The following is a 71,731-nucleotide window of genomic DNA, read 5'->3' as shown; positions in this document are numbered from 1 at the left end:
TGTGCATCATTTATTACTAGGATTAATGTTTCATGAATGCTTATAATTGAATGAAATATTTGTCTTAATTACTATGGAAAAATAAGTCTAGGGTTACTCATATTTTTCGTGAAGGGAATGCGTGTGTTGATAAGTTGACTAATTTAGAATTTATTTATAAAGAATCATTTCATTGATATAATAGGCTTCCATCTAGTCTGTTTTTAGAATTCTTTATGAATATGTATAGTTTACATATGTATCGTTTTTGTTAACATATGGGTTTTGGTCTAATCCCCATATTTTTTTGTATTTTCTCTTTTTAATAACACTTTTTTCATGTGATGACAAATTATTGTTGTTACTTGAGGTGTCAACCTAACTAAGATGTCAAGTTGCATAGTGATGCCTAACATACAAAATTTTATAAAAAAAATGTACGTATGTAGAATATAAACTTCTAGCCAATACTAATTATTTACATATACTTTAAAGATCTTCATATATCTCTCAATAGGATACATTTATCTCAAATAAACCTAGTTACATAATAAATTTTTCTGACACATCTAACTTGTGAGAGTTCATAACTTTCTTGCAAATAAAATAAATACAATCAAGTAACAAAAACTCTAATACTAGAACACAAAATGTTGTAAAGTTGTTCAAAGTTGTTGCATCAACACATTATAATCTTGACACTTTAAACCATCTAATTTCAAATTTTGCATGGAAACAAGAATCATAACATTTAAAGATTATCCCTATGGTCCTTTTAGACCATGTAAATACTCAAACTTTTTCTTTTATTTTTTTGGATAGTGTATGACAAGCTGGGCACATGTGGTACGCTTTCCAACATTTTGTAGATGTAACTCATAACCTATACCCAGTTCAATCAAATCTTAGGGTATTTTCTCTCTCAATCTTTTATCTTAGCAATGCCCTAATTACATTAGTACAAATTTTTTTTTCTATATATATCACATCTATGTAGTTTATACCAATAAAATAAATAAATGATATATATATATATATATATATATATATATATATATATATATTTCGTTCCAAATATTCTTTTGAGTGGACTTCTCTTGTGTCTTTCAAACACATATGTTCTTTACTCACTCATGTACTTGTTCACCATTTCTATGTCTCAATGTAACTTTATCATCTTTGATACCTTTTCTTTTTCCATTTTTCATATTCTTTGCCACGTGATACTTGCTGCTGTAACAAAATTTCCCATGCTACTATTTCTTTCCTAGCTAGTTTATCCTTCACCATTTTTCGCTCTTAACATTGGCACACACGAAGTTTACCATCGTCTTTTGTGTTGTCGGTAATGGAGAGGCAAAAACGTTTTAGATGTTATGGTTTGGAACTACGCAATTACCCAAAGTTTTTTATAAACTTCAAATTAATAACGAAGTTCAACATTTGTATAAAAGCCAAAACCTGAGCTTTTGGAGTCAGTATACCTTTGAATTTGTCATATTTTTATTTCTCCATTTTGATGTGTAGAAAGTCAGAAATGGGGGAATTCGTCCGCGGGAAAGCTTGATCCTTTACTTTTCAATTATTTTGAATGTCAACTAATAATTCAAACAAAGACACTGTGATATTAATTTGCGTAGAAAAAGTCCAGTTCAATATCCTAAAATAATTGACAGACTCACTCACTAGTTAATGCCCACTGCATAGAGGACAAAAATTCAACAAATATGCTTAAAAATATTCGACTTCAATTTTCAGAGATCCAAAGTCCAAAGTAAAAGACTTGTTGTGGTTTGTGTGAATAATTAACCCACCCCCAGGTTGAAAAAACCTCAAAACAGATGAAACACCTAATTTCAAATGGTCAAAGGTTGCATTATAAAGAATAAAAACTCCACCTAATTAGGCACTTAAACAATGTCTGGGTGGATAAGATGATGATTGGTACAAACGTCAGATTACAGAGAGAAAGAATGGTGGCAGCATGAATAATTAAGTGCCTTTTTCCTGTTGGAATACTTCAGACAAAACACCAAGCTGGTATGTCTATGGCTGATAATAGGAATGAAAGTGATAGTAATCATCATAACTTTACAAAAATAATTGAAGTCACCATATTTTTTAGAGAACTGAGATTCCAATTCATGAATGCGTTCCCTTTCATTTATATAGCTAAAACAAAATACCATACCATATATATTTTCACCATATGATCAATTAAATATAATTTTATTTTGAAGATATGACAAATGAAAGTTCCAAGTCCAAATTTCAACCCTCCACAAAAGAAGTGACTATTCCAGAAAAATACACTTAAACTTTCGGCGGATTTATCAAAATGAAATTGGTTTGAAGAACGAATCTTGTCGAATCCAGTGATTAGAAATGCGACATTATAGAGTAGAGTTGGATCGGTTCAATTAGTTTAATGAAGTGATTGAGTGGTAAAATAGTTTTGATTAGTTTAAGATTGCGTGCAACTAAACTTGTGGTCTTAGATAAAGTACACCTGTTACCTGCACTCTGTAGCAACAATTCATGATATTGTGACACTTAAACAAAAATGAGGTACAACATGCACAAGTCTAAATTATTATGTGGAAAATGACTTCGAGAACTGTTAATGACGCACGATTTGGTCAATTTAACAACTACAGCTACCACCCTACGACCTATTTCCATGTTCCTTCAGATTCACAAACAAAATTTTTGTATCAAAACAATTATACATTTGAAAACGTATACTTAATTGCATAATTATTGAACTAACTATATATACCAATTTTTATTTTTGGAAAAAATGCTCGTTCATTCAAAAGATACCCACATAAGCGATAAGATAAAGTCTCAATGTTTATGTTAAAAAAGATATTTAAAGAAGTGGTTTATTTTTATATGATTCTCATATAAACAAAAGTTAAGCTGTGTTTGTTTACAGTAAAAAAAGTACTTCTTTAAATTAAAAGTATTTTTTTCTTTCTTTTACCACGTCTAATTTTTCATGAAAAACAATGTTATATAAAGAAATACACAATTATTTTTTCTATTTCTACTTTTTAAAATAAGTTCATCCAAACATGTTAAAAATCATAATAAATTATTAATTCATTAAAAAAAATCCAAAAAAAAAAGTTTAAACAAACGTATACAAAGAAAGGTAAGTTTTTATGATGTGAGAACTCAATAACTGTATGTCGCTAAATTATTCTTTTAAGTTAAAATTTGATGTTAATAAATGTAAAGTATTAAACTAATTATTTACTTGTTTAAAATTTCTGTTACGCTCTATTTTATTTAAACTGTTTTATCTAATGAGTATTAGTTAAATTTAATTTTAATTTATTCTTAAAAGTTTATTTTTTTTTATTTATAAATTTAAACTACTCATATTGAAATATCTTTTATATAGTTTTTTTTTGTGTGCAATTTTGACATATTATTGAGTAATGAAATATTAGTTACTTTAATTTGTAATATTAAATTTTTATTAATTTCAATTACATAATTTAAAAAAAGAGTCTAATAAATATAAAAAATAGTGTAACAATTAAAATAGTTAATAATAATAATAAAATAAAAAATAAAAAAATCCCTTTAAATTATAAAGGCAAATATGGAAGAAAACTAAAGCAATTATACGTTAGAAAGTGGGTGAAGTAAATAGGGGGAAATTTTAAAATAAATTACTTTAAATTACCTTAAATATATTTGTACGTTGATAAACTACTTAACAAGGTGGTGAAATAAACTAGTCAATAATTATACCAAACACACATGCCATGAGAGATAATTTTAAAATAAATATTATTATCACTGTTTTAATACATGTACTTAACAACTAATACGAAACTCAAAAATACTGGAGCAGGGCCGAAACACTGATCCATTTTGGATTCTTCTTTTTTTTATATGATTTAGATAATATCTTTTAACACTTTCAGTTTATATTTTAATTTCCTAAAATGATATGATGACGGTCATCATTTAGTTGGTACTTTATATAAGTAGGCTACTTTATATAAGTAGGCTACTTTATAATACCTCAAAACCACCTTTAATGATAATGAAAAACTAAAAAATACATTGATATTCTTCACATGATTATTAGGTGAAAAAATATTGCTAAGAGTCTCATTGAATAAAACGAATTACTTTACAGAATACTTAAATCATAAGCCATAAAACTGTTGTGCTAGAGTGCTTAAAACACAAGTCATAATCAAACAAAAGCAAAATAGAGCTTATAGACTGAATAATACTGATATGATCGACATCCGTGTCATAATACAAGGTAAATTCAGTTTATAATACATTTTGAAAAGCCCATATTCCCCATATGAAAGAGCTGATCTACCAAAATTTAAATGGTAAAAAGAACTACGCCAAATTGATGTCACTTCAATTGTAGCTTAACAGTCTCCAAATAAAACTGCGGCTTAAAAACACCCACAATAGAAGAATCCAAATCTAAAGCATTTTTAAACTAATTCATCAAGCAGCATACCAGGAGTATTTGCATTCAGATCAATGTACTTGCATTTAAAACTACAGAAATTTTTTAAAATTTAAATTCTTCTCACTCTAAATATATCATTCCGCTTCAAATAAACTTTAGAAATATATACAAACCATAAAATTTATTTCAAATTCAGTTAAGGCATAAACTTCACAGCAGAAAATAAAGGGATAAGACGAAAGTTAATAATTTTAGTAAGTACCTAAACTACATATCAATGTGTCTGGGCATTAATCTATACAAGAATGAAAATATGCAAGTCAGGTTGAGACATGAGATCTCTAGTGCCTGGGAGACATGTAAGTATAGTTTAGCTAGTGCAATCATGTTTTGCTTGTAAGCTGACGTACTTCTTTAATTGCGGTATTCATACTATGAAGCGCCATTTTCTTTACCTATTTTCATGGATGCCAAAAAGAGAAAGGCTTGTCAATTCTATGCAATGCAGCAACTAATAGGAGAAAGCAGGAACTGATAAATGATATCATTACAAGATCTACCTCCAGCATATCTGCTTTTGCTTTATGATCTTCAGGCAATAGTCGGACCTCATCAATCAAATGGATACCCTCGGTAACATTTTCAGGGGACACAAATTCCAATACCGCATGAACACAAGACTGCAGATCAGGAAACAAATGTGTCGTACATTCATACAAGAGTATATTGAAGGGATAAGAAAACTTATATTGAGATAATGACATAATTTTCAATAGCCATCATACGAAAGGAAAGCCACTATTAATATTATTATTCTGCAATCAATCATCCTTTTGCTTTCCTTACAATTTTCGTATAAATGTAAGTGCTTACAGCTAAACACATTCATATATTCTGAGAAATAATTTTCTAAAAGGTGCGGCTTAACATAGCACATTGAAATTAGTTGGAATTTTTAAAACATTCAAAATACAAGTCCAAAAGAATGGATATCGACTTCAATAACAAGCAAATTTCATAAGGTTTCTGCTTTTCTGGCTAGCGAGAGTGCATTTTACACTAATACCTTAGAATTCCTGATCTGGTATGGACATCCAGCAGGAATGATGACAGCTTGTCCAACGTGTTGCTGAAAAGACCATGGTTCAATCTCTGTAATAGTGACAGGCATGGTCAATAAAGTTATATATGACTGTAGCGAATGATCAAACAAATAGAAGATATTTACTTACTAAATTCCTCCTTTAGTCTCCTTTTGTGAGTATTATCAAGAAAAATGTTCTGATCTAGAATTGGGTGAACCATCTGCAGGCAAGAGAAAATGAATAATCATCGACTTAATCAAAATTCTTTCTAGGAATTGTCTTATTTTGAACTTACCTTCTTGTGATAGTCACGTGTATAAGAAAATTCATCATAATGTCGTTTAAGGTATTCTATAAGCTTTGGTACATCTTGTCTGCGAAAGACATCCCACTGGGCGCCCAAATGCTCAGTAAACTTATTTTTACGTCCTTTTGAGCTTTCAAAGGATTTTCTAGGAATATCCTGTTTAGAGATTTCAGTAGTTTGAACAGTCCCAAGGAGAAGTAAAGTGCGTCCGGAATCAGATTCAGTGAAGAAATCACATTCTCCATTCTGGGAAATATTGCTGTCCATGCTCTGACTAGAAACTCTTTTAACTTCAGTTGAGATGCAAGACGTTCTATTGACTCTCCTGAAAAAGTTCATTCTTTCTTCAACAATACTCTGCAAGCCTCCTTGCTCCGTTTCTTCAACATGCAATAATTGCATTCCATTCACTTTTTGTTCCTGCGGCTCCTCAGTAGCAATAGTCTTCATTTGACACAGAGTTTTGTGCTTTTTCAGTAATTTTCTTATTTTTGTAAGTTGTTCTGTAGAGAGGGGGGCATCTGTGGTATGTGTCATAATATTAACCTGGAATTACAAATCAAATACAGAAAACATCATGGAGAATCAACACAACATTCCTTTCACAAACAAAGTGCAAGCAACTGCTAGTTGAGAGAACGTGTGAAGGAATCGGTTACAACTTATGATTCCTAGGCACAGGTCAGTAACAGGGACCAAAATTAAATGCTTATTATATAGATAGAAGAATTCCTAATAAATTGATTATAATTTGAGTTAGACTAAGGATTTGATCAAGTTTTGATTCTGGTATTCAGTATACAAAGGAAGCTAAACAGTAATTGCCGGATTTGGACAACTGTACGAACAAAAGATTCACTACAACTTGTATAGAGAAAACGTTTCATATTCTCACTTCCAGACCTCAAACAAGTATATTTAGGAGATGCAGGAGTATCATTGTAGATAATAAAGAACTTACAAGGGAAAAACAATCTTCAAGAAAAGCAAGCATGCCATGAGGATTGCTATAAAAGATCAGATCGACTTTAAGTTGTCATGACAGGATATATGCACAAACACACTTTTTTCACCAAAGGAAATTTCAAAAGAAGCTTACTTCATAATATCTGAAATCACTTTAACAAGATAGAGTTTAAATTCATAAAATAACGAGTTAAAGTGCAGGACAGTATCACACCATGTATATTTAAGAAATGAAGTGTAACATAATAAGGACATATACCACATCATATGGATCATAGCAGAGTGTTGTCACAGAATCAGTTTCTTTGTCAGCAGAGCCATAAGAAATATAGAGATATGGTCCAATGTCATGTTTTGCACTCCCATGTGGCAAATTTGCAGCTAAATTCAGAAGGCCTGACCAGGGATGCATGTACTCTGGAACTGGTAGAGCATCAATTACCTCGGCAAAATGAGCTGGAAACTGCTCTTTGAATATTTGGGAAGAAAGCAACCCCTTTAGTTTGAGCATCTCGTGCCAAGTATTTCTTTGAGGACGGCGTTTTACAGAGCCAGTAAAGTACTGCCTAATGTTAATTTCAACCTGCCATTATACACAAAATTTCAGTCCACAATATAAGAATGCATTGAATTGAATAAATATTATTTTAAGATAGTTATATATAACCCTTAAGACAAATAATAGTATCAGTTTAACAAATTAATTGAAAAGAATTGCGACACACTATACAATTAGTTGGTATAGTTACCTCCCACCAATCCAAACAAGATTCAAGTACGTTTTTATTATTCTCATATCTCGTAATATTCTGCTCAAGATAAGTACAGAACATGATCAGTGGATCCCAGCTGAGGTTTGATGTACTTTGGAGCACATCTTGGACCACTATAGGATGACCTTTTCCCCAGTGTTTCTGAAAGTGCTCAAAGTTATCACCAGTGATGTCCAACACTGTCGGACAAAACAAGTAATTATCATTGGAATCTTCTCTTAGAGCTGCTTCTTGCAACTCCTTGTATCTGTTAGTATTGTGATCGGTGTCAAAACACAACGAGCAGCTTGAACTTTTATCTGAAGTTTCAGGAAAGTCATAGCTGCAAACAATTTCTTCTGCCTTTACTTCCATCTCTTTGATCCAATTGGAGGGGAAAACAGATCTCAACTCAAGGTGGCTATTACCACAACCACCAAGCTCTGTAGGAGGGCATGATAGACAATCAATGCCATTACAATTTGTCCACTCAGGCATTACTGAAGTATCAATTAAATTGCCACTAGATATGGCCTTCTCGTCCAAAATCTGGCTCTCACTAGCACTACTAGTTTTCATTTTATCAGGTCGATTGAAAGTAGATAAGTTAATTTCTGCAGAAGCTTTTCCTTGACTTAATTCCTGACAACAACTCGAGCATAGGCTATACGAACAGCTCGGACAGCTTCTATGGAGATCCAAAATGGGTGTCTTGCAGTGATTGCTGGGACAAGGTTTAGATTCGTTAACACGAAGCACCAGAAAATCATGTCACTTTTCTCAACAGTACTCATCCTATAGAAGAGAACTTACCAATAATTTTTCTCGTTGCAGCCAAATTCAACCTGCTTGATTTGAATATCAGAAATATTCTTTCCTGTAATCAACAAAGGCATCTAAGATACACGTTTTATAACAAACAAAATGCTGCTTCAGAAAAAGTCAACGTTAGAAGAACAAAAATTATAACCTTTAACTTTTGCTTCTGTCTCTAGCTCAATATTCTGATCTTCACTTATATGCTTTAGTACTGGAAGGAGCATGCAGATCAAATAATGAAAATGCAATATTCTATCAACTCTGCTCTTACCGGTCAAATATTCCTGAAAAGAACAGGCCATAAACCAAAGTGTCAGTATATGCTATTAATGAAACACTACTCAAATCAGAAGGGCATTTATGTTTGATGTCAGACCTTACTTTCACTGTCTTTACATTGACTTGCTGAGCAATCCTTACAACTGCAAGTTCCACGACAAACTGGGCATGCCTTCTTAACTTCATTTTGAGTGTCCAAATACCTAAATTTGTTTAGACAAATAATGACAAATTTCTCATTATGATTATGACCTGATTCTCAATTTAAAAGAAACAGACAACAGAAACTATATTTGTAAACATCTAAGCACTAATCACTACTGATCATTCTGCTATTATCATTTCTTAAAACTAGCAAACAAATAATGACTCCATTTGCATGAATTTTTTTTCTCTGTGTAAATTTTCATATTAAACACTGTTGACAGGGATAAACATCACACACATCTATCTTAACTACATAAAAAGGGGCATCCTTTGCTTTAACGGTAAGCTGTGGAATTATCAAGGCTATCAACAGCAGAATATGGAAGAAGGCCAAAACTCAACCATATAAACATACCATTGCGGCTTATGGCACTGCCATAGCGGACCTTCCTTCAATTTGCCCGAGGTGGAAGGGTCAAAAACCACAAATTAACATTATGATGGCGCTACAATGGTTATTTAACAACATTACAAATTACCAGAAGAATCTCTAGCTAGGCAATTAATTGATCAAACCACGTTTCTCAAAGTCATGCTTCAGCATACCCTCAAAAGTTTAACCACAGGTGAGGCCCTAAAGAATCAAAATCAGCAACTTCTCAAATGGAAATAAATCATAAAGAGCCTACAAAGCAGACAAAGAACCTTGTACGTGAAGATACCAACAAAGCGAAGAAAGAATTCAACATAACATCAAACATTGGAACAAGCACACACACAGATAATTTAACAGAGGTTCGTTCTCATTCTCATGCTCAAAATTGAGAGGGTTAAGTGAGTTCAACAATAACAAACCGCTCTTTAATGCAATCCATGCAGAAAAACTCCCTCTCACAGCTCAAGCACTGGATGAGATTGCAAGACTCGCTTCTCTGGCACCAATGACACTTCTTCCTCTTACCCTTGGTACCCTTCTTCAAGTTCGATCCATACGGCACAATCTACACAACAACACAGATAAAAAATTCAAAATTCCCAAAACAAAAATCACAATATATACAGTTAGTTAGAACAGCGAGTGAAAATAATATTCTGCAAAACACACCTGCAACTTCCCCACCGGGACTCTATCAACATTCTTGGACCTAAAGTAACGTGGAGTAACAGTTTTAGAATCAACACCAACTTTCACGTCAAAATGCGAAGCCACATTGTCGTAATCACGGGTCGGCGAAGCCGGAGAAATTTCCATCACACCATTTGGCAATTCCCTCCTCAGCTCCCCTTCACCGTAACACAATTCCTCTTCCTCCTCTTTTTTCTTCTTCTTCTTGTTCTTCTTTTTATTCTTCTTCTTGCTCTTGTTGTTTTTGTTCTTCTTCTCCGCCTCTCTCTTGAGAACCATCCTTATGAGTTCCAACTGCATATCGCCCTGCTTCAGCGCCTTCTTCTTCGCGGGAGAAGGAGCCGCCACCACCAGCGCTTCCGAACCCTCAAAAAGCCTGCGCTTCTTCTTCACGATTCTCGAGGTTCTCCGTGCCCTAGATTCGACATTGTCCACAGCATTAGGCTCCTCCTCGCTTGTCTTGCGCTTCCGCTGAAGCTTCAAGGACTCCGGAACCTTCTCCTTGTACTGCCGATGGCGACCTTGGAGGTAGTGAATCTCGCAAAGCTTCAGATTGTCCTTCACTCGCCGCCGGCACCGCCATTGCCGGCCGTCGGTGCGCCCGCACCGGAGGTGGTCCGGCAAAGGATCCTCCGCTCCATCCGCCTTGGGCTTTTTCGTCATTGATTTCGATTTTGGGAGAGAATTGGGATTCTTTTCAATGTTTTTTACCTATGCGCGCAGAGAAACCGTGTTTCTCTGCAGAGAGCGCAGAGGAAGAGAAAAAAAGGGTTTTTCTGTTTTTCAGGCCCAAAGAGAGAGTGTTTGGTGTTATTTATTGGGAACAAAAAACACAACAGTGAGTATGAATGGTCTTGCAATGGCATGTTCCCGTAATTATTTGCAATTGTAAAGTCCTGTTTGGTCTCTCAATCTCCCTTGATTGTATCAGAAAAGATCAGGACTAATCCAAAACTTGTAATCTTATCATCACTCAATCTGAGACACCTCATAGAATGCGAAGTGTTTCTGTCAAAATGTAGATTTTATTTTATTTATCTATTTTTTTATCCTGTTTTCGTAACAGATTTTTGCTTCCAAATTATGTAACTCAATCTTTGGAATTATTCCTTTAGCAGATTTTGCACTTTTTTAGTTTCTTGGACTGAAATCAACCAGCCCGATAGTATTAATCAGTGTCCTGATATGTAGCAATGTCTCATTTGGGTTTTGATCAAGTAATTTGAATTTAAGTTACGTGAATAAATTCATGAATGAACCATGCAGTGATCAATGTGTTTAGTAGCAGCCTTTGATGTATATTATTTACAACTATTCTGAAAGAATTTTGCCTTTTTGCTCTGTAGTGATCGAATGAGCAAATTATGTGTTACCTCCTCCAAGATATTGAGTTTTGGCTTGCACAGGATCAGTGTGGGAGTATGTTTTTTGGTTTTAAGTTGATTTATATTATACTTGTGTTCAAAATGACTTCCTTGAAAAAGGGAAGGGAAAAAAATCAGAAACAATTTGCCATTCAACATTTTCTTCTTTAACATCCTAGGTTTTAATTATTGAGAACTTGGACTAATTGGTAGAAGATCGTTTAATTTAAACAATAGTTTTGAATTTAAGTAATAAGTATAACTATGTTTAATGTTAAGATGAATTTTTTTTTGTCTTTGGTAATAATCCTACTCAATTCAATCAATTTTTTTTTTTAACGTATGACTTACAAAAGAAACTGAAAAAAACAGAAGATATCAGAAACACACATAGTCTTTACATCCATTCCTTTGTGTTATAGCTTAGCTAATTTGGTTGTTGTTAATTAGTGGTGTAATTATAACACTAAGTATATTTTTAGGCTGCAAACATTTTCTTTGTTTGATAAAGTTATAAAGCCCATTGTTCTATGTATGTAAAATTTGTTAAAGTGTTGGGCTCAGACTCACAAATGCAGATAGAGTACTACGATGTTGCAGCACAGTTCTGATGTAAAGAGAATCTTTCATCATGGAATTTTGACCCCTACCAATTTGAGTTGTTTGGTTGTGTCAATTGTTGTTGGACTTTTGATTCCGTATAAATCAGAGTATGAACATGCAAAGTGGCTGTACGTATTCAAAGAGCACGTTCCATATTTGTGTTGCAGCTGTATTTTATTTTATTTGGAGTATTCCTCAGTTAAAGATTAATCCTTTCAAAAATTAACATCCTAGTCAGAAGTTAACCTCTTTTGCATGATGTTTATTCATATGGACAAACATAAAATCAAATATCTTACTACACATTTGAAAAATAATGTCATTTCTCAATCATACTATCTCATACTTAAACAATTTTACTTCTCAATCATGATATATTGGAAGTACTCAAAATGTGTTATTGCACCACATTTTTATTATTAGGCCACATATTTATTTTAAAGCTACACAATTTATATTATCTGAATTTCTAGAAGTTTTGAAAATAACTAAGTCATGTTCTTTCAACATAAATACTTCTGCACTTGCCTGCATTAGTTTGAACAGAACCTGATGCAACATATCATAGTTGTCAATATATACTAAATTTGTGATAAAAGAATTAAGTTCGATATGAACATGATACATCATCTCAGAAGAGAAATTATAATGCAACCAACTCTAAACAAAAGATATAGCTGGTCTAAAGATCTTAGAAAATACTATTAGAAAGTCTTTATTTAAAAACTTTAAATTCTAAATATTAAAGTTGGTAATTTCTTTTATCAAGAAAAAAATGGCATCACCTTTGAATACAGTAACTATATTAGAAAGCTGTATAGAGTACCTGGTTTGTTTTCTTTTCATTTAATTTCACTAAACGCATGACAATATTAGGGTTATGTTTTTTTTTCTTTCGGTTTATTGAAAGTACAAGAACTATGAACATCACATCAAATATTAATATTTGGGTCCATGCCATTGAAATATAAACCCGTCTGGTGTATTCAATAACTTTGATATTGAATAAGAGAAGCTTTGGCAAGTAGATTCATATAAATGTGATTTTATTAATTTAAGCTTGAGTCAAAAAAAACTTTATTAGGAGATACAAAATTTATATCACTTACTTTTACATTTATATAGAAGAATTGTCATTTTTTTTTCTAAGATTCCAATAATATTAATACTGTTTTAATTATAACTAAATCTTATAAATTAGGAGACAGTCTGTTCACATGAGGATTTTAGTTTATCAGATTAGGGTTTTAGCATTGCAATGTTAATGATTAGAAATTTTTCTTTCTATCCTTCATTGAAACTATGTAAAATACAGTGAGATGCTCTATATTGGAAGAATAAGATTCTTTTTCATGTTGATGCATTGCAATTACATAACTTAACACACACACATAAAAATGGTGTTTTTTTTTACAATTGATATATGCCTCTTGCATTATTTTCTGTTTCATTAATAACCCATATTTATATTATATGTGCTGGTAATGAATGAAGATAGAAAAGCTTTGATGGAAAAATGTGTTAAAAGATAATGACAGAAGCTTTGATGCATTGGTTGTAGCATCTAGCATCTATCTTTAATGGACCCATGAAAACATCACCATCTACTGTCAAAAATAGAAAGTCTTTAATGGTACTTTTTGTTCTCTTAGTTTTGTTAAAATTTGATTGTTATCCATTGTTTCTTTTGCTGGAATGTAGAGTTGAAAGCACTTTATTAACTAAAATGAATGAACTATTTTTTAATTAAGGTAATTAAAGTAATAATTTTACTTTTTGAGTTCAATATTTTTAAATAAAAAAGTTCAATTGAATGATAAAAGCATGTTTATAATTTAATCACTTTTTGTATAGTTTTGTTGTGGATTTTTACTATTATATGAATAACTTATAATGTATTTGTAATTTATAATTAGGATCCTAATTTTAAAATTGGAATGAATGAGGAAAGTATTAGTATACCCTTTTTATAAAAATGAAATTGAAGAAAATAACGTTGATAATAATCATAAATTGTTGAACCTATAAAGAAAAAGAAAAGTGGTAAGGTTTAAATATCTAATTGTTAGGGATATTTGATTAAGATTAGAAGTATTTTACTAAGATTGAAGTTGATAAAATTGAAAAGAAAAGAGTAAAGTGCATAGTTAAGACAAAGTAACTGGTGGAAGAAAGAAAGTATGATCCTTTTCATTCGTCATTCTAATTTTAAAACATCACCATAAAACTAAAGATATGGTAAAATGATTTTAGATATTTAAGAAAAGTGGGAGGATAAGATAGATCAAGTAGAACATCGTTAATTATTGTCTAATATAATTATTAAGTACAATTTGTCTTACAAATTTGTTGAGTATCTCAAGCTTAAGACTTTGATAAACTACTTGTGTCCTAATATAATTATGATTTTTAGAAACATTGTGAAAACTTATGTTGAAGTTGAGATAATGTATGTGAAAGAAAAGACAATGCTTAAGAAATTAATTACTTTCATTCCGAAGAAGATTTGCTTAACTTTCAATTATGAACATCTATTATATTGAGAGTTTCATAACTTTTAGTGCCATTTTGTTGACCTTAATTAGAAGTTAAATAGCAAGTTTTTCAACTTTTTTCATATGCCTCCCCCTCACACAGGTTTTGAGTTCTCAAAACATTTTTTAGATTTGGATGTACTAATAGGAAATGAAAGCGTTTTTTTGTTTTGCAAAATGACATTCATCACAAACAATTGATTTGTTATATTTAACAAAAGGAAATTTAGTCATGATAACATCAATACATTTGTTAGAAATATGTCCTAATCGAATATGTCAAAGGGTTTCTAGATCACTAGTACTGACATTAACATTATTGATGATATGTGCATATTTGATGGCTTTGATTTGACATTTTTGATAGGATGGGATCCTGAATATATAAAGTCTATCTTGTTAGAATATATGACCTTAAACGAGAGGGGGGTGAATTGTTTAAGAAGGATTTTTGAAAACTTTTAAGCTTAGAATGAAAATACTTCAGAAGAACCTTGATTAAGGATTCAGTTTTTCCAAAACAAACAGCAAAAGCACAAAGCTGGAAAAACAATCGGTTGTTTTAGCGAAACAATCGGTTGTTTATACCAGTTCCAAAATATCAAACTGAATTAAAGAGATAGGGATAGAGAAAATGTACACAGTTGTTTATACTGGTTCACTCCAATCCAGAGCTACATCCAGTCTTCTCAGACACCCTGAGGATATCCACTAAGCAATCACCACTTGATCACTTACACCACAACCAAGAGAATGACCTTGAAAACCTCAAGACACACACTCTCCTTGGCCAACACTAAAATTGTTGATCTTGAACACCTCAAGAACACACAACCCATCTCAACAACACACACAAACAAACTATTCAGCAGTTTACAAAGATTACACTTGTTACAGATGGAAATCTGAAATCAATACAAGTAGAATCCCTATTCAGCACCTTGATCAATCTCTCAACTCTTTAGCAATCTCAGAATACTTTGAAAAACTCTTCTTGATCAAAACTATGTTTCAAGATTCTTAATATATCAAAACTGTTTTTCATAATATATCTAAGAATATAGATTCTTAATATATCAAATCTTAACAAACTCTTAATTGCATTTAAAATAGATTGGTCAAAGCATTTAAAGCTCAGTCAAAGAAAACAGTTTTTCTGTTATGGTTTTAAAACAAACAATCGATTGTTTCCTCGAATCAATCGGTTGTTTTGTTACTTAACAAAAACACCATTCAAAAACAGTTTTCAAACTTTCTCAAAACACCTAAGTGTAAACAATCGGTTGTTTCGACAAAACAATCGGTTGTTTCAACTTAGTTTGAAAAACATTTTGCTTTGATAAAATTGAGATGCTAATTGCTTTAAGATTTAATCTAAGTGTTGATTACAACATTGAATTACCCCAGAACAAGGCTAAAACCAACACAGCAGCAACAAGCAAAGCAGAGGCTTCATCATCCTTCAAAGGATTTGGATTCTTCAAAATATTGAACACCACTTGGTTCAACATATCTTGCCTCTTAGCTTAACTAACTATTTTCAAGGAGTTCTTGTCCTAAATGTGACAACCATTAGAGTCAAAGGTAAGAACACAAGATAAATGATCAATCATTTTTTCTACTGAAAGAATATTAAAATTTAAACAAGGAATATACATAACATTGTCTATGACATGATTTTGATTGAGAAGAACAGTTCCAAAATAATTGGCAATGACTTAATTTCCATTTGGTAATTTGACATGAATAAGATTAATTTGATGATATGAAGTGAAATGATTTAAGAATGAATAAATGTGGTTAGTAGCACCATTATAAAAAAAAAACAAGAACTGAAGGAAGAAAGAAATTTATTATCAGATTGTGTTGTCATGTTGAAAGGAATAATAAAGACTTGATTAGAAATATTGTCATTGGACTTGGACTATTGTAAAAAAACTAACAATATTTGATACTACTCATGTGTAAAATCAATTTGTTGAGAGATTACACTTTTTTCTTTGAATTAACATGGTAAGGAGAACAAATTTTTTATGAGGGATCAACAACTTCACCCATGAGTAAATGTAACAATCAGAGCTCTTCAGAACTCTAATACCATATTATAAAAAAAAGAACTGAGATAAACAAAAGAGTAAAAGGAAGACATAGAATATGAGAATGAATATTTTTTTTATCTTATTTTTCTTCACCAAATTAAAACAAAGAATCTGAATATATATATATATATATATATATACAAATATATATATATATATATATATATATAGTACAATCATTCTAGGTAGTTAAAGAGACAAAATGTAAAATAAAGAGTCAATAAAAGTTTGAATAAGAAAAGGCAAAATAAATGTTAAACATATATATAAAGAAAAAACATATAAGAATTAGAAAAAACAAAATTAATATTAGTTTCCTTCTAGAAACTTTGTATTCATATCATTTGTTAGTAACAGTCAGGATTTTTTTTTCATATTATTCTTAATAAACTTATGGTTGTTGCCAAACCAATTAATTTAGAGGAGTGTTATAGTGTTTAGTGTATTAGACTATGTAAATTAGACGGTGTAAACTATAGCATTAGAGAGTCTATATAACGTCTAATACCATACTTTGTTTTTTGTTCTGTTTTCTATTATGCTGTGGATTTCTTGTTTCTCCTCTCAGTTTATATATATGAATCAGTTTATAGTTTATATATTGTAGGATTGTTTTGGTAAAATGACTTTGCGAATGAAATTCTTCTGTTTTCACTCTACGTTTCCTATGATTGAAGTATGCATGGTAGTCCCATGTGCGCATACACCTTTCACATGTTAAGATTTCGATATTTTATTTGTTTGGTTGGGTAGAAGGTCCTGAAGCTAAGACCGAGCATGAGTATGCTAAAATGCCAACATTTAAAGATGACCAAACACTTTACAAGGTTGGGGTGTTGATTCTTGACGTTTCAGTTTATCCAATTCTATCATACTGGTTTGGCACCAGCTTCAGCTTCAGTGAAAAATGAAAATAAATACCAAATAGGGTAGGAGAGATGAAGCTTCAATTCAGATATCGAAATCATAATATTTGGAGATGAAAATAAAAAATCTAATGTGAAACAAATATGGAAATGCATAAACCACGAATTTGATAACCAATTATGTATTTTCTCCTTCTTCATATCGAGAATTTTATAAAGTGTTTTGAGACGATTCTCTCACAACTATTTCAAAAAAAATTTCTTAAGTTTATTTCATTTAAAGCTTTTAATAAACTAGTTTTTTTTATTTGTTTATGTCAGTTGCATGTGATGGACTACTTTACCAACATTTTAAGTGCCTAATTTAGGACGGATTACGGGGACTAATAAACCAATAAGTTCACAAATATCCTAATTAACACCTACCACCATTGTAAATTTATCACAATGACAAATTTTATCTTAAACTTTAAGTTTCCATCCCAAAACCTAAGTCACTCTAACATGTAAAATAAAAGTAACATTGATTATCATACTGCAAAATATTCAAATTATTCAAAAATTGAATTAAATATATACGAAAAACTCATTGAGATTAGACTGTGATAAAAAAAATTAAAAAGAGAAAACAAAAAGGTAATGGTCTTCACACTAATCGTGAGACACTCAACTGCATGAAAGAGAATTTGTGGCAACAAGTGATGGCCCAATATGCATTTATTTTTGGGCCATCATGCTTTTGATGAATCAGCTCTTTTCTCCAGATTTCACCTTTGGCTGGTACAGAAAGCACAGAAATTCCTTGATGAACAACATAACATTCCACAAACATTCTGAAAATAGGAAAAGAAACAGAGAATATGGCTGCCAAATTTCTTATGCACCTTAAAATCCTCCAAATTGTAAGCAAAAGAAAAGGGTAAAAGTAAATGAGAAACACAACCTGTGTTGCTTACATGGTTGTCTCTCACTTCCCAGAATCCCATATTGCCAGAAAAACATGATTGAATGCAGTGTCGATGACAATTTCTTGTACCTGAGAACACAAGTGAGACAGAAACTTCATCAACGCTGCACTCAATGATGTTTCTCTAATATGGGGACTTTCCAAAACTATAGGAGATTCATTTTGTGTTTTTCACAAATCCCATACTTCTTATTGCATTTGTCTATGCTATATATAATATGAATTTCGTTGGTAAAACTTACATAGAGAATGTTCAGTGTAGTACACACCAGACATTTCTTCGTACTCTCACTTCACCACTAATGCTCTTCTATCTATCATTGTACTGATATATTTGCCAATTTAGCATCAGGGAAATTCTTGTACTGGTCAATTGTACTAGAATGAAACCTTGTACTACACAGAAAATATTATTATTTATCACATGTTTTCGTCAGCACTGATATTATTTCACTATCCCAATTATATTGTTGTAGTTATTTGCTGTGTTTAAATTTGACAATTCCAAATTGCATCGTGTTGTGTTCATAGCAACTTCGTGCGTCCGAGGAAAATGTGATTCATGAAACTAGAAAGGAGGAGCGAAGTTTCTGTAATGAAATGCATTTACATGACAACACAAAAATGATGAAATATATTTCCCCGTTTATTATCTTTTGATTCTTTTCTACCATCATTCAAGATCTAAAATGAATTTGGTAAAGAAACAAATTTCTTTTCAATCAAATTTTAGATCATTCGTTATAATTTGATATAATATTTCATTATGAAAATATGTTTTTTTTTTATTTTCATTCTTCGCCAACCATCGATCGATTTAATCCCTAAAATTAAAATAACTGGTCTATTTATTTTCTAATCAATGTAACATTTAACAATACCGTGTTTTAGTCAATTAAATTTTTGATACTAAAAACCAATTGACTTGTATTTATAAGACTAATTTCATCAAAGATAAAATAAAAAATACTTATAATTCTGAAAGTTAATGATATCGATAAAATTTATTGTTTATAACTAAAATATGAGACAAATTTCATTTTAAAGACTAATATTTTTTATTGTCATAATTTAGAAACTAAAATAATAATTAAAAAAGTAAAATAATCGTTACTATAGCACAAACTATTTTATAATAGTTAAAATTGATTTTTTTAGGTTGATTGCCAATATAGATACAAGTAATATAAATGATGATAAAAAAAACAAGTAATATAGATTATGATAAAAAAAAACAAGTAATATAAACTTTCTATATTAGTTAAAAATTGTAATCATCTCTTTTGGTTAAATGAGTCTTTGGAACTAGTTAGAATTTGGAATGTAGGAAAAGAATTATGTTTATCTTGTTTGGAAAACGAGAAAAGAGTTTTAGATAGTTTAAAGTGTATGGAAAAAAGGGACAATAGGAAGGAGAGTCTAAGTAGGAGTGGGCTAAATGTTTTAGGTGATGAAAATAATTAGTATGAATATTAGAGTTTGGGAGGAAGGATAAAAAGGAAGTATATTAGTGATCTTATTAGAAAAGAACAAATTGGATTTATTTGTCTTTAGGAAACAAAATGTGAACATATTAGTAAGGAGAGGTGTCATCAAATTTGGGGGTCAAATGAAATTGATTTGATTGAGAATGGGGCAGTCAATAATGGTGGAGGGCTAGTCACTATGTGGAAGAAAAAATGTTTTAAAATGAAAAGGTACAGAAAGAGGAATAACTTTTCAATCATTGAAGGAGTGTGGAAGATAGGAACGCCAATATAAATAACAATAGTTAATATATATTGTGTTGGTTCCTTAAGAGAAAAAATAATTATTTGAGATGAGTTAAGTGAGGTAAGAAAGAGTCATTGTGCGTTAATTTTAAAGGATACAAACATTAACTGAGGTAAAAAAATCGTTTAGATGTCTCGATGTATGACAAAAAGATGTCCATTTAAGGGAGCTTATAAGGACTAAATGGGAAAGCTATGTCTTTAGGGGAAATGGTCTATATATTTTGAAGGAGAATATGAAAAGGTTAAAGTTCGACATAAGGAGTTGGAACAAATCTGTATTTGGAGATGTTAATCAACAAAGAGTGGATTTGGAAAAAAGAATTCAACTTCTAGATGAAAAAGATGATGAGGGGGAGCTGAGTGTGGAAGGCAGAGAAGAAAGGAGACAACTTTTAGTTGACTTGGGGCAAACCAGAGTTAAACAAGAAGCGATTTTGCAACAAAAAACAAGGATGAATTGGTTAAGTCAGGGTGATTTAAATACAAAGTTTTATCATTCTAGTATTAAGTGGAGGAGGTTGCAAAATGGGATTAGTGGTCTTAAGGTCGACAATCAGTGGTGTGATGACCCAATTGAAGTAAAAATTAGAGTAAAGAATTTTTTTAAGAAAAGGTTTAGCAAGGGGAAAGAAGACAGGTTAGATTGGATAATGTCCGGTTTAAGAGTATCATTGTATCTTCTTCTTTTTTATTATTTGGGCTAACACTAACATAGCCTCTGAAAATTACACTTCCTGCTTATAAAAGGTTTTGGGCCTTCTACTGTGCAGGCCTCTATTTTGTTCTAAAATTGATCTAAGAGAATCTACTTTTCCAGGCCCAGAACACGAAGAAGAAAAAAAATACCCGGACATAGAAGGAGAAAAGAGGAGAGTCAATATTTATTCTAAAAACTATTTTCTAAAATAATCTTATAACATTCAACAATTAATTTCTCTTCCAAAATTTGCAAAGTTTTAAAATTATTTCTAAAACAATTATTTAATAAAAAAAATGATCGAGAAATATTTTCTTATCCTCCTCCTCTTATATTTAATGATCCTAGCTTTAATGGTGTGTTTGATTGTGAGAAAATAGAGAAGATTGGAGAGAAAGAAATTAATGTATGGATTGGTCAATCATCTTATGGAAGGAGTAATTCAAACAGAGGCAAACTATGAAGGAGCATTTAAAATTCATGTCATTCATTTTCATAATATAATCCATATACTTCTATTTATAATTGGTTTTATATTCTAAATAATTATTCCATAAGATAAAATCGTATTATTATTAGTACTTTAACTTACTTTCTTTCCTTTTTTCAACTAAACAAACTCATTATTTTTAGTTTTATGCATCAATATTTATTATTGCACTATTTTTTTTTTATCTATGGTGGCTCGTAATATTCTAATGTGTCTCAGGTTCTCATAAGTGAGAGTTTTAGAATTGAGAAATAATTAATAAAAGAGCAATGATACTTTGACACCCCTTCTCCAAATTACACCTCTTTAATTGATAAAAAATACCCTTTCACATATAGAAGATGTAATTTGGAACAATGAAAAAGTGGGTGTCAAATAATTTTTTTCATTAATAAAATATGTTGTGACGAAGTTTGAATATCAACAACATGATTTTATTTATTCAAACTCTTATTTTGAAAAGGAACTTTTTGGGACTAAAAAACTTAATCCATAGCCTGAATTTTCAAGTGGCATTAGAAAAAGTTGAAGAGAGTAACAAGTGCTGTTACAATTGAATAATGTGAGATTTGTTTATTGCGATTTTCAGGTTATAAAATTGCTTTATGCGCCGTCCACTGGTGGTGCAGCCACACACGTCCTTGTAATTGAACCCAACTTGGGATAGAAAGAAAAAAAGAAACTTTCCATTCAAATTCTCTTATATTGTCAGTTATTTTAAATTGTATTACATGTCATAAATTAAAATGGACTCAAGTACCTAAGACAATGTTTTTTTTTTTTCACAACTGAGTTTTTCTGTTATTTCTTTTACAACCTATTGTTTGGAATAATTAAAGCTGTTATATTTTATGGATAAGAGTACCTTTTTATGTGCCATTTTAAAAATTAAAATAACAATTGTTGTGTTTTTTTTTCTGATTGTCCTCGAATCTTAACATTGGAATTTTTTTTTGAAATTTTAGCAAAAAAAGGAATCGTGAATGAGTGCTTTTCTCTATGACAAAAGTTAGTAGTTTATATATATATATGTTATATGCATTTTATCATGACAGTTAAAATGAAGGGTCCGAAATTGGTCCGAACCATCATGTCAAAGAGTCAAAATGAATCACCCAAATCTGAACCATAAATTGTATGGATTGAGAATCTTAAGGTGTAGTATTCTTGTAATAGAATTTTTTTTCTCCTTTTTTAACAACAAATATTGTTTGGTAACATAACATCATAATGCTAGTAGTGAAAAAAAAATATAGATACTTCTTATATAAAGTACGCAAAATAAAAGAGTTAACACTTGAATTTAACTACTTTCTATAATGAGATTTTACTCTTTTATGATGAAAGTAAAATATCAATAGATAATAATTTAATGTCTATTTCTACTTCAGCTGAGATGTTACTTTTCATGATGAAAGTGAAATATAAATAAATAATAATTTAATGTTTTTTTTTTCTCGTTAAGAATTGTTTGTAAGACTAAATGTAGTTTGTTGAGTTTAACAAGAGTAAACGATATAAATGTAGTTTGTTGACTAAAATAACTTTGACAATATAATTAAATGGGTATGAAGAAATAATAGAGAAATCAAACAAAAGAACTATTGACAAGAACAAATAGCTTTCAACTTTTCGTTTCCACCTGATTGTGTGAAAATATTTAAAATTATTTTTTTATTGATATTGCATTAATTATATAAAGTCAAGTGAATAATAGTTAAACAAAGTGATCTAATTATCAAATTCATATATCAATTTTTATTCATAAGGAGTATATGTTGTTGAAAACAACAAGATATACTTAAATATTAATTATCTGTTATAATATTAAGTAGCAAATTGAAAAAGTGTGATTCTTTTATGTCAAAGCATGAGTCTAATACACATCTGTTCTTCCGGTGTAGATTTGTGTGGTTATTGTGAAATCATTGTTGTGCATGGTTGGACGTGCAAAGTGCGTTTCATAATGTTCAATTGCTAAATTTCTCTCAGTTTAGGATGTGTAATGTGCCTGCTTCGGTAAATAAGGTTTGAGAAGTGATTTGGATCGCAGTTGTCAACGAGATTTTGAAGCATAGAAACAGAGTAATATTTAAAGGGGGTGTAATAGATGTATTGGAAGTGTTTGCTTTGGTTCAACTAAAGGTTTGGTCTTGGGTTACATCCAAGTCTCAGACTGCGCTTTTCTCCTTCTCTGATTGGTGTATTGACCATTTGGTCTGTATGGGGATGATGTCATGATGTATTGTTTTGGGAATAAGAGTGAGTGTTGTAGGTGATTCTTTCCCGATTTAATTAAGAAGTGGTATCTTTAGGCTTTGACGGGAACGTGTTAAGAGGAAAATGTTAAAGGTTGTGTGTTCTTTATAAGGGCTGGATCATTCCTAAAGTAGTTCATATCTATTCATTGTTTATTACTAATAAAAAGAATCAGTTTAAGAAAATAACTATTTGTAAAATAAAAGAAAAAAAAACTAGAAAATACGAAGTTGAAGATAAAATCTTCAATAAGTAAACTATTATTTTATGGTTGAAATAATTTTTTTAGTTTTGTCATCTATATATTTTTTAACAACATCTATATTAAGAAAGTTTGTCAAAAACTCTTAACTTCTTTTATCCTAAAACAAGGAATTGACTACAAAATTAAAAATGTTCATCACTAAACACCAATTAAAATAAAGCGCAGATATAAATGATTGAGAAATGGAAAGAAGAAAAAGGTTTGTAAAGAAAAAAAATTAGATAAAAGGAAAATGTTTTCATATAATGTGCATCAATATAAATTATGATATTGTTAAGGAGTGTTTAATATTGTTAACATCAAATTGAGAAAGGAAACGGTGCTTGACGATTGAACAACGTCAAAGGAGACGATTTTCATGTAAAGCAATTACTTCTTTTTTCAATCAAAAGATTCAAAATATGTTTTACCAAACGTCATGTGGCGATAAATATCGGGAGACCCCTCACTAAAGCATTTTAATTTTTGTTTCTTCTCCCTGAAACTCAAAGTTTAGTTCAAAAATCTAATATTCAAGCAATTGCATTTTTATCCATATCCAACATAATAAGGATGAATGAGTATCTTAGTCTCCTATTATTAAAGATTCTGATGTTAATAATACTAATACTAATAATAATATATTTTCAATCAATTGATTCCAAGAAAATGAGAGGTTTCACTTGGAAAAAAAATACTCTAAAAAAGACATATAACACGGGTGTGAAATGTTATTTTCAGAGTTTAATTTTTTATTTTGAAAAAATTAACCCCGGATATTACATGACACCGGTTGGGTAGAGGAACCGATGTTATATGTAATTTCCAGATTTAAAAAACAGTTTTAAAGTTTTAAAAATTAGATATAACACCACTTGGGTTACACAACCGATGTTATATGTCATTTCAGGGTAAACAAAATATTTAAGTTATGCTTTTATCCTATATTCTTGCATCGCGCCATCACTCTCCATTTGCGCTATTCTAAGTTTTCTTCCTCAAGAGTTCATTTTACTTTTGCCACCGCCGCTGCCTCCACTGCTCCCCCGTCGCTTCTCTCTTATTTTGTTCTCTTCGTCATGAGAGCATCCACACCAAATGGGATTCTTCCGTTCACGCTTCTCTACTATTTCATTGTCACTCTTGTCGTCGTTCTTGTTGCTGCCACATTGTCTCCATTGCCGCCACAGCTCCGTTCACGTTCACGTTCTAGGTTAATTTTTTTATTTTTAAATATTTTTATTTTAATTATTATTTGGTTTATAATTATTTATATAGATAATTAGTTTTATTATATTGTATTTGGAATATAGTGTATTATGTTTTAAATTGGGTGATTGTTATATGTTGAACACTTTGGTATTGGGTTTAGGGGTTGAACGCTTTGGTATTGAGTTTATGATTTATGATTTAGGGTTTAGCATGTGATTCTGGAGCACATATTTTTTAATATTTTATTCAGATTTTGGGACATATTACATCGGTTGTTACAACCGGTGTTATATGTCATTAACTTTTTACATCATTGAGATCTACATTGGTGATAGAATCGGTGTTATATGTCCCATAAAACAGGTGTTATATGCGTTTTCTGCACTACTGTTAATAGGAATTGAATAAGTAGAAATATTGATGAATTACTTTTAAATACAATTAGACTAGTTTTAAGAAATTTACTTTTAGGGAACATCTTGTAATGCTCGAGACCAAGGAGTTTCATCTTGTAAACAATACAAAAAATATACTATCGGTACCTGTATCCTATGATATTTTACGGAGGTTCTGGAATCTGTGGTAATTTACGGAGGTTCTGGAACCTGTGGTAATTTACGGAGGTTCTGAGACCTATGGTATTTTATGGAGGTTTTGAAACCCATGATATTTTACGGAGGTTCTGGAACCTATGGTAATTTATGGAGGTTTTGGAACATATGGTATTTTAGGAAAGTTTTGAAACCCATGATATTTTATAGAGGTTCTAAAACCTTTGATATTTTACGGAGGTTTTGAAACCCATGATATTTTATGAAGGTTTTGAAATTCATTTTACAGAAATTCTTAAACTCATGATATTTAACGTTGGTTTTGAAAGACTTTTACTAAGATTTAAAAAAAAATTAAATCATAAACTCTAAAGCCTAAACCTTAGACTTTAAATCCTAAAAGAATTTAAGAAGAAAAATTACAATTTTAAATAAATCACAAAACCGAACATGGAAGACTAAAGACTAGAGATTGAATCTTAAAAGAGAAGCATTTGATAGAGGCAACTTACTATCCCACACCAAGAAGAACACATCTGACTCGAGAATCAAAATCATGTATAATCAGGTCCAATTATTGTCTTGTTGCTTCCCTTACGTTATCAAATTTGGTTCTAGGTTGAATTTAATTTGAAGTGATGGTAATGAAGGGTAGAGTAAAGATTAGGCAACAAGATGGCTTGGAGAAAAGGAGTTCACAGCACCCTTGTCTTAATCACTCACGTGAATACTCAATAACAAACAAGGATCTAAAATTCAAGTTTCAAGAATCGTAATCACTGTCTCTTCACAACTCCTCTCTCCTCAAACGTGCATATCATTCCTAAATCTGGTTATTCACTATAAGTGCATCGGTTGATATGACCCTAGGATCACCCATTTTGGAGTCGGTTCTAAATAATATTTATAATTCCTAAAAAAAAACTTTATATACTATGGAATTATACATACAAATGAGAACCAACAACACAAAACTTGAAATACTAAAGTATAAGTGAAAGGCTTAACATTAGTGTAATGAAGAGCATGTCTCCATTAAAAATGGCGTTGAACTGCAAACAGTAGGTGACGTGGTCCAATATTTAAAAGGCAAAAGCACTTTTCATAAGCTTAAGCCGTGCTCATTCATGGTCATCACATCGCCCTACCAAAGCTTTTAAGGGCCACTCATAGGTCATCTCTATTCAACTAACTAATTTGTTTAGACCCAAACAAACCAATCCACCAATTTTAATACATATTTCTAATTTCTTTATTTTGCCGGCCAACAGTTTAATAACTGAACTGGATAACGACTTCAATCCGAGGAACAATTTGTAGCCACACAAACATAAATTTCAGTTTCCTATTGTTCACATTTTCTATTTAAATTCAATTACAGAAGCCGTTCAAAGAGATGTGTCCACATAATATATTTCCATTTTCACCATCCTTTCCGTCAACTATTGAATACCTACATTAATTTTAAAGCTTGACTATGACACCTCCTATTTGGAAAGCAATTATTTTAAATTAATCATTGCTTCTTTTCAACAATTATTTTCATTTCTTTTGTTATTTTCATTGCACAAATAATTGTTCACTTGATTCCAAATTTGAAGTTCCTTGAAGCTGTGTCATTTTGGAAAATTGAAGGAAATGTTATCCTTTCTTTTGGACAGTTAAGCTTAAAGAAATTAAATTGTGGAAGAAAGGAGCTAGTGATGAAGTTCATTTTTTGTTTTGTTTATGCTAGTAGTACTTTTACTATTTGTGGAGGTCAAATGATGTCATTATAAATTATTCAGGTTTTGTTTAGTTTGAGTTTTAGAATACTTAATTTTGATAAAAATACCTTAGGTTAAAATTAACAAAATTAAATCCTTATATAACAAGAATGATTTTATTTTACCATGGTATTATTTATATATATATATATGTTCTATATAATCTAAAATGAGAACATCTTGGTTAATTAAGAAAAATTGAAATTATTTTTAATGATTGAGATCTTCTCAGTTAAATAACCAGTCGTATGATGTCTAAACATTTTCACAAGGGTAAAGGTCAATCCTGAAAAATGTGAGGTTATATTAAACCTGAAAAGTTCAAGCACTATAAAGGATGTTCAATGCCTTAACTACAAACTAGTGGTACTATCAAGGTTCATTCTCAGGCTAGCTGAGAAAGGAAGACATTTTTTTCAAGCTCCTTAAGGTGAAAATGAAATTTGAGTGGGACAAAGAATGTGAGAAGACGTTCCATGACATTAAAGGAGATATATTCACCTTGTCCATGCTTGCTAGTCCACCCCCACATTCCACTTTCTTCCTATACCTTTTCATAAGCTGAAATTATTGGCCGAATTCTTAGTTGAAATACCAAAACTCAGTGACAAACACATTGGTAGCCAGTTAATGTTAATGGCTCATCAAACAAAAAGGTTAACAGAGCTAGAATCATCTTGGAAAGGTCTGATGATATGGTTCTTGAGCAACCCATCTGTTTCACTTTTGGAACTTCGAACAATCAAGCGGAGTATGAAGCACTAATCGCAAGACTCAATCTTGCCTGAGAATTATGGGTCAAACAATTGAAAGGTAAAAGTGATTCCTAATTGATTACCAACCATGTAAGAGAAGACTACCATATAGCCAAATCTTATATAAAAATTCGATAAATTTGAGATTAACCACAAACCAAAATGACCGAGCAAATATTCTCTTCAAACTTGCAAGTACAAGAAAGGTGGGGCAATATCATACACTTATCCAGGAAACCTTGAATACTTTGAGTTGGGACCATGATAATATCCCACAAATAAATTTGGACACACCGAATTGGATGACACCGATAATCAATTTCCTTAATAATGACACTTTTCCAGACAATGTGATAGAAGCCAAGAGAATATGAAGGCAAACGACTTTCTACATTATTCACAATGATGGAAGGGTTTCTCCTTGTCTCTACTAAAGTGTTTAGATAATGATCAGGAAACATATGTCCTCGTCGAGCTACACCGAAGTATATGCATAATGCACTCAAGAGCTTAGTTTATGGCCTCTAGAGTACTAAGAGTAGGGTATTATTGTCCAACAATTCAGAAAGATGTTCGTCTTTTCACGAAAATGTGTAATATGCCCCTATCAAAGCCTTACCTCCCAAATAGTTGCATGTGATATCATCCTCGTGGCCCTTCTCAACATGGGGGTATATTATATACTCGACCCATTTCCCTTGGCAAAAGGTCAGGTAAAATTCCTCATCGTGTCCATTGACTACTTCACAAAATGGATAAAATTTGAACCCTTGGCAATGATCACAACCCAATGTGATATACATATAGAGTTTGTTGAGTTTTGTCATCAATGATGACGGTAGACAGTTTGTTGATAAATGGTTCGAGCAAATCTTGCAACAACTCGGAATAAAACATTTAGCATCACCGATTGAACATCCATAAACCAATGGTTAAGCGAAAGCAATTAACAAGGTCTTCCTTAGGTAGTTTAAAAAGGACCTTGGTGACGCCAAAGGCCGATGGCAAAAGAAATAACTGACATACTCGAGGGATATCATTGTAATCCATGAGAGAAACACCATTCTAGCTAACATACCAGTATGACACAATGATACATGTGAAGTTCAGTGAATCATCGTGGCGAGGACAAAATTTCGACAAAATTCGAAATAATCACAAACTTAAAGCCAAGCTAGACATTGTCCATGAGATAAGTGAAGAAGCTCAAAACATAGAAGAAACTGCAAAAATTAGAGCTACATGACACTACAATACGCATGTCCGAGAGTGTAATGACTATTTTACAACAAGCATACCGCGTCAGAAGTAATAATTTGTCCATAAGAACAAATATCGAACCCACAAGGAACATTTGAATTATCAAGTATAAGATTTACTAAATAGAAAACAAATAATAAAGTTTGTCGGAAGTTTGTTGGTTCAATTGGGAAAATTGAGATTAAGGTTCATTCTTCTTACTCTTTTGTATTTTGAAAAGCATATTAATATTCTATCCTTTGATTGATGTTGATGCTCATATAAAAGTCATTTATTTTGATTCCTCGCATATAAAATTATTAAGAGAGTCTCCTAAATATCGATTCATTGCATATTTATAAAAGCTCTTTAGCATTACGATTAGATGTTGATAGCAATTAACATTTTAAATTTATTCCTAGTATTCAATTATGTTAAGCATTATCATTAGGGTCAGAAACTTAGAGATACTTTTCACTCAAATCTAATTATCTAAATCATGATAAACAAGCATTACAAATAAAATGACAATACTAATCATCAATTAAGAACAAAATATTATATTTATATATCACCTAAATAGAAAAGAGTTTGAACATATTACTCACAATCCCAAAATGTAGAATTAGCCACTCATGTTAGCCATTACAAGCATGGAAAGCAAGAAAAGAAGATTTAGGATGTTTCTCCTTGAAGACTGCCTCCTCTAGGGTTTTATATCACCTTATATTTTGTCAATTGATGTCTAGGATTGTGTCTCACACCTCATATTTAACCTAGTTGGACTTGGACTATGTGACTTCTTGCTTAGGCGTGATTGGGCTCGCTTGGGCGAGTTGGACGAAAACAAATCCAACGTCTCTAGAGTGATCTCGCTTGGGCAAGATCCTCTGGGAGCTTCTGGCTTGGACAAGTTTGGGCGAGTGTTTGGAGCGTTCCAACTTTTCCTTTTTATCTTGTATATTCTCATTTTGCCCTTCCATGTACATTCTTTCCTCGAATCCTGAAATGAACACTAATTTAGAAATAAATAGTTCTTATTCATATTATAATCACAAAATATGTAAAAAAAGTTTAAATTCATAAATTAGGGGTTATATTATAGTTATCTTATCAATTAATATTCATAAGTGTTTGTATTTTAATATGAAATATGACACTTATCAAAGTGTTTCTTCCATAAAGAAGACTTATTTTGGCGAAAGCTTGACAAAGCTCGGAAAGACAAGAATGAAGGTAAATCGGCACCAAACTAGGATGATTCATACAAAGTTGTTGATTCATTGTAAAATGGAGCATACAAACTAAAAAAGTTAAATAACAAATTTTTTGGGGAACGAAAAGGTTCAACCATTCCTTCTTTTAAAGTGAATTTTTGTTTTAGGGTTTTCCCTAATCTTATTAGGTACAAAAATGGATGGAGGAGAAAAAGGAATTTCCTCTCACACAGTTCGACTTTGTATGACCCGAAGGAGACTCACTACTCTCATTATCAATAACTTTATTAAGAGAACCACTCCCAGCAAAAGAGTCAAAATGCGAAGAAGATAACAATCGTTCTCTGGACTCCAATACCCAAAAAAAAAAAATATATATATATATATATATATATATATATATATAAATAGATTACGCAATGAAAGAAGATAAAATTATATAAATAAAAACTACTGAATATATTTAGTCGAATACTTTTATTTCATCGCGAAAAGAGAGAAAGCCTTAGAAGTGATATTATAGAAAGTAATACAATCTTTATTGAGTATATATTATTAAGTTATTATATATTGCATCACATTACAGCCTGGGCATTTTGTAAAAATAAAAAATATTGAAAACAGAAGGAATATGGAACATAAAGTGGGTAAAGGAGGGGGTCCTATATAAATTCAGAGATCAACCACAACAATGCCAGCGGGGGAAGCTACGTGTCTCTGACACCGAATCCACATTCTAAAGTAACGCTTCCACTTCCACTCGCCGGATAATGACGTCACACTCTCACTACCAACCTGATTTAGACGCCGACTCCGTCACCTCTTCCCCTCGCTCCGACCATTTCCACGACGCGCCGCCTCGCGTCCGCTTCATGTGCAGCTTTGGCGGCAAGATCCTCCCCCGCCCCCATGACAACCAGCTCCGTTATGTCGGCGGCGACACTCGAATCGTGGCCGTCCACCGCTCCATCTCCTTCTCCACCCTCATTCTCAAACTCTCCAAACTCTCAGGTACGAAAAAACCAACCTCACATCACATCCTTCGTCTTTGAACTTTTAATTACAGTTATAATTTTTTGTTTTTGTGGGGGTTCTATTGGATGCAGGCATGGCCAATATAACCGCGAAGTACCAGCTCCCGAACGAGGATCTGGACGCGTTGATCTCGGTCACGACTGACGAAGACGTGGAGAACATGATGGACGAGTACGACCGCGTCGCACAGAACCAGAACCCGCGATCGGCGCGGCTTCGGCTCTTCCTCTTTCCCGAAGGCGAGGACTCTCGAACCAGTAGCATCAGCTCGCTATTGAACGGCTCAGCCAAACGCGAGAACTGGTTCCTCGACGCACTAAACGGCGGCGTTTCTGGTCTCGAGCGTGGCCGCTCTGAAGCATCTTCCATGGTCTCGGAAGTACCTGATTACCTTTTCGGATTAGACAACTCAGAAGAAACTCACCAACGCGACCCACGACCCAAGGATCGACCCGTGCTCCAAGATAACGTCTCAGTTTCGGATCCGGGTTCCCCCGCCCCGGTTGTTTCCTCCCCATACTGTTCCACCTCATCAGCGCCCTGCGTGCCTTCTCTTCCCAACCTTCCCCCAGTAAAGACTAAACTTTCGAACCCTGTTCCTGATTCGGACTTCAAGGAAAGTCCAATCGAACCTGAAACGGAACCTCAACCGAACCTCAACCACAATCTCTACCCGGGTAACCCTGTAATTCACTATCCCCAAGAACCTGCTTATTCTGCTCATTCAGTAAATCCGGTTCCTGTTTACTACGTTCCCAGTCCGGTTCGACCGGGAACTGTGCCGGTTCCTTTGCAGCAGACACCTTACCCCTACGTTCAACAACCTTACCATGCAGTGATGCCATCTCAGGTTCCCATCGGCTACCATCATTTGATTCCGGGTTCGGGTCAAGTATATGGTGCAGGCGTGAGGCAGGTGAGTCCACTGCAACCTTACAATCCTTCCGCCGCAGTGGTTCACGACGGTTTCAAACAGCACATGTATCAAGCCGTGCCGAACTCCGGTCCGGTTCCCCTTCACCCGATGATGCCGATGACTGGTGCTGATGAACCCAAGAGAGGTGGAGCGGAGTATGTAGTGGGTCGGGGCCCCAATTCCCTGAATAACTGAACCGGTTTTTGTCCTGGGATGCTAAATTATTATTACTACGATCATGCAAATGTTTAATTCGTGTGTACACGTGCCTGCAGAATTGAATGCATTACAAGCCACAAATGGTAATTACATAAATTTGTTTGAGCAAGTTATATCAGGTTGTACATTATAAAAGACATCATTAATAAATGATATTTCTTTTTGCTGCCAATGCTTTTTTATATTTAGGTTTTATTTTCGGATAAAAAATAATTTGCAGATTATTGTGGCCTTTCTGCCTTTTATGTAAATTAAAATTAAACCAGAGCTTTAAAATTGATTTAGTTATTAAGAAGGAATACGATTCTTTTTAAATTGCTTTCTAAATTTTAATAAAATCTAGGTTTGTTTTTCATGTTATTATATTTTTGCTGTTAAAATATAGTGGAGCTTTAAATCATATGTATTCAATTATGGGTATTTGGGCATATTCTATTTCCACAAGCAAACTATGGAGGGAATCTTTTGATCTGATCTCAACCTGAATAAAAGAAAGAAGCTTTTGTATTTTTCCTATTAAAGAAACAAACGTATTTTATGACAAGGAGAAATATTGGATAAGGAATGTCTTAAGGTTCTCCCATATTATCTGCAATCAGTGCATATTATTTTAGTTATAACGTTAAAAAAATTAACTAACTAAAGTAAAAATTAACTAAATAAAAATTAACTATATATTTTCTTCTTCCTTACCTTCGGTTATTATTCGATACAGAATATGGTGGTCCATTAGTGCCTAAACGAATATCTCTCTTTGTTCAACCCCAACTACCCCTAATTTTCACATTTAATATGAGTTTTAAGGCTCTATTTAAATCAATTTCTTCATAAGTTATTCTATTAGAGAGAAAAAAACAAAAAACAAAATCAACATGTCCATAACTAAAATTAGAATCATTCAAAGTCCAACCAATTCAATCAAACAACTAAACATTCATCTAAAATATAAAAAAAAATCATTAAAACTATTTTTTAATTATTTCAATCTATATTTTTCTCAACCGGGTCATTTAATTCAAATTCAAAATAAAGAACCGCGTCAAATTAAACTAATTATTATATTCAAGTAAATTTAATGTTATATATTTAAGGTTAGTTAGCCATTATCAAGCATACATGCTCAGGTAATTGTAATGTATTTTTTATTATCTCGTATATTTAAAAACAGTATTCGGTTATTTTGTAAATCAACTTTATATTTAAAAATAAATATTAATTAAGTAGATATTTTAGGAAGCTTAAAGGTCATAAATACAATTTGAAAGAGTATTCAAATACTTAATACTCACTTTATCACTCATGTAATAATATAATATAAAAAGATTCATATATAATATCGTAACAAAATATTTATAAGACTAAAAAATTATAATAAAAAAAGTTTATAACATTTAAAAAAAATATTCATATATAATATAATATAAAAATATTTATTTATATATAATAAAAAATACGACTAAGATCGAAAAGTATATTGATATATAGTAATATAATATAAAAATATTCATATATATAATATCATACCAAAATATTAAAAACATTAAAAAAGATATAATAAAAAATATTTATAACATCTTAAAAAATTATTTATATATAATATAATATAGAATATTCATAAGTAATTAAAAAAAATATTTATATATAATGTAACATAAAAATACTGGTAAGACCGAAAAATAATATTGATATGTAATAATATAATATCAAAATATTTATATAGAATATCATAGTAAAATATTCATAAAATTAAAAAAAAAATTATAACATCTTAAAAACTTATTCATGTATAATATAATATAGAATATTCATAAATAATAAAAAAAATTAATTATATATAATGTAACGTAACAATACAGGTAAGACGAAAAAAATATTGATATTTAGTAATATAAAAATATTTATATATAATGTCATACTAAAATATTCTTAAGTTTAAAAAAAAATAATAATAAAATATTTATAACATTTAAAAAAATTATTCATATATAATATAATATAAAATATGCATAACTAATAGAAATATTTATATATAATTAACGTACAAATAATGTCTTAAAAATATATTGATACATATGTAGTAATATAATATAAAAATATTTATATATAATATCATACTAAAATATTCATAAGACTAAAAAAATATAATAGAAAAATATTCATAATTTATATATAATATACAATTATATTAATATGTAAAGAGAAAAATGACCTTTGAAAGTAAATTGGTACACTTGCATTTCAAAAAAAAATTGCACATGTAAATAAACATTTCAGCGTGGTTGAATGTGAGGAGACCAGAGTAGGAGTCTATTAAATAGGTATTATAAATAAATCATCCACACTAGAGAATCTTTGAGTATTGTTACTCAATTATTATATTCATATGATCGAAGTAAGAATTGCTATTGAGAAAAAAATTACTTATGTGAGAAAGAAAGAATAACATGTGAGGAAATGAAGGTGTGCATGCTATTTGAATAGAAGTTGCCAGCAATGAAGACAACTTTTTTCAAGTTGTCAACGGTGAAGAGTAATTTTTTTTTACGAAACTCAGAAAAAATAAATAAAATAAAGTGTATCATGTGTGATAGTTTTCTATATATTGAAAAAAAAGTCACATTTTTAGATTAGTTGAGGATTTTAAGCATTTAAGATTATACATGTAATATCAAATAGTTTAACAATGAAATTGATTAATATCACATAATTATGAAATAGTTTAATAGTGTAAAAGTTTTAATGCCAAATTAATTAAGAAAAAAAAATAGAAACTTGATTCTTTAAAAACCTTTTAATTTACTAACTATATTATGATAATTTATTTTATATACGTACAAAGAATTAAAATAAATAAAAAATATATATATAGGAAGAATGGTTGTTATAATTTATAGTAATGTGATGATTAATATAGGGCAGAACTTTCAAATTGTATAGATTTAGAAACAATTTCAACGAAAGGTGAAATAAAGACAAAGTACAAAGAAAAAACAAAAAAGGAAAAAAAAGAGTAAATATATGGATGATGTGCTCTACATGTAGATAGAAGATAAATAAAGAAGAAAAAATAGAAAAAAAATTATTAAAAAGAAATAAGTGAACTTGAGATTGGGAGTTCCATGCCCACTTAACACTATCCCACCTTACCCAATCAAGTCATGTGGTTATAAAGGTATTACCTTTAAAGTTTGCATAAGTAAATAAAGCTTTCATAGCTCAGTTGGTTAGAGCACCCGTTTAGTAAGCGGGAGGTCTTGAGTTCGACTCTCAATGAAAGCATTACTATTTATAATTTTTGTTTTCCATTTTCTCAATTTTTACATTATGCACAACATGATGACAGCATTTTTGTACCATCATCAGAATATATTACAAGTCCCCATTACTTAAAACTGGAAGAAGATTATGTACACCATCACTATGTCAACATCTCCTTCCCAAAGGGAATCTGAAACAAACCATCGTGTTCTTCGTGCAAATGGAAAGCCATCCCAGAAACAATATAATTGTTTCTCACTTCTCTTATCATGAACCTTCCATGTATGGAGGAATGGTCACTACATTTCATCTCGGTAGGAAATTCAATGGAATTTTTAAATGTGTGGCCAAGCTGCATCTTAAATGCCTTGAGATTAAGCACCATTGTTTCAAATGTTCCTCACTACCTTGACTTTAAGATGGATTGCTGACATTTGTGTTTGCTTTTGTTTCAAAGGAACTTTCATCAATATTCATGATGGACACAATGGAAGGAGGATGTAACTGATCAAAGAATCCATTGCTCTTTTGGCCAAAACCACCTATGCATATTTTGTCACCCCGACCATGCCAAGTGCCATCTTCAACATTGTTCATCTCCAGCGTTCTAGACTCCTGCACCATGTTTCCAAGACACACATGTTAAATATATATCACCATTCACACACCAATTACTGTAGATCAAATACCCCGTTTTGGTCATGGCCACCCTTGATTTTATTGATAGATCATCATCTCCAATACAAGTTCTTTTAACTAGCTAAGAAATTATCCTTATTCAGTATTATCATTGGAAGAAACTGATATGAATTTCAGTTGTAAGAACTGAGTTAAGAATATCACCTTAAGACATGGCAATCAAAATAATTGGAGATAACTTAATTGAGAAGGAAAGGAGAGTTTCGAAAGTGACCTGACATAATGTACAGCAAGGACAGGCGAAATGGTAAACGCAATCGTCCAAGGAACTGTCACTGGCCTAAAAAAGTTACAAATAAACAGCACATGAGTTTGTCAAAACATATCACATTATATAAGCAAATAAAACAACAGCACTATAATCTTGCATTTGAATCCACGCAATAGGAAGTTACACGACTCAATGTTAACCATAATTGTTGAATCATCCATCACTAAATCCAAATAATTACAGAAAATACCCACATTGATGTTGAACTTCTTTCTTAGTCGTGTTCGGAAGAATCCTAAATATGCTCCAAAGGAAACAACGAAGGCAACTGCCAGGTATAGATTGCAGTGATGTCTCGTGACAGCAAAGGCAATGCAGTTAAGAAAGGCACCAATGGTAAGAACAAAATAAATCGCTGCCTGCAAAATAAGACAAGGAATTAAGTTCGAATTCCAGAGAGGTTAATCAGCTTTTGTGTTGGTAAAAATGATGAAAGCGTTCTAAGAAATTTCTAAAGATTGTGTTAAGTTTGTTCGCTCTGATACCTGAATGTAGGAAGAACCAAAACCAGCTCTCTTCATGTTCTTCCCAAATCGGTAGCAAGGACAACTGCAACAACCAAATGAACTATTTTCAGAAATCACAGATCATGACCATATCAAATATCTTAACCCCTATCTTGAAACTGAAATTTTGAACTCCATAAAGGACTAAATTAATAATGAACACAGTTTTTACCTTTAGAATAATATTAGCTAAGCTCATTTTCAATACTTCAATCCAAAAAACAAAAACAAAAAAGGTTTTTTTACAAACAGTTATACATGGCATAATTGAAAAGACAAGACAGACCTCAAAATGAACAATGATGAATACCCAGAAAGAAAAAAAAAAAAAGAGCAGAATGAGCAATGATGAATACCCAGAAGGAAAAAAAAAAACGGAATGAACAATTCATTACCATGTGGATTCAAGGGCGATGCGATGATCATCAAAACACTCAAGAATCTCACCCTCCCACATCCTTAGAACACCACCAAACTGACCACCCTCTTCTTCATCATCATCATCATATCCAACTCCAAGCTTCCCCCATTTTCCATGCCCAGCTTGCAGAGCCACAGTGGAACAAAGCACATCAAAGTCCAAAACCGCCACACCCTCCAGCAAACTCTCTCTCTCTTCCTCTTCCATGGTCCTCTCCTGCTTCTCGAAATCCCCCATAGCCTGAAATCAAAGTTGACCCTTCCGAAACAGTTGGTGGCTTTGTTTTGAACAAAGAATGATAGATAGAGAAAAGAAAAGCAAGATTATTTATATTATTAAAAGAAGAAGATAAGATAAGGACGGTTGTTTTGTTGGTGAATGTGGGTTGACACATTGATGAATGTCTTAGTTGGCGGGAAATAATTGTATGGGGACCCAAAATATGTATCCATTATAAGGGTGCAACTGTTGGCACGTGGAAAGTGGAACATAGTAGCTGTGTTTTCTCCACTAAACACCAAATTAACGGTGTGTGCTACCAATTTCATAGTGGATCTTATTCCTATCTTTTTCCCACTAATTCAGAAACTGTTTTAAATAATTTAACAAGTTGGTTTTTGGTTTCTACGTTTTTGTTTTAGCCGCAAGACAGAGTTTCTAACAATAAACTAAATCAATTATAAGAAGCCAGCTTCAAACCCAACTACCAAAAATAGCAGAAACTTCACGCCATTGCCACTGAATCCTCGAAACTTTGTGTTTGCGTGAGAGAAGAAAGGTTGGGAAATTGACATGCCAATAAGACTAAGAAACAACCAGTGACAGTTTGACTTCAATTTTATGGGATTTAACATAATTGAGGAAGAATCACGTAAGTAAATATTATCTTAGATGTATTGTTTTAACGTAAAAGTTTGTTGTAATGTTTTAGACGCAAAAATAAATTGTTTGGAAGATTTGTTTATAGGTAGATTAACTGGTAATGTATGAATAAATATACGTTTGATTTTTTGTTGACCAAAAAGATCGTGATTTTATAATGTTAATAATTGTTTTGGATTTACTTCCAAAATTGTACTAAGTTCCATAATATAGTTCATGTATGACTTGCTTGAAGATATAAAATATTATTATTATTGATGGGTTTGAAACTTGACGAACTAATCTTTGAAATGTTTGAAACATCATTTACCATTTAGACTTTGTTGACAAAATCATTTAATGTTAAATTTTATTCACATGCTTAAAATAATTTTTCGTCTTAGTTTTTTCTTAAGAAAATTTTGCGCTTCTGGTCTTAGACAGGGAAAAAGCTTTATATTTTTGTCTGACATATTTCCATGAAAAACGCTAATACCATTATATTTCAACAAAACACGGACCAAATTATAAGTATTTCTTTTTCCAAACAAGAATTCAATTAACACTAGAACGTGTCATATATAATATATAATTCTTTTATTTAACGTAAATAAACATTTCTTCATCCAGGTGCTACTTTGACTTTGATCATGATAGTTTCTTGCAAGTTGCATTTGTTTTTAAAATAAGCATCAATATCTAATTAATTAATTTTTAATTTGGTAATATTTATAATTATATAAAGTCATGTGTTATATTTACTTGTCCACTTACCCTATTCGAAAGATAAATCGTTACTGAAAGATAATATTATTATCTTATGTAATTAAAATTAAATATTTTTATATCTTATTATTTATATTGACGAAAATTTGAAGTGATATTAAATGAAGATATGAAATTTCTTTTTTGTAAATTCCTCCTCGTAACAATGAGATGATTTCAATTAAAGATGTGATAATTTTCTTTTATAGGCTTTTGTCTTCTCAATAATTTCATAAACACTAATTATGTACTAAGACGTATAGGACATATAATTTAAACTATGTAGATAAAAATAAATTAAAATATTAAAGTATAAGTGAAGATATTGAGGTATGTATTGCTCATTTATTTATTAGTTTATATTATCTTAATTATCTTGACTGTTAAAGTGTCTTTATAAAAATATTTATCATCAAAGAAAGGAGAAAAGAGAAAAGGAAGAGAACATCTCAGCTAACAATATTCTTCTTGTAATAAGAGAACATCTCAACTAACAATAGTCTCAACAAAAAGTTGTAATAAGAGAGAAAACATTCTTCTTAACATCAATATGATTGTTGTTTTAGGTTTATTCAAAGTTAAGTATTGTTTTTCATGGATTAAATACAAAAAATTACTCATTCAATGTCACTCTACATCATGCATACCAAGTCTTTGTTAAAATGCCAATAAAATATAACACATTGGTTTTGAGAAATGTTTATTCTTACATGTGCAGAAAAATGGGTTGTACCAAATCTACAATTGGTATTAATCCAACACCCTTTAAGAAAGGAAAAAGAGTTAGAGTTGATTCACCCAGCCACCAAGAAAAATTAAGTCAAGCAAAGACAAGAAGCAAAGATATGATGAGTTAAAAACTTAGTCTTTCATTTCAGAAAGGAAAGTGACAGTTTTACCTCAAGAAATTAACTCATTTTTTAATGGGTTGATGCAAATAAATTGGAGAAAGTTGACAGATCATTATCCCAAATATGATCAAACTATAGTTCTTGAATTTTACACAAATGTTTTGGCTGAAGGTTCAAATGATTTGAAGGTCAAAGTCAAAGGTAGATGAATTCACTATGACAGAAATGCAATCAACAAATTCTTAGGAAATCTACTACCAGATAATGTGGAATGTACTTATCAAAGAATCCAAATTTCACGAGATGGATTCAAAGATAAGGCTATTGTACAAAAATCGTAAGAGGAGATTGATACTTCTCATGCATAATGAACAAAAACTGGTTTTATCATTTTGTTTAACATTAATTTCAGTATTAATTTAGTTTAAGTAGTTTTAGTAGTTTAAGCCGCACTTGTTTATACATTTTGCACTAGTGTGAATTTCATCGGTGAGGAATCAAGATGAATGACTTTAAATTACTGCATAAGAATAAATAGTTTTGAGTATTATATATTGTATTATTCCAAAATATAGATGATAGACATAGAAACAATTCAATCCCCATTATTTTTTTGTCTATATTTGATAAGTTAGTTTCGTTACTTGTTGAATAAAATCATAAACTTTGAGTTATTTTTGGTGAAAGTGTTAATTTGGTTATGAACAAGTTCTCACATTTATTTTCTATACTTAATGAGTTTTATAACAAAACATCTTAATTAAAATTATTCTATGTGGGTTCAACATTCTTACTTTAAATGATATTATACCAGTTGATTCGATATACTTATAGAGAAAAATCAAAGTTTTTGTAGTAATAAGAATATAAAAAAAAATATCCTCTTACGATGAGTTAACAAAGTAATTTAAAAATAAACTTTTTTTTATTGTAGGTTAATTTTTTTTATTGTGTAGGTGATTTTTTTATTGAGAATAATTATTTGAAAAGGTAATTATTTGAAAGGTAAAATATAGTAAGAAATTGAGTTTTTTTTTTGTTTTTTTTTTCAAATTTATTTTTTTTCAAATTATTTAAAATTCAATTTTTCAGTTTAAAATAAATAACCATTAAATACATCATATTTTAATAATATAAAGGATAAAATTTAAAAACCAAATTTATACATAAAAAAGGAATTTCCTGATTTAGATAACTATTGAAATAGAAATATTAAATTATAATTTTTTATTAAAATTAATTTCCTGATTTCAGATTTTTTTTGAAGAAAAAGATGTTTTTCATGACTAGTTCAAAATAATTTATTTCTTATTTTTATAATCATAATAAAAATTTATACAATAAATTTGAGTTTTTGAAATATTATTTTATTTATCATTTTAAAAATTGTGTTAGAACCGTGTTAGAATTTTCAGAAATCCAACAAATAATTTTTGAATCAAACACTTTACCGATAAGTATCCTACGAATATTGACACTGATACGTGTGTCTTACACCATTTAAAAGAAGTGTTCTAGTCTTATTAATCATGAATATTCACTCAAAACATTTATAAAATAATTTCAAAGAGGAGGGATCAATTACCTTTTATTATCTTGTAATCGAACCATTAAGACGAGTTATCATGTAAAAATTATATTATATTGAAATGAAATGACAAGGATGAAGAATAATTAACTATATCACTGTATTCTCTACATAGAAAAATGATAAGACAAATAATATTTTTAAACTCATGAATTGGATCGGGTACTGTTATAGCAAAATGATGTATACTACCAATAATAACTTTTAGTCAGAAACAGATCCTTAGTTGAATTCATGTTTTTTTTTTCATCATATACGTCCCTTATATGTTTTACTTCTTCTTTTTCACCTTTATATTTGTTTAGTCTTTTTTCAATACTTAATCTGAATTTTTTTTTTCAAAAGATCAATCTTCATCCGTTATTTAAGTTATTATAATGATATGAAGAAAAAATAATGAGATTCTCGTATTTCGAATTGAATGTTTATTATTATTTAAAAATATATTTATATTAGCTTTAATTTTATTTGCCAGAGTTTAATTTTTTTTGGATATAATCTATGAGACCACAAATTCTCGATTTAAGGTCAAGCAAGATCTTATAGACTAAATAATAGGACCAAACCCATGACACCACGTGTATGTTATTGAATTTGAAACCCTCATAAATGTGTTACCAAAGCCTATTTGATTTAGATACACTGAATAAAATTTAAAGGAGTTAAGGAGTTAAGTGTTTCAAACAGAGACTTAGAGAATGATTGCTTGTTGCTTCTCTCGGTCAGCCGTTTTCATATTCAGCTTTTAAATTCTCTAGTTCTTTCTTTCTTTTCTTGGTTGTCCGATAACACAGTCGGATGATACCTGCAGAAGATACAAGTCAGTAAGGGTGTTGACATTCGGTTGTCAAAATACTGTAGATAATGACGTACTTCATTCTTGGAATCTGCATTATTTATATTACCTTAATGGGTCTTGGTTGATGAGACAAATTAGGAGGTTGGTTCATGTTTAAGGTTGCACTAAGCAACATTTAATTATGGGTTAGTCTTGCTGACTTGGTCAACCCATAATTCGTCGTCATGAATCGGTCGACCACGTGTTATCACGCGACCTTTCTTGTCGTGTACGAACGTTCAGATAGTTTAGGGTTTTTGACCGACTCACAGTAGTCCAGTTATACTACAACAAGTATTATGGTGGTGTTTGGTGATATAGTTGATGATGATGGTGAAGATGATAGGAGTCCCTTTTGAATGTTGAGAATTTTCCCCATTCCGTGTGGTTGAAAAATGTATCATGATGCGCATAAGCCGGAAAGGAAAATATTCCAAGGTTTGTTGGTTCCTGGAGTCTTCCCTTTTTCAATCCAAGATGTTAAAGTCAATATATTACCCATAATAAAATTCTTCTAATTCTATACAACCACTTCTTTTGTGAGGCAAAAATAATATTCAATTCAGAAGGTATACCTGTTACCATGAATATTTCCATATTCAAACTTTCTCAATATTCATTAACTAACCACCACGTGTTTCAATTTTTTGAATAGTTTTCGTACCATTTTATCCCTGTGTCTGCGACTTCTTGCTCACAGTCACTTTCTATTTTATTTTACATAACTTTTACTACGTTAAATAGGATTTTTAATCTCTATATTTGTTTTCTTAATGCATTCTTAAAAATTTTTAAGTTCTCAATTTGTTGACAAGATAAATAAACGTGATGTCTTTTATTAAATTTATCTTACATAGACAATTGAGAATTTAGTGTACCAAGTCATTTTCTTTTCAATATTTCTTATTTTTCATTTATTCTGGATATAAGATTTTGTTATTAGAAAACAGTTCTCATATGATTGTTTTCGCTTTTGAAAATAGTATTATTAAATGAAATAAAAATTAAAATTAAGAGGTTATATATAGTATACTAATTTAGTATTTATACAAGTATTTCTTTTACGAATAACTTCTCAATTTAATTCTTAAACATAAAATCTTATGAAAATGAAAATCCTATAAGTAAAATATTATAGATTTGGTGTCTATCACCAATATTTATTTTACACATTTTCAATTTACTCCTATATATTAGAGAAATAATTTAATTTGGTCCCCTACCTGGAAAGACCAATTTAAGAGCACCCTTGAATCAAATTAAAAATATATTATCTGTGATGATAAACTTAAGAATTTTTGCGTAGACGTAAACTTAACAATGCATCGTACAATTGAAGGGATCACATAGAAAATGTTTTAAACATATGGAGACTATAAATGAAATTATTCGTTTAACTATGAATAACAAAAATGATTGATTATTAATTATGAATGAGTTGAAAGGAATAAATAAATAAACTTTGGGAGTGTTCATCATTATAGCCTAAAGTGGTCCAACATATGTCAACGTGAGACGTAGTTGGTCAGAGAAGTGCAGCATTCGGAGCCATCGAAAATTCGTCTTCATATTTATTATTTACTCAGTTGTCATCAATGTTATTCCCATTAACACACCAAACCACGTAATCCTCGGTGTAATCTCAGGGACATTGGCATGACCACTGTAGCCAAATATACAGATTTTCTGCTCCTTCTAATCTTTCTCTTCTCTTTTCATACCTTCTTCTCTCATGCTGCCAATTCCCTAACAGGAGAGACAGAAATCAAAGACAATAATGGTGTTGACAATTTGGTGTCAGAAAATCTCACCTTTGAAATGGGTTTCTTTGGTTTTGATAACTCTTCAAGATACGTTGGGATTTGGTACCACAAGTTTCCTAGTTCAGCTTCAGCATTCATATGGGTAGCGAATAGAGAGAAACCCATCAACGGAAGAGGAGGTTCCATCAAAATCAAAGGTGACGGAAACTTGGTTGTTCTCGATGGAGAGAACAACGAGGTGTGGTCAACTAACAAGTCATTGTCAAGGAACATCACAAAAGCTGTTCTTCGTGATGATGGGAACCTTGTTCTTTCAGAAGAATCAGAACATGAGAAAGATGTGTGGCAAAGCTTTGAGAACCCAACTGATACTTTCGTGCCAGGTATGTCACTGCCAGCTAGTGCTGGAGTCGGTCTGTTCAGGTCATGGAAATCAGCAACGAATCCCGCACCGGGAAACTACTCAATGGGGGTTGACTCTACGGGATCAACGCTACAGATTTTGATTATGGATGGGGAGAAAAAGAGGTGGAGAAGTGGGTATTGGGATGGTAGAGTATTCGTTGGTGTCTCCAATATGACTGGAAGCTCTCTTTTTGGTTTTAAATTGAATGGGGATAACTTTACATATACATGGAATGGCCCTGAAAAGGTGAGGTTTCAGATAACTTGGGATGGGTTTGAAAAGAAGTTCGTATCGGATGAAGATCAACAACAATGGAATAATACACAACATGAGCCTTATAATAAGTGTGAGACTTATAATTTTTGTGGCAATTTTGCATTGTGTGATATCTCTAAGGCAGATGTTTGTAGTTGCATGCAAGGGTTTCAAGGAGGCGAGTGGAATGGGGGAAATTCAGGGGGTTGTAAGAGGAGGACTCTACTGAAGGCTGAGAGAAATAGTTCTGGAACTGAGGTTAGTGTTGGTGAAGATGATTTCTACGTTCAAAGGTGTACAAAGTTGCCAGATTTTGCACGTTTGGAGAGTCCTTCTGACGATGGGGATTGTCAACGGTTTTGTCTGCAGAATAGTTCTTGTACTGCGTATTCATATACGATTGGAATTGGGTGCATGATTTGGTATGTGGACTTAGTTGATATTCAACACACTGAAAATAGTATTGGAAATGTACTCAACATCCGTCTTGCTGATTCTGAGTTTGGTAAGATCTGAAGTAATTTCTCTTTCTTTTTCATTGATTTTTTTTTTTTAATTTTGATTTATAAATCCATTTTACATCCCACCTTACATGCTTTCTCGAGGAGCTATTTCAATTTGTCATATGCAAACTAATCAATTTTAGAAAAATCTTGTCCATATTCCATTCAATGCACACGATATTATTTGCTTAATGCGTTCAGTTAGAGATTAATCGTATGGCATATAGGAGGAGGAATATCTGTTAATCTGCTGTCTGTGAGTATGATGAGATGGCAAATATCACTTCAAATGTCACCCAAGTTCTCACAAGTTTCATTGATTGTCAGGTTGTATTTACAGCATATGATTTTTATGTTTTCAGAAGCAGTCGATGGGGAGAAAAAGACCAAAATTTGGATAATAATAGTACCTGTTGTGGTTGGGCTGATCTGCCTTGGAATCTTTGTATTGCTGGTATGGAGGTTTAAGAGAAAACGTAAAGGTAATATATTTATTTTCATCCTGCTCATGAATGAATGACAAGGTATTACAAACAGTTTCTTGATACTCACTTCTCTATATTCTCTCTTCCTTTCTATTTGTCAACAGTTTCCTCAGCTTCTGCTAATAACAATGGTGATTTTCCAGTCATTGATCTAACGAGGAGTACAGACTTATCAGCAGAATTTTCAGGATCAACTGAGTTAGGTTTGGAAGGGAATAATGCAGAACTTCCATTGTTCACTTTTAGTTTCATTGCAGCAGCAACAGACAATTTCTCCCAAAAAAATAAGCTGGGACAAGGGGGATTTGGTCCGGTATACTGGGTAAGAATTTAACTGTTAAGCTTACCTTCGGAAGAACGTTAATTGTACAACAAATTATGCTACAAATTTTACAAAAATGAGTGAGAAAAAAGTATGGGATGTGATGGAAAGAGAGAAAAAAAAGGTGTTTTATAAACACACAATTCATTTGGTAATAAAAGGTTAATGGCTTCATTTATCTATTTACCAGGGGAACCTTCCAGGAGGAGAGGAAGTAGCTGTTAAGAGGCTTTCAAGAAAGTCTAGTCAAGGCTTAGAGGAGTTCAAGAATGAAATGATGCTAATAGCCAAACTGCAACATAGAAATCTGGTTAGACTATTGGGATGTTCCATTCAGGGAGAAGAAAAAATTCTGGTATATGAGTACTTGCCAAACAAAAGCTTGGACTGTTTTTTATTTGGTATGTTTCTTACCATTAACTAAGCATATTCTTTTTCTTCATCTTAATATGGATAAGTTTGAAACAGAAGCAACCAGTGCATGCATGTTCTTAATATTTGGCTTGTTCTTGTAACATCATTGCAGATCCGGTGAAGCAAACACAACTAGACTGGACAAAGCGCTTTGAAATAATTGAAGGCATTGCAAGAGGGCTGCTTTACCTGCACCAGGATTCAAGACTACGAATCATTCATCGGGATCTAAAAGCAAGCAACATTTTATTAGATGAAAACATGAATCCAAAAATTTCAGACTTTGGCTTAGCCAGAATATTTGGAGGAAACCAAAATGAAGCCAACACAAACAGAGTGGTTGGTACATAGTAAGTATGCTTTGATTTCACTTGTTTGACAAATCACTCTCTTCAATCCTATGTGTAGTAGACTACTAATCTCTATATCTTTGATGCAGTGGCTATATGGCGCCAGAATATGCAATGGAAGGTCTATTTTCAGTTAAATCTGATGTCTATAGTTTTGGTGTATTGCTACTAGAGATTATGAGTGGGCGCAGGAACACTAGCTTTCGCAACACAGACGATTCAAGTCTCATAGGATATGCCTGGCACCTTTGGAGTGAGCAGAGAGTAATGGAGCTTCTTGATTCTTCCATTGGTGATTCAACTCCAAAGAGTAAAGCATTGAGATACATACACATAGCGATGTTATGCGTGCAAGATTCAGCATCCCGTAGACCAAATATGGCCTCTGTATTGTTAATGCTGGCAAGTGAAGCCACAACTCTTCCTTTGCCTAAACAACCTTTGCGCACAATTTCCACCAGCAAATTAGATGACCAAGATCAATCTTATAGCGAAGGCCTTGATGTGTCAAATGATTTGACAGCTACAATGGTCACAGGGAGATAGAAGTGTTTATATTACATTATATTTTCCTTTTCTATTCAGTTTTGTTTAGACTCTTTTCAATCTACAAAAGTACAAAGCAGTTTTCCTTCTCATTTTGCCTCCCTTCCTTTTGAAACTAGCTTCTTGATCTTTAGTCCTTGTATATATATAATTTATAAACCAAAATATCTTTTGAGACTCAGAAAAAGTGCCTTGATTCCTGATCAATAAAGAAGTCTTCTGGTTTGATGGCTCTCGTATGGAGAGATCATAGCAAGACCATCTGCATGCAAGTTGTGTGTGTGTATATATATATTGCATTGATTTGTGTTTTGATGTACTATGATGCCTACACTTGCAGATTATTGTATTCTGGTAGGAGCATCTTCCTTTTTAAATCTCTCTCAGTATAACTTGTCAACGTGATTACATTTGAATACTTTATTTCATATGGATTTTAGGTACTTTGTAGTGGATAATCTTATTCGGCTCGGATAAGATAAGACTAAGAAGGACAATAAACTTTTCTTTAGACAATTATACGTTTAAGACTAAGTTCAAACAATCGTATGCTTTGATCCGCTACATAACATTGACATTTGAATCTTTTTAACATTGTCTACTACTATTTCAAACGCATTTCAAATTTTCTTTTCCCATAAACCAAAAATATGTTTACTGGAAATAATTCAGGACTCAAACTTCACAAAATAAAAATGAAATAATCTTGCGCTAGCCTTCACGAGATAACATTTACGTTTGAATCAAATTTTCCCTTCTACTTTGAGCAAATTACTCTCTAGGAGGCATTTACATTTGATTTCTCATAAATTTAAACTCATTTTTGTATAAACTTTTAAAAAATCATATTGAAATTTTTTTGCAAGATTAAGTTATAAAAAAATAATTTGAATTATTTTCTTATTTTTCTTTTTGAGAGGCTTATGACATCATTATTTAATTTTCAGAGGGTTTTAGTGTGGAAAGGAAGATATAATTGGACGAAAACAAATATCTGGAAAATGTGTTTTTTTTCCTATTCAAACACACGGATTGAGAAAGTTGAAATAACTTTGTCTTCTTTTAAATATGCAGAAGAATATAATGTTATTTCTAAGCCTACTTGAAGCCTATCACTTTTGAAAGTCTTCCAAAGAATCTTCGCTTTCTTCCCAACTCTTATCTCTTCTAAGAGAAAGACTACTACTAATGGTACCCTTTTTTTGAAGTTTTGAACTCACTTGTTAACTTTTTTTTCTTCTCAAATGGTTAAATTAATTGGGAAATAAAATTAAAACCGAGTTACTTTACATCTTTATAATTTATAATATAAAATAATAACGAGTATTAAAATTGATTCTTATATAAAAATCGTTTTTATATATTAACTAAACGTATTTCAATGATATTCTTAAATAACAATCAATTACTATATTCTAAAATCTTTCTTGTAATTCCTATTAACACGAAAGACACAAAGACGTATATTGTTCTTAATACTAAGATTAGAGAAATATTTTTTCTAAAGATATTAAGTTCTATGAAGATGTGTTTCCTTATATAAAAAATTGTGTTTTTGTTACCGTAAGTAACCAACAAAAAGATAGTTGTTGAATTGTTTGTTTGTACAAATTAATAATAAAGACATTGTCAATGAATACACTCAAGAACAAAAGAACACCCGTTTTTCTAAAGGACTATTATCATTACATTTTTAATTGTGCATATACAAATGTCTTGGTAAACATCACTCATCATCCGAAGTGGAGTATCATAATCTTGCAACCATCATGTGCGTTGAAACATCTATTAGATGATTTAATAATTAAAATACACTTTGTTAAACAACCAATTTGCAAGACATATAACTTTCACATACATTCAAATAGATTCTCACATCAAATTATTCCATTTGCTTTCGTTACATTTGCTTATCAAACTACTAATATCCTCATCAAACCTCTTCAAAATGGAAGTTTCAACACCATTATTTCCAAGATCGGAACAATGGACATATACAATATAGCTTGAAATGAGGTTGTTAGGTTTTAGTTTTCTGTTTTGTCTTAGAATACAAATATTTCGTTTTTTCCTCTTAGTTATATAATATAACTAATAAGCTGTTTCTCATCTTGCATTCGATTAGAAATTCAGTTTTATGCATTTTATCTTTTTCCATATTCTCTCTTTCAATATACACATATCACTTTTTTTTTATGCATGCATATATTTTTTTCTAGTTTTATATATCACATGGAGTAAAACATATGCCATAAAAATTTCGAAACCATAAGGAAAATTTCCAGTAAGAGGTGAGAACTCTACTCATGAACACTTAAATAAAGTGGAGCCAAGTTGAATATTAAAAGGCCAAAATTTTCCTCTCCTTCGAAACTATAACTAGTATAAAACTGCGACCCTGTTTCTGAAAAAGCAAACAAATAATCGGATGGAGCAAAGGAGGAAGGTGATAGAAGGTGTTCTTAAGAACAGCAAGAATCCAAAATTGGCGTGGCAATTGGTGAAGCGCGTTCTCTCTTCCCCTTCCTCTGCCTCTTCCGTCACCAATCAGACGCAGCACCTTGTCACCGTCACAACACGCATCCTCGCAGGCGCCAACATGCACCTTGAACTCCACGGCCTCCACAAACTTCTCCTAGCCTCTCAGCCATACCACATTGCGCACCCTTCCATAGTTTCCATGGTCCGAGTCCTCGCCCAATGGGGCCACATCGACGAGGCCCTCTCCCACTTCAAATCCCTCAGAGCCCAATTCCCCTCATCCCCTCCCTCCCTCCCCTTCTACAACCTCCTCCTCCGCTCCACCATCCAACACAACCGCCCCAACCTCGTCACGTGGCTCTACACAGACATGATCGCCGCAGGTTTCACCCCTCAGACCTACACCTTTAACCTCCTCATCCGGTCTCTCTGCGACTCTCGCGCCTTCGATCACGCCCTCCAACTGTTCGACAAAATGTCCCAAAAAGGATGTCACCCCAACGAGTTCACTCTCGGGATTCTGGTTCGTGGCTTGTGCCGCGCTGGCCGCGTCAGACAAGCCTTGGAGCTTGTTAACAATAGTTATAGCAATAACAATGACAATAACAGTAACAATTCGTGTCGTATTGCTAATAGGGTTGTGTACAATACTCTTGTTTCAGCATTTTGTAGAGATGAGCTAAATGATGAAGCTGAGAAACTTGTTGAGAGGATGAGCGAGCTAGGGGTGTTGCCTGATGTTGTTACTTTTAATTCGAGGATTTCGGCGCTTTGTAAAGCTGGGAAGGTTCATGAGGCATCGAGGATTTTCAGAGATATGCAGATGGACGAGGCATTGGGGCTTCCTAGACCCAATGTTGTAACTTATAACTTGATGCTTAAGGGGTTCTGTAAGCATGGGATGATAGAGGATGCACGGGGTTTGGTTGACACCATGAAGAAAGCTGGGAATTTCGTCTCTCTGAAAAGTTATAACATATGGTTGTTGGGTTTGCTCAGGAATGGGGAGCTATTGGAGGCTCGGTTAGTTCTTGATGAAATGACGGCCAAAGGCATTGAACCGAATGCTTACACGTATAACATTATGGTGGATGGGTTATGCAGGAACCATATGCTGTCAGATGCAAGAGGGTTGATGCATGTGATGAAAAGCAATGGGGTTTTCCCAGATACGGTTACTTATAGTACACTCCTGCATGGATACTGCATTAAAGGGAAGGTTTCTGAAGCTAAACATGTTCTTCATGAAATGATAAGGAATGGTTGTCAGCCTAATACTTATACTTGCAACACGTTGCTGCATAGCCTGTGGAAAGAAGGGAGAACGCTAGAGGCAGAGGAAATGCTGCAAAAGATGAATGAAAAATGCTATCAACCGGATACTGTAACATGCAATATTGTGGTCAATGGTCTCTCTAGAAATGGAGAATTGGACAAGGCAATGGAAATTGTAAGTGAGATGTGGACTAATGGACCAACATCCCTTGATAAAGGAAACACTTTTGCCACTCTTATTAATTCAATCAGTAATGTATCAAACTGCTTGCCTGATGGAATCACGTACACAACTTTAATTAATGGACTTTGCAAAGCTGGGAGGCTAGAGGAAGCGAAAAAGAAGTTTATTGAGATGTTGGCAAAAAACTTGCACCCTGATTCGGTAACTTATGATACATTCATATGGAGTTTCTCTAAACAAGGGAAGATATCATCGGCCTTCCGTGTCTTGAAGGATATGGAGAGAAATGGTTGTAGCAAGACTCTTCAAACTTATAATGCATTGATCCTAGGTTTAGGAAGTAAAAAGCAAATATTTGAAATATATGGATTGATGGATGAGATGAAAGAAAAAGGGATAAATCCAGATATTTTCACTTATAATAATATAATCAGTTGCCTCTGCGAAGGAGGAAAAGCAAATGATGCCTTTACTCTTTTACATGAAATGTTGGATAAGGGCATATCTCCTAATATATCTTCCTTCAAAATATTGATTAAAGCCCTCTGCAAGTCTAGTGATTTTAAAGTAGCTTGTGAATTATTTGAGGTAGCTTTGAGTATATGTGGCCACAAAGAAGCCTTGTACAGTTCGTTGTTCAATGAATTACTTGGTGGAGGACAACTCTCTGAAGCAAAGGAGCTATTTGAAGCTTCGTTAGATAGATATCTGACATTGAAGAATTTCATGTATAAAGATTTTATTGAAAGACTTTGCCAGGATGAAAGGTTAGCAGATGCTAGTAGCCTTCTTCATAAATTGATTGATAAGGGATATGGCGTCGACCATGCATCATTCATGCCAGTGATTGATGGCTTAAATAAAAGAGGACAAAAACAGAAAGCGGATGAACTAGCAAAGAGGATGATGGAATTGGCATTAGAAGATAGACCTGTCGATAGGACTTGTCAAAACAGAAACAGAGTCATTCCTGGAAAACTACATAATGATGGAGGCAGTGACTGGAAGGACATAGTTAACAGGTATGACCATATGGGTGATGAAGATCATCAATTATTCCTTTTTTTTTTGGATTCTGTTCATATTTGGAAAACAAGGTTCTTAATTTGATAGTAGGAGTGAAAATTGTTTTTGGATGAGTTGGACAACATAACGTGATGGATTTTGTGGGTTCTCATTCTCAACCTTATCAGTGAGATGGTTTCCAACTCCATTTGGTTGAAGAACTCACAAACATACAGATGTTTTATCACCAATTTGAAAGAGTCGCTATATCATGTGACATTTAAAATTATCACCAATTAGTCATCTCAAACATTGTACTTCTATCAAGCTAATGGATCTTACTAATTTAGCATTGAAACTTTGATTGTCACAGGTTCTATAATGTCTATGGCTTTTTCATGAGTGCTATCCATAATTTACTTATGCTGCATATTCTTCCATCTTCACTAATGATCTTTCTATTATATGACAGGGATGGTGGCAGCGGAATTGCACTGAAAACTCTTAAGCGTGTGCAGAAAGGCTGGGGTCAAGGAAGTATAACTAGTTTGCAGTCTCAGCCAAATGATTTTCTTGACTACTATGATGGTAGTGGTTAATTGTTCGTTTTTGTTGGGGAATTTTTGCCCCTTCCCTAAGTTTCAACCTCAAAGGTGGGACAGGAGGAGCAGCAGATCATAGAATTTAAAGGTTTGAGGGTTGGAGATATTGAAGATCTCTTGTAAGTAAAGGTTTTCAATAAAATCTCTATTCCTCTCAATGCAAGGATACACACCACTGATCTCTTTATGAGTTGTACAAAGATTGATGTATACTTTTTCCCTTTTGTATATATATGTGGAACATATATTGATTTTCTGGCAAGTGAACAGAAAGGCAGTCAGATAATTGGTTTGAAAGAGTAGTTGAACATGCCGTTAGCAAGGCCTCTAAGGGTCTTTTTGTCTTTTTGCATCTGCTTGAGAAACTCCTCACCTTTAAAATGAATGCAGGTTGGATTACATTTAAGGATTGTGACTCCTTGTTCTTGGATGCCAAGGGAAGACAGTTTGATGCAGAATGTTCAGATTTTGAGTGAATTTTCTGGACAATTGGTAAGGGTTTGATGTGGCTGAATTGCATTTTTTTCTGGTATCTAGGTAAAAAAGTAATAGAATAATTCTAAACACTGCAACATTATCTCCTTGACTGTTTATGAAACTTGGGTCTGAATGTACAGGGAAAGGTTACGTGCCATCATAATTAACATTCAAAATGTAATTTAAAACCATAATATATGAATATTATTATTCTATGATGGATATCCTGAGATGTGTAAGGTTCACTATTGAACCATTCATGAGGTTTTTATCTCATTTCGTCCATTTCAATTCCTACTTCTTGAATTTGTTTGTTTTAGTTTCTAATTTACCAATTAGATCAGCTGTTATCTAGATGGTGATTTTCCAATTAAGTTTTCTACTCGACAACGCATCAGGTTGAAATATTGTCATGCACTGGTACAGTTTTATTCATTACTTTCTCTGTTTATCCTGTCCTACAGCCTATCTTAGTTTGATTCCCATACAAAGATTTTAAATTGGAGTTTGTAAATGATAACACATCAAATCAAGTAATTTTGAATTGAGATTTTCTTTGATCATGTGGTTATCTACTTAAACTTTGTATTTTTTATTTTCTTATATTCTGATCATCTGTCAATTGTAGTTAAGGATATACTCAAGTCTCTTATCTTGAAACAGATGGTGTATGTGCCTCAACTTATGCGCATGAACACCTCAATGGCTATCAAGGAAGTAATTGTGCTCCTTAATGTTGGAAATGGAGATACACTCTAGGGACAAATAGTGATGGATCAATATATGCAACGGAGTAATAGCTCCACCTTGCCAGTTGTAGCCATGAGCATAAAGAGCTAGCATTTCAAGGTTCACTATTTTGAACTGATATCCTTCTATCAATTGAATGGACAAAAGAGTACTAATAAAAGGGTCAGAACCAAGTCATGAAAGAGCATGACTCCACTGAAGGCTGAGAGCTGATACTTCTGGAACAGAGATGAATGTTTGATTATCTGGTCTGTTTTGGCGAGTAAGTGTAGGAAGTTACCGTATTCTTTGAGGGAAATTGGCTGCGAAATAGTTCTTGTACTGCATAAGGTCATCAAATGCTCTTGATATGGGGCGCAGGGTTTGGCACGAGGAGTCAGTTGTGATATTCAGAGCCGTCTGAACCCGCATGTCCCCTTATATCTAACGTAAATTCCATTCCCTTAGATATATATAATACACAGCAAAAACTTTTAAACTTCACGGAAATCTCTGAAGATCCCAACGGACTTTTTCCTGCTTCAACTAAAAGATTGGTTAATCCATAACATTAGCAGACAGAAGAGATGGAAGGATATAACATCCAATGTGATGTTTTTCTTAGCGAAATATATCTAATAATGTTAAATTCATTGGAACAGAACAACGTAATATTTTGACGGTTATTGTTTCCTTTTGTGTTTTGAGTGCCGCACATTGTGCTCTTTTTGGACTGTGTCATCTTGCAATAAATAGTTCCCGAGGAAAATAAAAGTCAGAAAGTATAAAGTTCAGTAGTATGTTCATGTCCTATTGTTTTGTAGTGTTATAACATTAGCAGACAGAATAAATGGAAGGATCAAATTCAATGGTCTATGATGTTTGCAGCTACAGTTGATGAAATTTGGACTAGCATCGAAGAGACATAGACAATAAACGATTATAAGATAATTTAAAAAATTAACTAATTCCATTTGAAGAAGGAAAATTATCTTTTTGACAGCTAAATATTTATAAACAATCACTTCACAACTTTATTTTAATAATAAAATATAATACTTAATGAGCTAATTAAAATAAAGTCAACAAAAAAAATTATTTAAAATTTAGAGTGATTATGTTGTAGTTGTATGAGATAGATTGGGGCGAGATATCATAACTCTCTGGAGAATTCATTGGTTGCATCTTAATTATTCGTATTTAAAGATAAAAAATGATAACAACAAAGAGGATTCGGGTGAAACTTCCTTTTCAGGGTAGGCTCTTTAATACCTGCCCAATAAAATTGGGTTCTTCACGTTAGTATAAAGGTTCAACGATTTCATTTTCCTTAATTCTAATTAGGGGTTTTAACTGATACTTCTTTACATTTTTGTTTTTATTTTTAATTTAAGTTAATCTTACATTTTAATTCGTTTAAATTTTAAAATTAGGGTATTGTAATCCATGGTGTGTGTAGTAAATTCATATGCATATATCATTTATGATTCTCATATTCCATTTATAATAGAAATAGAAAATTACTTTATTCTATGAGAAATCCAATATAAGTAATTTTTCAATTACCTTGTGTCAATCTGTTTCTTTATGATTTCTTTACTTGTTACACTTAGTTTCTTTCTTGTTACACTTGTTTCAATCCCTAATTTTCATCTAAACATTAGTAGGAACAAGTCGGAACCATTGGTTTAGGGGACTGTCCAAACATGAAGAGTCATCATTTTCTATACAGATGCATTTTCTGGTCACTAACTTGGTAGAATTGGAATCCTTTTCCAGACACAAAAGGTCTCCATTCTTATCAAAACTGGCCAAGTGAAGACCACTCATTGAAACAGCTTTCCAAGAACTTTGTGCAGACAAACAATCTTCTGAGAGAGTTGGAGGAAGCCCTTCACCAACTGCCTTTAGACACATAGCAGAGTTCATCAACCTAATTGGAGAGCCATCTCCTTCGAAACTCCATAGGCTGTTACTCTTACAATCACCCATTACAAGCTCCTTATCATTCACATGTGCACAGTAGCCAGTCGATGGATGGAAGATTATATGAGACTTTGAGGCCTTTGAATTTGGATCTGCACAACAAGTAAATCACTACACTTTAGACACACAATGTACAACGCACTCACAAAGATGTATCACACCTTTTTTTTGTGCAAATATGAAATCTACATACCTTGAATGATCCTTTGTAGAAGCTGAAACTTTTGAGTGAAATTTGGGTCTCTATAATTTTCCCATTCGAAGTCCATTACCCCATATGATTCTCCAGGTCCAACATTTCCCTGTCTAAGGTAATAGCTTCCCTGGAAAGCCCACAAGCTCCATTCCAAGTCGACGGAGGTAAAATGTGCCACAACGCATGGCCAGTAGCTGTCGTCAGCGAAATTCCCACCATCCATGTTGTATCCAAATTCACTCACAAACAAAGGTGCTGGATTCTTACCACTAAGAAGAAAACCTGATTGCCGGTTGAACGTCTGAATGGTGGCGTTGCACACCCAATTCGCTGGTTGCACGTGCCACCTTCCTGTGTCTCCTGAGAAGGAGTATATATGCGACTCATACACAATTTTGTTAGGGATGTTCAAATGAAGAGGCCTTGTCTTCAAGTAGCTAAGGTCGTTGTCAAAGCTTAACCCTGAAATGATGATTAGTAAATCCGGGTTAATTTCGTGAATCGTCTTTGCTCCTTCGCTCACGTACTTGTACCAAACATTCCAGTTTTGACGTGAACCCCTTAGCTCGTTTCGCAAGTCCATGGCGAACACCTACATACCACGTGCAACACCAATTGTAAAACACTTCACAAGACCAAGAATAAAAAGGTTTGGTTGATACTGATACCAATTCAATTTTACACCCACCCCTTTTGATTATTGACAAGAAGAACACAACAAAAATTTGTTTTTCAATGCCAGAATGCAGATTACTTACATTGGGTTTTCCCTTGAAGTGGTGAGCTACAATGGCTAACCCTTGAATCCATTCAGAAGTGTTGAAGTGCCTATCTCCGAAGAATCCATTCTGATCGTCATTGGCACAGCACCAGTCTGGCAAACTGAGATGGTTATCAATGAGCACCATGACCCCATGTGCCCCTAGAGCATCAACCACAGCCTCATAGGCCTGAAGATGGGTCATGTTCAACACCGAAGGGTTGTGTTTCTGAATCGCTGTCACCATCTCTGGAACGTCATAAGAGTGGAAGGTGTCGCGAACGGTGTTATTGGCATGGCGAGTGAACATGTACGTAGCATAAGACAAACGAACACAGTTGAATCCCGCTTTTGCGACGTTAGCTGCAATGACATTCAAGGGTGATTTGTCAAGACCCTCAGCAAGCATTGGCTGGGCATGAACCACCCAATGTGTACAGTGCAGCTTCACTCGTTCTCCCGTTGCGTCGTCGATGATCCATCTCTTCTGAACTGAGAGAGGCATAGAGTTGCAGCATGATGTGAATATGGCCAAGAAGCACACTAAGACAAGAGAGGATTTCACCATCGTTTTTTCTTCAACTGTCACTTCTCATCTTTGCATGTCTTTGTATATGTACTCCTAATCTTGGATTATATTTTTAATATTAACTTATTCTTATTAATATACATAACTGAATCATCTAACAAACTTTTAAATTATAACTGAATAAATTAAATCTATACATTTTCTTTCTAAAATTCGTATATAACCTGATATTAATATTTTTTTTATATTTTATATATTAACTAAACAGTGTAACTAACATTAGTTTCTATTTCACTTAAACAATAACAAACACCCAAGAAACATAAGTGATGTCAAAGTCATACTTCACTTTAATCACTGCTTTTGGATAAGAGTGTTAGTTGACGTAATATAGAACCATTATCCAATTCAAACTAAAAAACCTATAATACAATTAATATGTTACAATAATAGTCTATTATTATTGTTAAATTTAAATTACATTTTATTTTTCTTTTATTTAATAAAATTATTAATTTTAAACCATTAATATTATTATTATATCATTAATTTAAAATATAAATATATAATAAATATTATTTTAAGACATATAAAGTAAATGTGTAATTAAATTTTATGTCCCATTTTGTTGGAGATCCCACGTCGACTAGAGATTAGATCATTTCATTGTATATAAGTGGGTGCAAACCTCACTTTATAAGTTGATTTTATGAGGTTGAGTGGACTTTAAGCCTAACTTTGGTAGCTAATTTAGAAATCATTTTATAATTTTTTATTCATAATAGAAACCACTTTAGATACCAAGAATTTTTTAGTCTCTAAAATAATATCAATATAGTAACTAATTATTTTTCAAATATGATCTCGAGGAGTAGCACTGGTAGAACTTGAACAATCTCTTGAGAGACTTGAAAAATCCCTAACTCTTTTTGAGATGACTATGTTGAACAAACTTGACAGAATGTACAACTAAAAGTTTGAAAGATAAGAAGAGTATGGTATGTCCATGGACAATATTGATGAATCGATTTTTAGCTTTCAAAAGTGTTTATGCAAAAATTATATTGGAAGAGATCTAAATCCTCTAGTGTAATGAAATAATCCTTATGTTTTTTCATCATACCATGTTTGGTGTCTTTTGTTGTTTTGATTTTTGATGTTTTTTTTTTTCTAATTAAAGTTGTTTTTTTGTTAGTGAATATATTATATGATAATCAATGAAGAAATATATTTTTTCTACATACATATTGTCTTTTCTATAAGTCTTTTTTTATAATGCTTAGAGGAGGATAAAAGTTTGTATTATTGTTGCAAAATTCATACCATTACTTGAAAATCCATGTAAGTCTTAGTCATTATGAAAAGAGGGAGATTATTGATCAAGTTATTAAGGGACACACAAGATTGAAGACTGTTGTGTTTAAATTTTTTGTTTTGATAATAAATCAAATTTATTGTAATATTGTACGTTAATACTTTCATGAGTGATTGAATGTGATTTATGTATGTAAATAAGTATTTATTAAATTGTGTATTATGTTCCTCATTGTCATTTTTTGGATTAACCATATTTTTGAAAATATTTTTAAAAAGCTTTAAGAAAAAAACTAGTTTATTTTTAGTGTAATGGACTAATATAAATGAGTTAATCAATCATCTTTGTTAATAATCTATTGTTTGGATTTATTTTAAAACACGTGTTTGTGATTAATCATATCATTTAAATAGTTAATTACATTTTTCTTAATGGGTTTTTATATTTAACAATAAACAAAATAATCTAATAATCTTTCTAGATTCAAAGTCTATTAATCTCTTCAAAAGGTTTTAAAACACCAATTTACCACCTTTTGGTGGTGTAAAATATAATTTTCTTTGTTTACAAATTAATTTATGAAAAATTTATTGAGAACTTATGTGTTACATCACTTTAGTATCAAAACGAAATCATATGAAACACTCTATGATTAGTTAGAAAGGGAGTTGAATAGAGTTTGAGACTTCTTTCTATGTAGATCAACAAGCTATCCGATGATAAATCACCTATAAGTATAAGAATATTTATACAAACATAAGTATATAAAGTCTCTCCTAATTATTATGTGCTAATCTCTTCATAAAACTAAGTATTGTAAGTATTATTAATTGTTACTTTTGAATTCATAGAAAAAGGTGAAGCTAAGGAAAGACTCTTGTGTAAATAAAAGGTTATATAATGAGAAACTTCATAACAAAGGTGTAACTTCAAAACATGTAGAATATTATAATTATTTTCTCTCTGCGAATGAAATAAGATAATTAGTCAAAACTCTTATTGTTTGTGTGTAACTTGAAATTAAGTTAAAACAATACAATTTTTTAGGTAAGAGTAATTAATCAAAACTCTTATTGTTTTGATTAAGATATTGAGGAAGGGTATAAGATATTCTAAATATTCTTACGTTGAATACCTATGGATGGACAAATTGAAATGTTTGAAGTGGGAATATATTATTAGAATTGTTTATAATATTTTTTTTATAAGAAAAATATATAGGTGGATGATTAAAATGTTTGAAAATGAAAATATATTACTAAAATTGTTTATACAACATTTTATAGGAAAAGTATATTGGTGGAAGATTTTGGGAATGTGCATAGGGTTGATATAGCCCTCTAATTAAAATTAATATGGCGATGAAATTAATTTATACATGCAATTATGTTGATGTGAAAATCAGATTTAGAGAACTTTTGAATGTTATAGTTATACTTAAGTTTGGTTGGGATAACTTGTTCATCTGTTCTTTAAAGATTAGAATAATTCCCCCATTAACTACAAAGCATGGGGTATTAATGCTAGAAAAAGAAAAAAGAGGTGCAGTTAACAATTCCCCATTAGAAAATGGGTTCATGCGCTAGAGGTGGGCTTATGAATATGAAACACAAATTAGTTGAAGGCAGTTTCTTCCTGCACCCCTATATTTTTCTTCCTGCACCCCCACAATTTTGTAAATTCCGAAACTGACCCCCAAAATTTCGAGATTTGGGAGTGTGCTACGGATTCATCAATCCGGAAGTGAATCATGGTGCATTCCTGAAGTTTGCATAAATTATTGATTTCGGATTGCTGAATCTGAAAACCTAATTTCTATTATGGATTGGTGGATCTGGAATGATATTTTTAATTATGGATTTCTGAATCCAGAATGCATATTTTGAATTACGGATTGACAGATCCGGAATGATTTTTTCAATTATGAATGTTTTGCATTTTTGTATTTTGAATTGACACTATTATTCATGTTCTACTGGAAGTATCAATTCAGGAGATTACCGGATGCACCAATCCGAAAATTTACCGGAAGCGCCAATTCGAAAATTTACCGAATTTCATAATCCAAAATACAACAAAAAATAAATATACAGTTTATAGAGGGACAGTTTTGTCTTTGCGCAACCTTGTGGGGGTGCAGGGAGAAAAATGTGGGGGTGCAGGAAGAAACTGCCTTAGTTGAAAGACCACAAATGAAGATAACCTCTCTTGAACGTTTCTTCCTCCACCTCCACATTTTCCTTCTGCACTCCTTTATTTATGTATATTTTTATTTTATTTTTTTGAATTACATAATCCGAATTTAAAAAACTTTTTGAATGGTAAAATTCGAAAAAAATTTCTTATCTCACGATTTGGAAGTTATTTTTTCTTAATAAAATAATTTCAAATTATACTATCTAAATTGTATGTTTTTAAAAGTATTTGTATTTTAGAGTCTTGACTTCGATATTTGTATGTTTTCTAGATTATATAATCTTTACGTCAAAAATAATTCCATGATTGTGTAATTAAAAACCAAAAATAATCATTAAATTATATAATCCAAAAATAAAAAATAATTTTTAAAATATACCATTAAAAAAAATAAAAAATTGATATTATAAAATTGGAGGGGAAATAAATACATGGAGGAGGAGGAGGAAGGAATGTCTACCTCTGAGTATTGAAATAGGGAACCGATAATTTAACACCCAATTAAGTGTTGCGCCAGATTACGCCTGCTGATGTGGATGAAAATATAATAAAGTATTATGATGTGGCCAGTATTGTTGAGGTGGCAAAATTTAAAATTTAGGGTTCTATAGTAAAAGAGTAGGTTTTAGAAAGCCAAAATCAGCCCCATTTTCTCAGTGCGATTTGGAGTGGTACCGATTCTGATTCCGGTGACCTCTACGATCAGCACGATTTGCAACCGCTTCGAACCGCCACCGCTTCGCACCGCAACCGCAGCCGCTTCGCACCCACACTCCTTGCGTTTGAGCAGCACCCACTTAGGGTTCAGGGATTTGTGAAACAAAATTCAAATTCCTTTTTACAAAAACGCCGTGCCACGTCAGCGATGTCATTTTACAAAAATGACATGCCACGTAAGCTATACATCCACCTAATGCATGGTTTTGAAAAAACTGGTAAAGGGTCAATGAAAAGGAAAAAGAAAAAAATGGAGTGTTATGTAGTGTCTCACTAATAAACTCAGGAGAAGAAAGAATAGTTGAAGCACCGCCTTTTGTCTCAAGTACTTAAATTTACCCTCCACTCACTAACAAAGCCCCTGACTCTTATTCTGCCTCTCCAAACATGGGAGGTTCAACTATTCTCTTCTCATTCTTCCTTTTATGCTTCCCCAAACTTTCCATCTCCACAAACACCTTAACAAAATCTCAATCCCTCCAAACCAACCAAACCCTCCTCTCCCCAAATGCAATTTTCGAGCTGGGTTTCTTTTCCTACACTAATTCCACCTGGTACTTGGCCATATGGTACAAAACCATCCACGACACAGAGAAAACTGTGGTGTGGGTGGCAAATCGTGACACCCCACTTCAAAATTCCATCGGCTTTCTCAAAATTGACGACAAGGGAAACCTCCTCATTGTAAACCAATCCCACAAACCCGTGTGGTCCTCCAACCACTCCACACCAATAACCAACCCAGTTCTTGAGCTCTTGGATTCCGGGAACCTGGTTCTTCGAGAAGAAAACGAGAATGACCCCACAAGGTTTCTCTGGCAGAGCTTTGATTACCCGACAGATACCTTGTTACCCGGCATGAAACTAGGATGGAACTTCGACACGGGCATGGAGAAACACATAACCTCGTGGAGGGTCACAAACCAAGACCCTTCAAGCGGGGATTTTTCCTTCAAGCTAGATTGCCGTGGCCTCCCGGAAATATTCCTCTGGAACAAGGACCAGATAATCTACCGAAGTGGACCTTGGAATGGCGACAGATTCAGCGGGGTACCCGAGATGCAACCCGTCACCGATTCCATTAAGTTCACGTTCTACGCGGATCAGCACCAAGTATACTACACATTCTCAATTGGGAACAACTCCTTGTTCTCAAGACTCTCTGTGAACTCAGTCGGGCAACTCCAACGCCTCACGTGGATACAAAGCACCCAGGTTTGGAACAAATTCTGGTACGCTCCGAAAGACCAATGCGACAACTACCGAGAGTGCGGTGCCTACGGGGTCTGTGACACCAACGCGTCACCGGTGTGTCAGTGTATCACAGGGTTCCGCCCCAGGAACCAGCCGGCGTGGAATTTGCGAGATGGGTCTGAAGGGTGTGTGAGGAAGACGGGATTATCGTGTGGGAGTGACAGGTTTCTGCATATGCAGAGGGTGAAATTGCCAGATACTACGTCGGTGTTCGTGAACAGGAGCATGGGGCTGGTGGAGTGTGGGGATTTGTGCCAGAGGAATTGTTCGTGCACTGCTTATGCCAATATTGAGATTAGGAATGGAGGCAGTGGGTGCGTGATGTGGGTTGGGGAGCTCTTGGACGTTAGAGGCTACCCTTCAGGAGGGCAAGATCTTTATGTCAGATTGGCGGCTTCTGATGTAGGTATGTTTTTTCTGAATTCTGATTCTGCTACACTTTCTTTCTGTTTCATTTTGGTTGCTTGAATTTGATAAAAGTTGTTATTTTTAGTTTTAGTTTTAGTTTTAATTTGAACTGTTGATCACTACAAGGTTGAACCAAACACAGTTGAGTGAAATAGAATCATATTTACACTCATTGAGAAAAAAGTCAATAAAAATGGGTGTGTAATAAATATTGCAGTTAAGAGAATTTTAAAACTGTACACCAAATGAGTGGAACGGAAGGGTTTAGGGTGCTCTACATCATTAGTTGTTGAATGATTAGAGAGAATATTGAAATATGAATGACTGGAATATAACTCCTTTGACATGCTCACCTTACCTTTATAGACCTATTTAAGTTTAGCAGTACTTATCTGTCATGTTCAAAATGAAAACTTTTTGGAAAGAGTTACTTTTTTTTGAAGTAACTTAGAGTGTGTGAAATATTATACAGAGGAATAAGATTCTAGAAGTAGTAACTGGTTTTAGATGTTACTAAAGATTTTTAATTTAATCCAAGGAAATATTTTATCAAAATATATTATCCATGAGAACATTAGCAGATTTACAAACAAACAAGAAAAGAAAAATTAGCAGATTGAGTTTTGTCTTAGAAAGTAATAATTCAAATAAAATCTATGAGAGAGAGTGTTTTCTCTGCAATGGGAACTAACTCAGTGAGACATTGTAATGTGAGGGAGACCAAATATATGAAACAACAAAACCTATGAGAGAGAGTGTTTAGTTGTCCATAGCCTGTAGCTGCTACATGTGATATTCAATGGTTCGGTCCCACTGCTGTATGAAGTATTTGTTTTCTGTCAGTATCTTTTATTTTTTGTTACCTTTCCCACTTCGGATGGATGTAGGCAAATAGAACTTAGGAATCACTGTTTAAATTTTAACCAATTTCACTGTTTCTTGTAAATTTATTTTTTAATTATCACTCTAATGATGGTGGTATTAACAATACGTCCCCTAACCATTACAGCTGATTAAGAAATTAGAAGAATTAAAAAAAAAAGATTACATGAGAATAACAGCAAAATGCATTTTAAGTTGCAGTTGTGTAAAAGAGTAGTTAGATATAGCTAGAATTTAGATATTTCTGACCTCCCTCCTCTAACACATCTACAAGTGTGTAGCTAGAGGTAGATACATGAGTTAGAAAATAGTAAAAGAACAAGAATTCAACTATTATTTTTTGAAATAAAATATTATATCATAATAATATAATAACTCTTTTTGGTGCGAAATAGATGAAACTGTGTTAAATAATCATTAACTTATGAGCAATCAGTGTTGTCTGGTGCAAGATGTGTCGCTGTGAATGGTTATTGATACCATTTGTGGCAGATGCATCGGTGACCAGAAAATTAATTATGTCTATATAGGATTTTCCAAATGCTTCCACATGAAGCAAGCCAACGCACCTCAAATTCTTGATGGAAGATTTTGTGGTGTATTGGTCAAGGGTTCACTGAAAGGTTTTTTATAATTGAAACAATAATTTACACCATCATTTTTCGGTAATAAGCGCATTAAATTTTTCGATAACTAATAAAATAATTTAATGAAGTTGTTTTGCTTCTTAAATTATTTAGTAATTATCTTGATTCTTGTATAAAATCACTTATTACAAAGTGGAAGTGATAACATTTGAGTTTAATTTCCACTTATGGAGAATTTAAATAGTTTATATTGTCATGTAAAATTTATTATAAATGTATAAAAAATAATTAATTTATGTGTTTAATTATTAATTTTTATAAAATTAATTTAAAATCACGTTAAAAGTACTCTGTATATATACTATTTTCCCTTACTGTTGTTGAAATAGTAATGAAATATGGATACTATCACTAATTTACACATTCTATATATTTTTATTTAATATGAATAACATGTATTTAGATAACTAATTTAAGAGGAAAAATAGTTGTCCAAGTTTGGCCTTGTGAGTTCAAAACCATAATTTATAATCAGTATAAAAAAAATATACTTTTATTCACGAAAAAATTATTTGTTTTGTTTAATAATATTTAATTATAATAATTAATTTAAATATTGACAATACACCATATTATCTTTTTCATATAATTATAATCAAATTAAAATAATAGTTAATTATAAAAATTAAATTAGTTTTTAAGTTATACAAAATTGAAATGCAAATAAAAATTATAAAAGTGTAGGTTTTATAAGATTTAACAATTGAAACAAAACTTGCAAGAATGTTTTATGAAAATAATACATCTCGAGAATTACTTATCACGCTAGTAGGTTCAAACCACAAATAATAAAAATATATTCACTTAAAAATCCAATAAAATAATATTTAAATCATTTTTAATTTATTTTTAAGATGAAATATTATTATATTATTATAACAAATTGTTAAGTAGATATGCTTTACTTTTTAGTGCCTAAACTTTTAAACTTTTCCTTATCAGTATTACAACAGCATGAATTTATCTGGTTAATATACAGAGTTAATACTTTGACATCTTATCATTTCTCTTACTAAACTTACACAACCCTATAAATTATTATTTTATTGTAATATTTTATTTATATTAATTATTATTATTCTAATATAATATTTTATTAATAAAACCAATTGTAAAATAAATGGAAGAGAAAAAGGTGTTATCAAGCAATATTTTTCCTTTTCTATATTAGTAGTATCTCCATCAGTTAATATGTAGAATGTTCCAAATATCTTACATAAAAAGTTCATATTTAGAATACTATATAAGATCTTTGCGCTGGGAAGATGTGTAAGTAAGTTTTGACTATTCATTTGTTTGTGTTACCTCTAAAAAAATTCAAATTAATATTTTTACTCCTTAATATTTATTTTATAATAGATAGACAGTATTTATTTTGCAAATTTTAATAAATTTATAGGTGTTATATGCTGACATTATATAACAAGTGTCACTTACTTTTTGTTGAACTCATTTACTCTTAACCAGAGTCATGCAATATTTAGACAAAATAATAATAATTTTTAAATTTGGAAAAAAAATGAAAACATGATCACTTTACCTTCACTAAAGACATATATAAAAGATTAGATGTGATTGATTTTGTTTTGTCTTTCTCACTCTATCTTTGGATTAGATTCAGAATTGATTTGCTTTTCCTTGTCTTCTTTGTGCTAAAAAAAGAAGAGATTCACAATTGATGATGAATGATTCTTTTATTCTCACAAACCAACGTGGATGAACTACTTTTAGAGGAAGATAAAGGTTGATGACGGCACCCAAAGTGACTCCACTATGCTGCCCCCTTGATTTGTTGCGTGAGTTAATCAAATTAACTCAATAATTAAATAAGCTACTTTAAGTTCTCTGGGACCACTTAAGTGCTTTTCTTTCTTACTTTTTTGTCAAATCACTTTTCTGGATTCAAATATTTTTTACTTCTTAGGTTCTATGAGCCCACACCTCGTGGCTCTTCCTCTCTTTTTTTTTTTTTTTTTTTCTATGCTTTAGTCCAACCTTTGATGCAAAAGAAAGGGTTGTTGCACCAATAGCGTTTTAGATTCAAATTTCTTAAATAAAATCTCTAATTTAACTCTACCAAATCATAGATACAAAAAACACTTCCACTAAAACACTAAAATAATAATCAAATTCTTCTATCGAAAGTAGTAATCATGATAAATATTCTGCATCAATACTATAAATATACTCCCTTCTCTTTCTTTCTTTCTTTTCATTAGTCTCTTCTGACAAAAAAATTATTCTTTTATACTTGTATTTTTAGAATTTTATTAATATATTTATTATTTTTTTGTCTTATTGTACCTTAACTCTTAAAATAATTTAGGCATACAATTATTATAATCGATAAATAAAGAAATAAAAAACTATACAACTATTTAATAAGACAGTGCAAAGATGTAGATGTGAGAAAAAACGAGTTTGCATTTATTTGGAATGAAATCGTTTTTCACACTTACACTTGTCGAAACTAAATTAAACAGTGGTGTTGTATAGAGTTATAATTCTGGCCCCATAATGTGAGTACTCGCAATAAAATGTTCAGTGTTGTGGTGAAGTTGACATCTTATCTTATCAAGAGCAAGCATGATGCTGTTGAAATTTGACAAAAAGAAAGGAGGGTTTAAGAGGGATGTGGAAAAGGTTGATTAATGACAGAGGAAAAATGTTTGAATGGCCTTCTTGCGGGACCAAGAGATTGCAAAGGATGGGGATTTGGTCAATAAAATGGAGTCCAACACAATACCTTCTATTCTATTGGTTGCAGCCAAATGGGATTTTTTTTATCCATTTTGGTGGTAGTAGGTGTCTTCAGAAAGTTGCAGATCTTCCTGAAACGGGAAGGTCCAAATTCACAAATTATATTATGAAAAAACTAAATCTCCATTCCCAGTTTGAAATTAATTGGTTCCTTCTTTAGCTTCTTGTCACATCCCTTTGTTGCAGAAATTCCATGCAAGGAAGATGAATGTGATTCCCTTGTAGTTAAAACCAATGATATCAATTTTCCTTCTTTTTAAGGAGCTTATTTGTTTCTTTTAAATTGCTTACAGTTCAGTTATAATTTGCTTTGTTGGAAAGCTATTACTTTTCATCAACTAGATCAAATGTAAAGTGAATATCTCAACTAAAAAGGCTGTTTCTGTAATGACTTAGGGATAGAAGGTGATTCTGGCAAGACAAGTGATACAATAAGGGATATAGGCATTGTAGTTGGTGTTGCAGGTTTTATACTATTGGCATTGGGTATCTTTATCTTGTGGAAGAAGAGGAAATTGCAACCTATATTGAAAGGGAAGACAGAAAAAAGAGGTAATACACAGTTACTGCCCCACATGTTAGTACACATTGCAACTATGTAGTATGATGATATATTATGGTTTTTGTTCCAAAATCAGGTTTTTCAGAAAGAAGTCAGGACTTTTTAATAAATGAGGGAGTGTTATCAAGTGACAGAGAACAGTCCGGTGAAAGTAACATGGACGACCTAGAGTTGCCATTGTTTGATTTTAACACCATAACAATGGCTACAAATAACTTCTCTGAAGAAAATAAACTTGGACAAGGAGGCTTTGGTAGTGTTTACAAAGTAAGCAGTTTTGATAGATGTCGCCACAAACGGGTCCTTGAATTCACTTATGAATTATGATCCATGAATACATAACTGTTATAATTGTGTTTATACCAGGGCAGTTTGAAGGAAGGTCAGCACATTGCTGTGAAGAGATTATCAAAAACTTCTGGCCAAGGAATTGAGGAGTTCAAGAATGAGGTCAAGTTAATTGTCAAGCTTCAACATCGAAATCTAGTTCGTTTGCTTGGTTGCAGCATTCAAATGGATGAGAAGATGCTGGTCTATGAATACATGGAAAATAGAAGCCTTGATGCAATTTTGTTTGGTGAGTCATTTCAACATTCTGATTCTTAATGTGTATTCAAATTTCAAACACTTGATATTGATAATAACCGTGATCCAGATAAGGCAAAAAAATCCTCACTTGACTGGCAAATGCGTTTCAACATTATATGTGGCATTGCTAGAGGGCTTCTATATTTGCACCAAGATTCCAGATTTAGGATCATACATAGAGATCTTAAAGCAAGCAATATTCTACTTGACAAAGAGATGAATCCAAAGATATCAGACTTTGGTATGGCTAGAATTTTTGGAACGGATCAGATAGAAGCAAATACGATGAGAATTGTTGGAACATAGTGAGTACTACGTATCATGTCACATACACACACTACTATTAGCCAAGAGTAACAAACATTGTGATATTTACTATTTACTATTTACAAATTTTTGTATGCAGTGGATACATGTCCCCTGAATATGCTATGGATGGAATCTTTTCAGTAAAATCTGATGTTTTTAGTTTTGGGGTTCTTGTGCTGGAGATAGTAAGTGGAAAGAAAAACAGAGGATTCTATTTGGCAAACAAAGAATTGAACCTTCTAGGACATGTATGTGCAACCGTTGCTGTTACTCTTTTAGTTGTATGTTTGTTGGTTGGTTCTAATATAATGTCATGTTTGATAGCAAAGAAGTGATGGTGCTTTCTTGTACTGTAGGCGTGGAAGTTGTGGATAGAAGGAAATGCGTGGGAACTGAGTGATTCGTCTATTGACACTTTAAACTCAGCATCAGAAGTTCAAAGATGCATACAAGTGGGTCTCTTATGCGTGCAAGAGCGCGCAGAAGATAGGCCAACAATGTCTTCAGTGGTCTTGATGCTGAGTAGTGATACTGCATCAATGTCACAACCCAAAAATCCTGGGTTTTGTCTAGGAACGAATCCCATGGAAACTGAATCTTCTTCAAGTAAACAAGAAGAATCATGCACTGTGAACCAAGTCACTGTCACAATGCTAGATGCTAGGTAGTAAGAGAATGTGACCTCATCTATCTAGCACACCAGTATAATCACATTATTTTTTTCAAGTTTAAACAAGAAGAATCCCTCCATTGATGATAGTTGCATTGCAGTGTCTTTGAGACACAGTATGATCTTGTTTTTGGTGTATATTAGAGATGCCTTAGTTAAATTGTACTATATAGTTATTGAGCTCTCTTAACAGAAGAAGACAAAGTAATTGTTTTATACCACCAAATCTTCACTATTATTAAACCAATGCATTTATATAATATTTATCTTAGATTTAAGCTTATCTTAATATACTCTTTGATAGTATGAATCTATCACTTTCCATTTTTACCAGAGTTTGTGTCTTTTGGTAATGACTGAGTGATATATAGTACATTTCTTTTAATAGTTGTGATTTTTATTTGCACATAATGTTAGCTATTTAAGACTTGTTTTCTTATACAATGCAATTTTTTTTTCTTTTTTTCCCCCTATTATATCAATCATCATAAATACTTAATTTTGTTCTTTTTTACATGTCACAATCAATATTTAAATTAATGTTGATTTATTTTTTTCAATTTTTTTTCTCATTTCATACTCACGTTTTAAATTATCTCAAATCATTTTATATCTCCATCAAACAATTGATGTAAAGAATGAAGGGCCTTATATAAAGTTCTTTCTTTGTATAAGAGAAAGAAAGTTCTTTGTCACTTAATCATTAAAAAAAGAAAGGAACTTCTTTACCACTTGAGCATTAAAAAATTGTAGTTCCCTGAAAAATCATGTGATTTAATTTCTAAAGTAAAATTGATTTGGATTATGATGATTTATACTCCATAAATTTTAATATCATGCATATGAGTGAAAATAAAACAGAATTATTAAATAGAAATTAGTTTTAAAGATAAAAATACTATATTAATTAAATTAAATATTATTTTACATTTTAGGATTTAAAAAAAGTTATTAATATTTAAAATAATTTATATTATTAATAAATAACTTTTAAATTAATATGTAATTAGTTATTACTCTAATTAAGGTGGTCAAATTCATATTGATTTAATTTTTTTGTTTACTTTTATTAATTTTGACTTGTTTTAATTATATATTTTATTAATAATAGAGAGATTAATATAATTGTTTCAAGTAATATTAGAAAAAAGTGAGTGATGTGATGTTATTATATAATGCATGTGTGATGAATATCAAACTTTAAACAATTATATCTCATGATTTTTTTTTTATGGATAGTTGGTAAACCTCTTTAATTTCCAATTAGCCCAAAAATGGTCCATTGGACTATGATTCTAATATAGGGTTTGGTTTAAGAAAATAGAATGGACTATTTTAAAATATATATGTTCTTTTCTCATTTTTATAAATTT

General features: G+C 32.0%; 7 protein-coding genes and 1 non-coding gene across 9 annotated transcripts; 5 read left to right on the top strand and 3 right to left on the bottom strand.

The window, feature by feature from the left end:
* Positions 1–4,601: 4,601 nt before the first annotated feature.
* Positions 4,602–10,846, bottom strand: LOC137811963 (lysine-specific demethylase JMJ28-like). The gene is made up of 12 exons (XM_068613826.1): positions 9,896–10,846; positions 9,646–9,791; positions 8,741–8,846; positions 8,516–8,648; positions 8,359–8,422; positions 7,543–8,269; positions 7,053–7,376; positions 5,816–6,373; positions 5,668–5,740; positions 5,502–5,587; positions 4,996–5,115; positions 4,602–4,890 (listed from the first exon to the last, which is right to left on the bottom strand). Exons 1-12 carry the CDS (start codon positions 10,577–10,579, stop codon positions 4,819–4,821), a joined length of 3,093 nt encoding a protein of 1,030 aa, XP_068469927.1. The 5' UTR covers positions 10,580–10,846; the 3' UTR covers positions 4,602–4,818.
* A 20,204-nt stretch (positions 10,847–31,050) lies between these two features.
* LOC137811962 (RAF-like serine/threonine-protein kinase PRAF) lies at positions 31,051–32,896 on the top strand. The gene is made up of 2 exons (XM_068613825.1): positions 31,051–31,565; positions 31,661–32,896. Exons 1-2 carry the CDS (start codon positions 31,325–31,327, stop codon positions 32,698–32,700), a joined length of 1,281 nt encoding a protein of 426 aa, XP_068469926.1. The 5' UTR covers positions 31,051–31,324; the 3' UTR covers positions 32,701–32,896.
* Positions 32,897–35,929: 3,033 nt separating this feature from the next.
* Positions 35,930–36,003, top strand: TRNAT-AGU (transfer RNA threonine (anticodon AGU)). The gene has a single exon. It is a non-coding gene; the product is annotated as a tRNA-Thr (tRNA).
* Positions 35,984–38,293, bottom strand: LOC137811960 (uncharacterized). Its single transcript, XM_068613824.1, has 5 exons — positions 37,854–38,293; positions 37,438–37,501; positions 37,147–37,311; positions 36,896–36,961; positions 35,984–36,597 (listed from the first exon to the last, which is right to left on the bottom strand). The coding sequence occupies exons 1-5, from the start codon at positions 38,114–38,116 to the stop codon at positions 36,397–36,399; spliced, it is 759 nt and encodes a 252-aa protein (XP_068469925.1). The 5' UTR covers positions 38,117–38,293; the 3' UTR covers positions 35,984–36,396.
* A 5,969-nt stretch (positions 38,294–44,262) lies between these two features.
* On the top strand, positions 44,263–47,918 carry LOC137811959 (G-type lectin S-receptor-like serine/threonine-protein kinase B120). The gene is made up of 6 exons (XM_068613823.1): positions 44,263–45,711; positions 46,072–46,191; positions 46,299–46,516; positions 46,707–46,917; positions 47,043–47,280; positions 47,370–47,918. The coding sequence occupies exons 1-6, from the start codon at positions 44,439–44,441 to the stop codon at positions 47,824–47,826; spliced, it is 2,517 nt and encodes an 838-aa protein (XP_068469924.1). The 5' UTR covers positions 44,263–44,438; the 3' UTR covers positions 47,827–47,918.
* Positions 47,919–50,077: 2,159 nt separating this feature from the next.
* On the top strand, positions 50,078–55,379 carry LOC137811957 (pentatricopeptide repeat-containing protein At2g17140). 2 transcript variants are annotated; one of them, XM_068613821.1, is made up of 4 exons: positions 50,078–52,788; positions 53,244–53,492; positions 53,764–53,865; positions 54,514–55,379. In XM_068613821.1, the coding sequence occupies exons 1-2, from the start codon at positions 50,255–50,257 to the stop codon at positions 53,368–53,370; spliced, it is 2,661 nt and encodes an 886-aa protein (XP_068469922.1). In that variant the 5' UTR covers positions 50,078–50,254; the 3' UTR covers positions 53,371–53,492; positions 53,764–53,865; positions 54,514–55,379. The 2 variants fall into 2 exon arrangements, with proteins under 2 accessions (XP_068469922.1, XP_068469921.1); XM_068613820.1 differs by having other exon boundaries at positions 53,244–53,865; positions 54,514–55,294.
* An 853-nt stretch (positions 55,380–56,232) lies between these two features.
* On the bottom strand, positions 56,233–58,089 carry LOC137809479 (glycosyl hydrolase 5 family protein-like). The gene is made up of 3 exons (XM_068610588.1): positions 57,520–58,089; positions 56,759–57,353; positions 56,233–56,657 (listed from the first exon to the last, which is right to left on the bottom strand). The coding sequence occupies exons 1-3, from the start codon at positions 58,087–58,089 to the stop codon at positions 56,233–56,235; spliced, it is 1,590 nt and encodes a 529-aa protein (XP_068466689.1).
* Positions 58,090–62,216: 4,127 nt separating this feature from the next.
* On the top strand, positions 62,217–70,647 carry LOC137811958 (receptor-like serine/threonine-protein kinase SD1-8). Its single transcript, XM_068613822.1, has 7 exons — positions 62,217–63,938; positions 68,626–68,781; positions 68,868–69,058; positions 69,158–69,368; positions 69,447–69,684; positions 69,786–69,936; positions 70,045–70,647. Exons 1-7 carry the CDS (start codon positions 62,666–62,668, stop codon positions 70,354–70,356), a joined length of 2,532 nt encoding a protein of 843 aa, XP_068469923.1. The 5' UTR covers positions 62,217–62,665; the 3' UTR covers positions 70,357–70,647.
* Positions 70,648–71,731: the final 1,084 nt, after the last annotated feature.

This window comes from Phaseolus vulgaris, chromosome 2 (assembly GCF_000499845.2).
Source record: "Phaseolus vulgaris cultivar G19833 chromosome 2, P. vulgaris v2.0, whole genome shotgun sequence".
NCBI classification, from domain to species: Eukaryota; Viridiplantae; Streptophyta; class Magnoliopsida; order Fabales; family Fabaceae; genus Phaseolus; species Phaseolus vulgaris.
The sequence above is the reverse complement of the archived record's forward strand: the minus strand, read 5'-3'. Positions and strand labels throughout refer to the sequence as shown.

Bases quoted from the DNA above. Each gene is read 5' to 3' on its own strand.
- LOC137811963 (XM_068613826.1), bottom strand. From the start codon at position 10,579: ATGACGAAAAAGCCCAAGGCGGATGGAGCGGAGGATCCTTTGCCGGAC. The intron at 8,649-8,740 runs GTCTGACATCAA...TGTTCTTTTCAG, and splicing joins GTAAAGACAGTGAAAGTAAG to GAATATTTGACCGGTAAGAG. The intron at 6,374-7,052 runs GTATATGTCCTT...TTGTAATTCCAG, and splicing joins GCTATGATCCATATGATGTG to GTTAATATTATGACACATAC.
- LOC137811962 (XM_068613825.1), top strand. From the start codon at position 31,325: ATGACGTCACACTCTCACTACCAACCTGATTTAGACGCCGACTCCGTC. The intron at 31,566-31,660 runs GTACGAAAAAAC...TATTGGATGCAG, and splicing joins CAAACTCTCCAAACTCTCAG to GCATGGCCAATATAACCGCG.
- LOC137811960 (XM_068613824.1), bottom strand. From the start codon at position 38,116: ATGGGGGATTTCGAGAAGCAGGAGAGGACCATGGAAGAGGAAGAGAGA. The intron at 37,312-37,437 runs GTATCAGAGCGA...CTTATTTTGCAG, and splicing joins TTGGTTCTTCCTACATTCAG to GCAGCGATTTATTTTGTTCT. The intron at 36,598-36,895 runs GTCACTTTCGAA...AACATGGTGCAG, and splicing joins CTTGCTGTACATTATGTCAG to GAGTCTAGAACGCTGGAGAT.
- LOC137811959 (XM_068613823.1), top strand. From the start codon at position 44,439: ATGACCACTGTAGCCAAATATACAGATTTTCTGCTCCTTCTAATCTTT. The intron at 45,712-46,071 runs GTAAGATCTGAA...TTATGTTTTCAG, and splicing joins TCTTGCTGATTCTGAGTTTG to AAGCAGTCGATGGGGAGAAA. The intron at 46,517-46,706 runs GTAAGAATTTAA...TCTATTTACCAG, and splicing joins GATTTGGTCCGGTATACTGG to GGGAACCTTCCAGGAGGAGA.
- LOC137811957 (XM_068613821.1), top strand. From the start codon at position 50,255: ATGGAGCAAAGGAGGAAGGTGATAGAAGGTGTTCTTAAGAACAGCAAG. The intron at 52,789-53,243 runs GTATGACCATAT...ATTATATGACAG, and splicing joins TGGAAGGACATAGTTAACAG to GGATGGTGGCAGCGGAATTG.
- LOC137809479 (XM_068610588.1), bottom strand. From the start codon at position 58,089: ATGGTGAAATCCTCTCTTGTCTTAGTGTGCTTCTTGGCCATATTCACA. The intron at 57,354-57,519 runs GTAAGTAATCTG...CGTGGTATGTAG, and splicing joins ACTTCAAGGGAAAACCCAAT to GTGTTCGCCATGGACTTGCG. The intron at 56,658-56,758 runs GTATGTAGATTT...CTTGTTGTGCAG, and splicing joins TCTACAAAGGATCATTCAAG to ATCCAAATTCAAAGGCCTCA.
- LOC137811958 (XM_068613822.1), top strand. From the start codon at position 62,666: ATGGGAGGTTCAACTATTCTCTTCTCATTCTTCCTTTTATGCTTCCCC. The intron at 68,782-68,867 runs GTAATACACAGT...TTCCAAAATCAG, and splicing joins AGGGAAGACAGAAAAAAGAG to GTTTTTCAGAAAGAAGTCAG. The intron at 69,937-70,044 runs GTATGTGCAACC...CTTGTACTGTAG, and splicing joins AATTGAACCTTCTAGGACAT to GCGTGGAAGTTGTGGATAGA.